Source organism: Mytilus trossulus, chromosome 14, assembly GCF_036588685.1.
Source record: "Mytilus trossulus isolate FHL-02 chromosome 14, PNRI_Mtr1.1.1.hap1, whole genome shotgun sequence".
NCBI classification, from domain to species: Eukaryota; Metazoa; Mollusca; class Bivalvia; order Mytilida; family Mytilidae; genus Mytilus; species Mytilus trossulus.
Genome location: NC_086386.1, coordinates 28,489,273 through 28,561,361, shown reverse-complemented (window position 1 = coordinate 28,561,361; position 72,089 = coordinate 28,489,273). Strand labels below are relative to the sequence as shown.

The 72,089-nt window shown below is 32.2% G+C and overlaps 3 protein-coding genes across 3 annotated transcripts in view; 2 read left to right on the top strand and 1 right to left on the bottom strand.

Annotated features, from left to right (window-relative positions):
- The window catches only part of LOC134697639 (long-chain fatty acid transport protein 2-like), a 19,703-nt gene extending 3,246 nt beyond the window's left edge, over positions 1-16,457 (top strand). Inside the window, exons 2-11 of the mRNA XM_063559922.1 lie at positions 6,833-7,191; positions 8,182-8,292; positions 9,047-9,262; positions 10,232-10,390; positions 11,082-11,206; positions 12,984-13,175; positions 13,552-13,645; positions 14,740-14,938; positions 15,211-15,308; positions 16,135-16,457. Coding sequence (XP_063415992.1) covers positions 6,834-7,191; positions 8,182-8,292; positions 9,047-9,262; positions 10,232-10,390; positions 11,082-11,206; positions 12,984-13,175; positions 13,552-13,645; positions 14,740-14,938; positions 15,211-15,308; positions 16,135-16,457 — 1,875 coding nt within the window. The 5' untranslated portion in view covers position 6,833. The remainder of the gene's footprint in view (positions 1-6,832; positions 7,192-8,181; positions 8,293-9,046; positions 9,263-10,231; positions 10,391-11,081; positions 11,207-12,983; positions 13,176-13,551; positions 13,646-14,739; positions 14,939-15,210; positions 15,309-16,134) is intronic.
- Positions 16,458-22,822: 6,365 nt separating this feature from the next.
- On the top strand, positions 22,823-31,727 carry LOC134697638 (long-chain fatty acid transport protein 6-like). The gene is made up of 10 exons (XM_063559921.1): positions 22,823-23,180; positions 23,515-23,625; positions 24,321-24,536; positions 24,703-24,864; positions 25,370-25,494; positions 26,643-26,834; positions 27,901-27,994; positions 28,331-28,529; positions 28,996-29,093; positions 31,405-31,727. The coding sequence occupies exons 1-10, from the start codon at positions 22,823-22,825 to the stop codon at positions 31,725-31,727; spliced, it is 1,878 nt and encodes a 625-aa protein (XP_063415991.1).
- Positions 31,728-33,331: 1,604 nt separating this feature from the next.
- LOC134697637 (ATP-binding cassette sub-family C member 5-like) lies at positions 33,332-62,855 on the bottom strand. Its single transcript, XM_063559920.1, has 32 exons — positions 62,760-62,855; positions 62,074-62,238; positions 61,033-61,146; positions 59,702-59,866; positions 58,982-59,129; positions 58,294-58,441; positions 56,530-56,615; positions 55,800-55,973; positions 55,128-55,190; positions 54,841-54,925; positions 53,775-53,923; positions 53,234-53,341; positions 52,301-52,472; positions 51,685-51,734; positions 49,837-49,908; positions 49,196-49,320; positions 48,407-48,479; positions 47,386-47,589; positions 46,669-46,819; positions 45,435-45,593; positions 44,191-44,375; positions 43,581-43,805; positions 42,842-42,971; positions 41,675-41,957; positions 39,246-39,432; positions 38,484-38,573; positions 37,117-37,300; positions 36,575-36,734; positions 35,928-36,006; positions 35,097-35,210; positions 34,033-34,197; positions 33,332-33,485 (listed from the first exon to the last, which is right to left on the bottom strand). The coding sequence occupies exons 2-32, from the start codon at positions 62,223-62,225 to the stop codon at positions 33,387-33,389; spliced, it is 4,299 nt and encodes a 1,432-aa protein (XP_063415990.1). The 5' UTR covers positions 62,226-62,238; positions 62,760-62,855; the 3' UTR covers positions 33,332-33,386.
- Positions 62,856-72,089: the final 9,234 nt, after the last annotated feature.

The following is a 72,089-nucleotide window of genomic DNA, read 5'->3' as shown; positions in this document are numbered from 1 at the left end:
TAAAGCGCACACTTGATCAAGCGTCTCCATGAAGGGTAATAGAGTAAATTGACACCCTCGTTTTAGCCAATCAAAATCTGGCATTTTGACATGAAGTATAATAAAACAAATTAAAGCACAATGATTTGTCCTTTAAATCTCTGAAATTATCAGCAATAATATTTTTTTTTTAAAGTTTTAGTTACGAATGATATTCTTGCCTTACATGTTGATGTGTCTGTTGTCAGGGATGCACAAAGACCTAGGTGAACAATACTGTCTTTAGTTACATCTAGTTTTTAGTTCCATAAAATTTCAGTTATTGTCAAATTTTGTTGAAGAATTTATTGTTGAAAGTTAATGTAAATGTTCAGTTGCAAATACTACATGCATATTGAGAACACAATCGAAGAAGTATGGTTACTGGCAAATCTATTCAGGCATCTCCACAATAAAAATATCTTCACGGAAAGAAAGCTATACTCAATAAAAATCAAAAACACTTATGTACGATTTCTCAAAGTTGTTTAAGTAATTGTAGTGTATTGGATATACCCGTTGGACACATGTTTCTGTGTTGTCATTACTTTCAATGAAAAGCTGGTGGTATTCTTAGCCCCAACACCATGTCTTGTTTTAAAATTGCTTCTGATTTTATTCACAGTTTTTATTCAGATGGTGTCACAGTCATGTCTCAGTACCTAACAAGTCGGTTGAGTACAGGAACCCTGATGAGTTCAAAATGACGAGTCCTCTATGCAGAAAGAAAATTCCGCACATAGAGGCGAGCCTCTTTTGGTCATTAAACAATAATGTATAATAGTTCAGTGAAATGGTTGCTACACTAAACACTAAAATGCACTTTTGAACTTAAATTGAAAAAAAGCACATGAGATTACCAAAGGATAAAGGTTTCTGCTTTGAGTCAGGCGATGAATGTATACTCATGACTTTTGATATTTCAACCGGCCCCTATTCCTTTAGCAAATGAGGAATAAACATTCACAATGCATTAAACAAGAGAAAACTCGATTTAAAAGAAGCCAGAGTCAGATGTAGAAATAGGTAACAGAAGAAACTGCGCAAATGGCAATAATAAACACAAAATAACAAACGGACCAGTAGCAGTAACTCAATGCAAGCTCCATGTTTGAAGTACACTTATCGGTAATTTGTATTATTGGTAGACAAATTAATAATTCTTAAACAGTAATATCTGGGAATATTTGGTCTGCTCCAATAAAATAATATCCATACCTACTACAAAAACATATAGAACTATTCTCTGTTCTTTGGTTTTGTTCACAAATAGATTTTTCCCTAATAAGATATTTAATTCTCCTATAGGATACTTATTTCTCCTATAGAATATTTCTTTCTCCCATAGGATTTTTTTTCTCTCTTATGAGTTGCTTTGATCTCCCATAGGATTTTTAATCTCCCTTAGGATTTTTAATCTCCTTTAGGATTTATTTATTACCCTTAGGATTCTTTTTTATCCCACAGGATATTTTTTCTGTAATGAAATCCCTTAGGATATTACTTAATCCTATCGGATATTTTTAATCCCATGGGATTATTTTATTAGACTAATATCCTGTAGGATAAAAAATATCCTATAGGAAATGCTTTTATTTTTCCTAAGGGACTTTTTTAATCCTAAGGGAGAAAATATATCCCATAGGATATTTTTATTCTCCTAAGGGATTACAAATCCCTTAGGATTTAAATATCCTGTAGGATATAAAAAATATCCTATGGGATTATGACTTTATCCTATAGGATTTCTCAAAATCCGGTAGGATTTTTAAAAATCCTATGGGAGAAAAAAATATCCTACAGGATTTTGTCACTATTTTCACTCCAGTTGCCGAACCGGGCGAGCCACACCAAATTTTTTTTTGTATTGTGTTATTTATCCCCAGAGGTACATTATTGCCAAATTTGATGACTCTACGACAAAAAAAAGTGTGGTTCCAATTTGCACTTATGAGAAGTGCAAATTAATCCAAGAACATGTTACTTATAACTTAGTTTTATTGCTGTTGATGAGATCTCGACCCAATGTATCTTTGACTGACATTTTAAAACGACCGAGCTGTTTACCATAATAGAGAGATCGAGTGATAGTTCTACTAGTGTATGTCAAGGTTAATGATCATATTTGTACATACACAAAGGGCAAAAGTTTTTCTATAGAGTATTAAAATTGAGAAAGGAAATTAAGAATGTGTCAAAGAGACAACAATCCGACCATACAGCAGAAAACAGATGAAAACTGCCAACGGGTCTTCAACAACGCGAGAAAATCTCACAGCTGGCCACTAAGCAAAAATAGTGAAATAGTTCAGGGACGTCAAATCATAAAAATGAACCCAAAGTAAAAATCATATAAGACTAACACAGGCAAGAGGCTTCTGACGTGGGACAGGCGCAAAAACAATACAGCGGGATAAAACATGTTTTATGGAAATATTCTTTATAAAGCTCAAAGGTGTCAGTATTCACCTCAGAAACTTACAAAACCTTTGAATAGACTTATTAAGAAGGGATATAATTACGATACTGTTGTCAAGTCGTTAAAGATTGCATATTTTGGCGTTGATATTGAGTCACTGATAAGGTCTTTGCGTCGGAACTAAACAAATTTATTCTAAAAACAGTTGTTGGCATGACACGGGTTATGTTCTTCTCATATATGTTATGATGGTATATTACTAAAACCCTAACGGGAAGGATTGTGCCTGATGTTCATATGATGAAATCATAATCTTTCAGTCAGTTTAATTGAAGTCTGGAGCTGGCATGTCAGTTAACTGCTAGTAGTCTGTTGTTATTTATGTATTATTGTCATTTTGTTTATTTTCTTTGGTTACATCTTCTGACATCAGACTCGGACTTATCTTGAACTGAATTTTAATGTGCGTATTGTTATGCGTTTACTTTTCTACATTGGTTAGAGGTATAGGGGGAGGGTTGAGATCTCACAAACATGTTTAACCCCGCCGCATTTTTGCGCCTGTCCCAAGTCAAGAGCCTCTGGCCTTTGTTAGTCTTGTATTATTTTAATTTTAGTTTCTTGTGTACAATTTGGAAATTAGTATGGCGTTCATTATCACTGAACTAGTATATATTTGTTTAGGGGCCAGCTGAAGGACGCCTCCGGGTGCGGGAATTTCTCGCTACATTGAAGACCTGTTGGTGACCTTCTGCTGTTGTTTTTTTATTTGGTCGGATTGTTGTCTCTTTGACACATTCCCCATTTCCATTCTCAATTTTTTTTGTGAGATTTCAACCCTTGTTGATTTATATTTACGAACGGTGTCCTTGTACGGATGATAACATTTGTAAATGTTTTGACTAATTTTAATCAAAAACACTGGTGTAATAATGTTTCAGTAATGCATAGGTTTCTTTCGTTAAAGTCAAATACGTTGGTACATACACGAGCGAATTGAACAAGATGAGATATATAAACACTGTGAGATGGTGACAAGAGAACGTCAACATCTAAAAATGGACAATTCATAATGGGAATTGGAATATCATCTCTTTCATCAATAATTATGATATTAAGCTCCACTTAGTGTTGCACAGTAAGTCCCTATCGGAATTCCGATAACTTGACGATATACGGAATCTCGAAAGCGAACCAAAATTTTATATACCAACAATTCAAGGGCAGTTATAGTATCAAAGCAGGTCGAATTGACATGCTTCTTCTGTTTGTTGGTACTGAACATTGTGTCCGAGTAATGTTATATTTTTTCCTGTGGACTGTTACTATGTGAAATAATACGTTTAAAGTATTGTTCTGTATTCAATGTGAGTCCGTCAAATAGAAAGCCGGTTATATTCAGCGGTTAACATTAACAAATCCTCGTCCTTAATAGTGGGCGTTATTTTGCTGTAATAAACATCCTGGGTATAAGTGGTGTACAGTAGTAAGGTCAAGAATTCATATCCAGTAGATCTAAAGAAATTATAGAATGTGTGGTATGTGAAGTGAGCAGTATAGTTACTTAAATTTTGAGGTTAATACATGTAAATAGCAACAAAGTGTTCACCCTGTCTAAATTTGGAGTATCCTAAAATATCATTTTTACTGTATATGCCATAAATGTCTAATGTAGAATGATAAATAAACAGACGAACGTTTTTTAATTTTTGAAGAAAATGAAGAAAATTAGTTAAAATGTATATGTTCAGAAATACATAATACTAATAAAACAAAGTAAGAGATGCGAGCGGGGTTTTATCGCGCCTAAAGCCATCCAGCTGTGAAATATATACCAAAATAGGTGAATATTTAGAACATTTCACGAACAGATCGTGCAGGTGCTTTATAACTAACAAGTAAGATGTTGTTGCAGTAAAAAATATTCATTTTAATACAATTATTAAAGTTGTATAACGTAGAATATGCTTTGTCATTCAGTTTCTTCATATTTAACTAAATTCCACTATGACGATTTCGTAATGCTAGTCATGTTTACTGTCGAATAATGATACTATTCTTTCATTTTCACTGTGGAGCGAATCATTATTATTGTATATGCGGTGCATTTTCACTGTATAATTATTTTTTTTTATCTATTACAGCTCATTTCTTTAAGCATGTAGAGCAAGACTTTAGTTGATTTGCTTGCTTTTTTTTATTGGATAATCATTATGATAACACCCAATTTAATTCAAATATTAAAAATACAGGTTAAACTATGCCTATTCATATTGTTTAAAAATGTCAATCTTATTTACAAAGTTTTTATAAACAATTATACAAACAAAGCAAGCAAGCCAACCAAAGTTTTGCTTTACATGCATTAGGAAATTAGCTGTAAAAAGCCTTAATTTAGCCGACTTGCTCAAACAATAGATAAAGTAAGAGAAAGATTTGATAAAAATTAACTTACGGAGGAAAGTTTGGTTTTAAAACACTCTAATAAATTCAATAGAAATAACATTTATTTCAAATTTATTCCATTTAGTTTCTTATAAAGCGTATAGGGATCTTTAACCTTATTTTTTTTATCCATTTCCATGACACTTCACCACTAATTACGTACATCTTGATATAGATTGCACATTTGTTTTCCCGTATAAAAGGTTTTACATTGGGGCCCTTTATAACTTGCTGTTCGGTGTGAACCAAGACTCCATGTTGAAGACCGTATTTTGACGTATAATGGTCTACTTTTTTTAAATTGTGACTCGGATGGAGAGTTGTCTCTTTGTCACATACGACATCTATATATGGCTCAAAAACCAAACGACACGGGATAAAAAGGGATAAAAAAATCCACGCTACTTTTTTAATATATTTATAATGGGCTTAGAGTAAAATAGTGGGTCGCATTTGGGTATAAGCGTCGCGCCGGATTGCCGATTTTTTGCAAGCGTGACAGGTGAAAGTCAAATGATTGTGTAGTTGAAAAACGGGAAATAAAGTCTAGCGGGACACGGATAATTACAAAAAAATAGAATTGCATAGTATAAGCGGGATACGGGAATCTGACAAAACAATAAGCGGAATACGGGAATCTGCCAAAACAGTAAGCGGGATCCGGGATCAGACTCCCCAATGAGACCCCAGAATTAGATTTTTTTGTATATTCATCCTATTGTTACAGTCATGCATTCAATAACAAATGTATCCGATGCATGCATTTTTTTTTCATATTTTTGGTCCCTTTTTCAATTTTGTGGGGTCCAAATTTATAGACAAAAGTCCTTTAATATAGATATTTGGAATTCGTTGACATGCTGAATCTAACCGTGTATCTAGTTTGGGGATTTTTTGCATAGTTGCTGAAATAGCCCACATAGAGTTCCAAAGGGTCTAAAATCAACAAAAATGAATTGTAGCATGCATTTCGTGTACAATAACCCAAATGTGCATGGTTTTACCCTTGCGGTAGTATCCATTCGCGGATCTAGAATTTTTCATAAGTAGGGGCCCACTGACTGCCAAAGAGGGCCCGCTGCTGTCACGCTCCAGTGATTCCCTATACAAGTTAAAATCAAGGAGAATATGACATTTTGAGAATCGCTTTTGTTACAAGTTTGAAAAGCTATATATATATATTTGATGTAGAATGAATGAGGAGTTTGTATTTCAATTTAAAAATACATGTATCATAAATTCATAAGTCATCAACTAAGTTTTTTTTCATTTGTTGCAAGTGCATTTATCACATAATTCTACAATAAAAATTCCTCGCATCTTTGAAAATTCTACATTAATAATGACTGCACTAACAGTGATAATTCATCGCATCTATAGTTAAAATGGATCGCTTTCAATAATCGATATGCTATATTATGATGCTTTTATAACACGTATTTGAACTTTAATGCTATGTTTGTATATTATAAAGACATATCACAATGAAAATATGTTAAAACTTAACTTAAAATCCTTTAACTTGATATTTTCAAAACGTAAACAAATACAGTTTTCCCATGATCCTTTATTCTACAATATAACAGTAAAAATGAACTAGCTGGATTCGCAATTTATATACACTGTATAATTATTGATTAAGATTATTTTTGAATGCTTTAAGTCCAGTGGCAAATATTTCAAAGGTTTAATTCCGTTACTTATTTTACTTTAAAAAAATGCACTATATTTTATCTCAACCGTATACGTACCGGATGAAAATTCTTAAAAACATACGTTGTACACCCCCGCGGAAATTATACTGTTCATCTATTCTATTTGATATAATGACGGTATATATGTGTACTGATCTAGTCCTAAATATGTCGTTCCTCAATCATGCTGATTACATATTCATTTAACACTTGCTTATCATTTTAGTTTAATTTGAAATAATGTTTCTTTTTATAGAATGTTTATGATATTAGCAACAGTAGCTGGTGCAATTGGTGGTATATACCTGTTAGTAAAATTAAAATTACCATGGTTACGTAGTGATTTCAAATTTTTAAAACTGGTAATAGGACTCGGAAAGGATTTGGCGACATGCAAGAGAAGAAATATACTGCCAATCGATATCTTTGAGAAAACAGCTGATAAGTTTACTACAAAGCCCATGATCATCTATAAAGGCGTGTCGTACAGTTTCATGGAAGTGGATAAAATGGCAAATAAATTGGCCAATGTAGCATTGGGATTAGGAATAAAACAAGGTGATACTGTAGCTATGCTGATGTACAATGAACCGGCATTTGTTTGGACCTGGTTTGGTAAGTTTAGTATATAGGTGATAAAGCACCAAACTTCAAGACATAATCCAAAAGGGGAATTGGTAAGTTTAGATAATATTAAACTCATAATAGATACCAGGACTAAATTTTGTATATACGCCAGACGCGCGTTTTGTCTACAAAAGACTCATCAGTGACGCTCGAATCCAAAAAAGTTAAAAAGGCCAAAATAAAGTACGAAGTTGAAGAGCATTGAGGACCAAAATTCCTAAAAGTTTTGCCAAATACAGCTAAGGTAATCTATGCCTGAGGTAGAAAATCCTTAGTATTTCAAAAATTCAAATATTTGTAAACAGTTAATTTATAAATATAAAAAAGAGAGGTGATAAAAAAACACCTAACTCAATGACAAAATTAAAGAAGGGAAATCCATAAAACATGACATTTTTGAATGCTTGGCAAAGTCCTGTACATTGTTTCTTGATGCACTAACAACTGACCGCCTGAAAACAACTTTCATATTCCTGATATTGTACAGATACTTTCAAAAGAAACTATATTATATCAAATGTATGATTAGGAATTCGATTTGATAAAAGTGAGAAATCGAATGAACAATTAGACAGCAACGAATCTAAGACAGAGACCAGAAAAAAATCGTTCGTCAATAAATCATGTACTCATGGGCAAAATTATAAGCCTTTAAACACGGACGACCTCTCACCAGGTTGCTCCAGGAATAGGTACTGGTTCATGAGTATTTAACTGAAATATACACACACATCTATTTCGATCAGTGGAATAACTAAGGTTTTCATGGACGTTAACTTAAATAATAAAATTGAGAATGGAAAAGTTCACTTGAATTTTCTGTTAATGCATTTTAGACAATAAAATGATTGCACAAGTTCTATTAAAGTAAACGTAGTCACTTTACTAATACATTCATGTTAAATTTTAGTTACTTAAAATATAACTTTGATTCACATATTATTTTAGTCAATTGTATCCTTATTGAAATACTTTTAGGTTTTGAGAAAATTGGAGTGGAAGTTGCCTTCATTAACTTTCATCAGAGGAAGAAGACATTACTCCACAGTTTAACAATAGGTGGCGCAAAGGCCATCTTTATGAATAGTGGTAACTTTAAAACTTTTTATGCAATTCAAATTTTGACGCGTAGATCTGGGTCTATAGCATAGGTTTCATCATTAAATTTATATTAAGATTTTGATATTATAATTTAAAAATGCAGAAAGACAAAATGTCAACGATGAAAAATTTACAACCAACTATTGCTGGATTCATGTATCAATGAAACGTATTATATAATAAATAAGATAGTTTTTTACATGTACACTAAGTCACTGAAAAAGAAATTGCGCAATATGAAAGGTGCGGGTTCTGATATGATAGACAATGAGACAACAGTTCGTCAGAGAACTTGTATCCTCAAACGAGAATGAAACTATTAACACAAGTCAGCGTACGTCCATCAAATGATATGTATAACAAGATGACGAAAAACCATCCGACTTATATCAAAACATTTGGTTGTTTTATAGGACGTTAAACATCCAAACTAACTTACAGAAAGAGTGAAACTGTTTAAAAGTGAGTAACAACGTTCTGATTAATGCTAAATCAAATATAAACGAAAACAAACAAATAGCAAACAACATCATAAAGTTGTTGCATAAAACAACTGTTGAAATACTTGGCGGCTAAATACTAATCTCATTAAGAATGTGACAGAGTTAACACATGATTGGTAAGCGCTAAAGATTTATTTTAAATTAGATGCAGCAACAGACAGTCGGAAAATTATCCTCAGATTTATGTAAAACAATCTGAAATAATGATATCAAATATGTTTTTTTTTCTATCGTTATAGGCATATATTTATACCAGGCTATAGACGATATTGCCAATGACTTAAAAGACATAGAATTCTACACATTAGAACCTCCAAACAGCGACATACCGTCTAGGTTTAAAAGCTTAGCAGATGATCTTAAAACAGCAGCTGACCAAAGAATACCACGTGACAAGAGGTCGAGTGTCACCATGAAGTCTACAAATTGTTTGATATTTACCTCGGGTACAACAGGTAAACATTTTTACTGAGTAGTTACAGCTAAATGCATTGAGTGTGTAGGTAAAGTTTTAGCTTCCTTGATACCTGAACCGTTAAGTCATTATTAGATTAGGTATACTATAAAAAAGAATGTGGTATGATTGCCAATGAGACAACTATCCACAAAAGACCAAAATGACACAAACATTAAACAACTATAGGTCACTGTACGGCCTTCAACAATGAGCAAAGCCCATACCGCATAGTCAGCTATAAAAGGCCCCGATAAGACAATGTAAAACAATTCAAACGAGAAAACTAACGGCCTTATTTGCATGTATTTAAAAAAATGAACGAAAAACAAATATGTAACACATAAACAATCGACAACCACTGAATTGCAGGCTACCCTACTTTTTGAAGTCTAGTCCTTCAGACCGATTGCAAGCTAACCAATTTAAACATATTACCTTTACCTACACACTCGATAAATATAGGAAGATGTGGTGTGAGTGCCAATGAGACAACTCTCCATCCAAATAACAATTTAATAAAAAGTAAACCATTATAGGTCAATGTGCGGCCTTCAACACGGAGCCTTGGCTCACACCGAACAACAAGCTACAAAGGGCCCCAAAATTACTAGTGTAAAACCATTCCAACGGTAAAAAAACAACGGTCTAATGCCATGCATTGTACTGTAAAATATTTTCAACACTAGATTTACCTCGGTTTGGTGAGCTATTTAAAACTGTATTATGAGCTTATCCACCATTTTCTACATTTGGAAATGCCTGTACCAAGTCAGGAATATGTTCATTCGTTTTTGATGCGTTTTGTTATTTGACTTTGCCATGTGATTATGGACTTTCCTAATTGATTTTCCTCTAAGTTCAGTATTTTTGTGATTTTACTTTATACATACATTTCTCATTATATCAGTGTTATTAAAAAACAGTGATGAGTTGTTTATTTCATTGTTTTATTATTTTTCTTCCAAAGGCTTACCAAAACCTGCTATCGTGAAACATACAAAGTGTATAATTGGTGGGTTTCTATACAGCTATTGTCACGTGACACCAGATGATATATTGTACGAATGTCTTCCTTTATATCATTCAGCTGGATGTCTTATAGGAATTGGGACATCACGGAAAAATGGTATGAACACATTACATAATAGTCTTCGTCGCATTTTGAAATTTGTGTGAGATTCAAATCTGTACGCTCCAGGTAAAACTTATACAGGTCGTCATCAACTTTTACAGTAAAGATGTTGGAGAATATCTATAAAAGTGTAATTCCTGTCTTTTGTTTTTAATTAAATGAACGTTTAAAAATTCATTAATACTATTTTAAACATTTAATTTCGAAAAAGATATTAATAAGAATTATTTTCAAATAAAGCTTATACTGATGGAGAACTGAAATTAATACATACAAGCACAAATGGTAAAATAAGGTATCATGTGTTACTTTTTGAAATAAAAAATTAAGCAATTGGGATATAGGAAGAGCAATTGTATTTCCTATACAGTCTCTTAACGGAAATAACTGTGATTGTATTAGACAATACGGATGCCGTTTCAAATCGATGTTATATAGTGGAAATAACAAAAACTTGATAAAAAAACCCTCAATATTGAAATTTGATGGACATTGCATTCTTTAAAATATAGTTAAAGAATAAAAGTTCGCAAAAATTGCACTTTTATTCAAAAGAACGACCCGTTATTTTTATTTAAAAGGATGAGATCCATTACATAGTCTAAATAAAAAAAAACGACCTATACTGACTGAGTTATGATCTGTATAAAGCTAAGTAACGTATGCTCTTTTATATTCTTTGAAGGAGTTACAATCGTTTTGGCGGAAAAGTTTTCTGCCAGTAAATTCTTTGAAGAATGCCATCTGAACAATGTCACAATGATTCATTATGTGGGTGAAATGTGTCGATATTTGGTCAACTCACCAAAGGTTTGTATGAAATAAGAAGAACAGAAAATAGACTTAAAATGTCCATTCATGAATATGTTTAAACTCTGTGTGTCCTGTGTAGCTTTTAACTTATTAAGACAAAGAATGTAGGGTTTATTGTTCAAGAGGCACCAGGAAACAACAAATACCATGAAAAGTAATTATCTTGAATCATGCATACCTTTTTTTTAAATGTACTTGACTTATAAGATAATGAACATTTTGACGAGGTAAGTTTTTTGTGAATTTTGTTGTAGTTTTTTCTTTATTTTATTTTATTTTTTCTCTTACTTTATTTTGTTGATATTTTATCTTGATTTAATTTAGCTTGATGGATGGATATTCGCTATGCATTCTTCTATTCTACAACTTATGTTTTAAGCCCATTGGTATCTTCATATATACACATGGACAAAAAATGTATTGCAACACCTTGATTTGTTAAAACTTGAAAAACAGCCTCTTTTTTGGATGAAATATAATAAAATATTTGTATAATATTATTGAAACATAGTTTATGATAACATTGGCATTTAAACGAATAAAAAATGTTTGAAAAAAAATGATTTATATAACCAGATTTTTAATTAAAAAATGAAGTGTTTTTTTTATACAAAAAATTGCATTTCACAGCTTTTACTGTAGTCGAACTTTACAATGTCAGACATTTCAAAATTAATCTTCAGATGAATGTTTACATCATGGGTGATCGTTATACGCCAAATAATTAATACTTTGTGCGCAACCTCCTTTCAAACGGATAACCGCATCATAACGTCTTCTGATTCCTGCCATAAATCAACTAATTTGTTGCTAAGGTGTTTATTTCATGATGTGTTTGACCTAGGGTGTCCTTTCGCGCACTTTTCGCCCAATTGTGTCCCATATATGCTCGATATGGTTCAAATCCGGGCTTCGACTGGGCCAAGGAAGATGAACCGAATTTTATTGGAACAATGGATCTTCCTTCACGATGCTAATTTTAAACTTTGGCGTGCTGTGCACTACATTGGATATGGAAAACTGTGTGTCTGTCCGTAAGCAAAGGTCTCCGAAATGGTATTATCGCACAATAACAAGTAGCGATGAGTCGATGTCGAACAGTTCTTGTTAAAAGGCTCCCGTATACCCACCACTCTCTTTTTAGAATTGTATTGTAGGCAATGGGTTTCCTTCTGACCAACCTTCATTATGCAGCAAATGGTAAACGGGGTGGGGTCTTCATTATCTCGGAAGGTCTTTATTTATTGCATGATTGTTATTCTCAAAACGACATATAGAGGAATGGTGATGACCAACAATACGTGCAGTTGTTACAGCGACAAACCTGCTTCTCTCATGTTGATAATCTGCCATCTTGCTGCAGTTAAGAGTTGTCGAGGACCCATTACAAGGTGTCAATCACATAACTTTAAAAACTTGGTTATTTAAAGTGTTGAAAACAATGAGGATAAAAAAAATCTGTTTTGCTGTTTATGGGTACAGAAGCTGCTTGTGCAGATAAGAACTTATCGAGTCGATATTTATTGATTAAACTCCGGTGATACTAAAATAATGTTTAACTAATTCTATTTTACCAAATTATATTACAAAACAATAAAGAGTGTGTTTTTAATTTCAATTTCAATTTGGTGTTGCAATACTTTTTTCCATGTGTATATAAGTTTTTAATAAATTGTCAATGTTTTGCATATATGTTTACAATGAGACTTAACGACTTTTTCTTGTCTCTTCTAACTTATTTTTTTACATATTTTTTTAACTTTATATATTAAAGAGCGATTATGATACAAATCATAAGATAAGAGTTGCGCTTGGAAATGGACTTAGGAAAGACGTGTGGACAATGTTTCAAAAGAAGTTTAAGATTGACCAAATTCTAGAGTTTTATGGTGCAACTGAAATGCCAGTAGGATTCATAAATATTGAAAACGCTGTTGGTTCAGTTGGCAGAGTTTCTCCATTGATCGTAAGACTTCAGTAGAATATATTATACAGTAGGCCAACCTTATAGTTATTGATTTGGTATTGTCTTAATTTAGGTCATGAATTTCAATGTTTGCAACTGAACTTTCATAACACAATCAATCATTCATAATTTATTAATGTTATCAAAATTGTACGACTTAAAACTAAACATATTGAACTTGAATAAAACTATATATTCAGACAATAAAACAACAAACCGTGACAAAAAAAAAGTTGTTTCGGAAGGGTATGGCTACTACAAGTTCAAAACTATCCGGACTACAAAAAAGCAAACGCACTACTCAAGATTTTGCGGAGGATATGCTGCTCTAAGCTGGCGCACAATAATTGATAAATCATTTGATTTTCTTGTTTAGAAACGAATCTTTCGGACCAACTTTGTGAAGTTTGACACAGATATGGACCAACCTGTACGGGATGAAAAAGGCCATTGCATTACAGCTGCGCCTTGTAGGTATATGGATACAATTAGAATCATATTCAAAACAGCGTGGTCCTGGCCATGATTGACGACCTAAATTATCCCATTGGCTGGGACAGATTAGGTGAACGTTTGTCGGTAACAATCACTGCTCACTATGTACTTGTTAAAGACACAGAATCTGTGGGGTCACCAAAGGTTCTAAACACCTAAATAAAGCAGTTCGAAAAACGAATCCGGAATAATACGATGTGTTGATTTATATCAATAATATAAATCAAAACATAAAGGTTATTCCGGAATAATTTTTCGAATTATTTTATTATTAAAGGCGTTTTAAAGACAGTTCAAAATCTATAATAAGTAAGAAGTGAGCAATGGTCGTTACAGACAAACGTTCGCCTAATCTGTCCCAGTCAATGGGATAATTTAGGTCGTCAATCAATGGCCAGGACCACACTGTTTTGAATATGATTCTATATGTGGAAATTTCAATAAAACAGTCCAGACTCGAGCTGGCAGTCACTTTTTAGCAAATAGAGTAACCCCAATACAAAAAAAACAGAAAGATGTCTCTCGGTCATTTTTGTGAATTTACAAAATAATTAACAACAAACAAATATGTATCACAACAACAACCAACAACCTCTGAAATACGGGCACCTGACTCGGGACAAACATTTATGGTATGTTATAACGGGAGCCATGTATATGTTCTAAAACATACAAATCAAAATCACACAAAGCAAAGGGACAGCGTTCTATTGATGTTTTTCGTATCACAGTGAGGCCTTCAACACCGAGAACAAAAATGGAATAACGTCTCAATCGTTAATATAAGACGATCCCTATCATCAGCGAGGAACTCTATGCAAAAGTAATTCGGATGGACTTCATAGGTATGTGAAACCACCAAATTGAGCCCGGACAAAAACAATATATTAGAAAGCAGTACATTTTCTAAAACAAAATAGTTCATACTCATAATTGTCAATTGCAAGCTGCACATGGTTAATATTAAACAGAAAAGTCTTTTGAACAAGAAAAATGGCCATCAAAGTAATTAAACCCGATGTTGCTATTATTGTACAATGGTTAAAGTTTAGTAATGTGATGATTTTAGATGAACCTGGACTTCTTATTTGTTCACTCAGTGAACAAACTCCTTTTGAAGGATACAAAAACCGGAACGAAGCAACCAAACGGAAACTTATCCATGACGTTTATAAAAAAGGAGATATTTACATTAATTCTGGAGACCTGTTTTACCATGACGAAAACCATTATTGTTATTTCTATGATAGGCTTGGAGATACATATAGGTAAATCATTACTAAGTTGATTATATGTTTTTGGATATTGGTAAATTAATTTTACATATTTCATTTGATTGATAATTAATTATAAGGGGGGTCACGATTGTCATATTATATTTATTAATAATTGCTACATGTTTTAAATACTTCTTTTGCTACATTTATTTCCATTTTGTATTGCAAAGGCTTAAAAATAACGTTATTCTAACGCAGATAAATTTAAATAAAAGTAATTTGAATGCAAACTATACGTCTATTTTTTTTTGTTACATTTTTAGATGGAAAGGTGAAAATGTTTCAACAACTCAAGTAGCTAACATTATCACAGAGCTACCATTTATAATAGATACATGTGTCTACGGAGTTCTTGTCCCAGGTATAGTGGTCTTATATAATAATCTGAATCTGAAATTACCGTATAGAGGGTTATTTTCGCGAGTCTGCCAAAATAATAACCAACAAAATATTTCTTAAACCTTTAATATTCAATGAAAATCGCAAAATTTTACACCTGCGAAAATAAAATACTGTAATTGTCATTAATTTTTCTGCAGATTATCACTAAGTTAAAAATATAATACTAATAACTGTAAAGTTGTTCTAGCATAGGTCGCACTTTTTTCCACACAAAAAAATCACTTTTAACTGCTTATCCTAGGAGCATTTAAGCCTTTTGGTATGGCTTTTATTGGTATAAACAACACGATTGATTCCAGGTGTTATTTAAGAAAAGAACTGAATATCTTTTCTGACCACATGATGAATTCACCGCTGTTTTTCTGCTATGTTCGTGCTGTCGTGTCAATGGTTTTCTGAAAGTACTTTAGGAACTAGTGTTTGTCTGTTCGTCAATTTTCGACATATAATATGTTGTCTTTCATTTCGACTTTTATAAGTTTCTATTCAAATTTTTATTCAAGAATGTTTCCATTTCAAATAAATCATAGTCTGAAATACATTAAGTGCATCACTTGTTTATTTTAAGTTTTTGCCCGCGTTCAAATATCTCGTGTTTAGATGTGGTTTTTTTTTTCAATATGATATTCACTTAATAGTTTATAACGCATTTGCATTCATTTTCTAGCTTTTTGAATATTATAACCCTCTTCCAAAGTTTTTGTAAATAAGTACTACTTAGAATGAATTCAACATTTACAATTTAAACTGTATATCTATCAATTATGAATTTATTTGCATTTAAGGTTCTGAAGGGAGAGCAGGAATGGCTACAGTCAACTTATTCGATTCAGAAAAGAAACAGCCTACAGAAGACATGATTTTACAAATAGAACAACGGTGTATCAACGAGCTAGAATCATACGCTATACCTAGATTTTTACGATTTACACACATGTTAGACATTACATCGACGTTCAAACAAATAAAGGCAACTCTGAAAAAAGAAGGATTTGATCCTGCTGTTGTTAAAGAACCTCTTTATTACTTTAATACTAAGAAACAGAAATATTGTACTTTGGACATGGAAATAGCCATGGCAATTGAAAAACAAGATATTAAACTATGAACACGATGTAACATTTATATTGAAACAGATATTGAAACAGATATTGTTGATAAGTGTATCTTTAAACCTATATTACCTCTGAAAAGCAACAATAATTACCGACCGTGCAAGGGCTGTATAGCCAGTAAAGGTCGTTAAAAACTTCCATTTGTTGTATAATGCATGTTTTTTTTTAGAAAGTCCCAATGACAAGTTGAATGTTTACTTTTACTTTTGTTCGTTCAATTTTTACTCAATCATTTATGAAAACCTTAACGTTTTACTTCGAAAGTAATAGAATATACACGCACTTAGTGGCATTTTTTGCTACTTTAACTTATCAAGCTAGTATATAATCAGTATAAAGGCGTTGTAAAATATACATTTGTAGATCAGTCTATAAAAGTATAATTTGAGTTGTGGTACATGTATATAGCGTATCTTAATATTTTAATTTGTAAAATAGTTTACACATGAGTATCATGCATAATAAATAGATATTATTTCCTGTGTTTCTGTTATCCGTAATATTGGTATTATTTCGGATGTTCTGTTTCTTTATGGCTAATGATCAGCTGATTTTCGACTTGGTGGTTCTTGGTTGCAAAAAGAGACGGCAACAACCCAATTAAAATTAAATTGAGCCAATAGACAATGACAACACTAATAAGGTTTCTCATCTGACGATTCATAAAAACATGTTCCGGAGTTGAATTCGTCGTTTTAAAAAATAAAAACCGCTTTGAATAATGGGTACACCTGCTGATAGCTAGTACAAAGTGTGATTGCATGACTGATAACGGTCGAGCAAATATATCGAACATCGCATTGACTATTCAGTGCGAAAGAATGTTACTTTATTCTCTGTTTTGTAATATACTGACACGTACGCTGAGTCGTATAATAGACAACTTTCGAGTTCGATGCATTTCCGACAACAATTTGGGTTTTAGTGAACATCATTCGTGCGTTTAGGGGCGTCATCATTTTCGTTGAGCGAGTGGTTGGAAAACTATAAAGCTATATAGCACGAACTATTCGGCAAATTGAATCCTCATAATTGTCTTTCCGCACTGCTGTCATTAGAGAATTAAGTACCTACAGAACAAATAATATTTTTAGTTTATCCTGCACAATGACGATCAATAAATCGCTTGAAGAACGTTATAGTGCAGGGATACAGGCGATTCCCTCCATCTGGTAAATGACGTCATAAAGGCGCGCAGAATTGACGAGTTTTTTTTCAGGTGACTGACAAACTCGAAAGTGTCTGTCATATACATTTTTGAAAACAAAGTTAAAAGGCATTGGGTCGTAAATTTTCTTTTATGGATTGTTTAATATTTATCATGTCGGGGACATTTATAGCCAACTTTAGGGTATGTGTTTTTTCATTGTTGAAGGCCATAAGGTGATTTATATTTTTTTACATCAACTTTATTTGGCTTCTGATTGGTATTGGTATCATTGGCAGTCATATAAAATCTCCTTATTTTCTATATGACACCCTTACAGTACATTTACTAAATCCGAATAAAACAGTTTCGACTCCTACCTCAGAGAGGCCGCGTGCTTATTGGAGAATAAGAAAATGCCAATTTATGTCTGCTTAAACTCGGCCATATATCGATTAAATCCAAGACAGCCAGCACTACCACGAAACATCTATGACGATGGAGTCTATAATAAAAAGTTATGACTGACACTTTAAAATGCAATTAGTCACAAAGACTATTTACACATTTATTGAATAACTTAGCAAAAGAATATTCTATAGGTTCAATCACTGCAGAACACTAAGAAACCATACATATAAAATTATTCCAACTGATGATCACAAAATCCTGAACAGCAAGTGGCTTTTAGTGGCAAGTCGCTTTTTGGCACTTGATACATGTAACATCCCTCAAATAGTCTATACAGAAATCACTATTTTTTTACTAGAATCAAAATATTGACGAAAAAAAGTGATGATTTGGTCCGAGTACACAGTTATTTCGTAGTGCATTTCTTTTAGACAATAAATGTAAATAAAAAAAATCCCACCTGCGCTTTCTCAATAACATTTTTACAGTGTGTTGTACTACTTTTGGGACAAATTATATCAAAATTATAGAAAACTTCATCAGCTCTAACTCAAAATATGGACAATTTTGTGTTAAGGGGGTCTTGAAATCTTTTGACAGCTTCCGAAGTGCTAAATTTTGACCTTTTTCAGCTGGACCTAATCACTACTTTACCTAAATATTTATGACCCAAATTTTTTTACAGTGTCATTTCACCCCCCAACTTGCTATATGAGGCATAAAACATGGAGAATTAAATTTGGAAGGGGTATAATAACAAAAATTGGCAAGTAACACACTGTCCACATTAAGGACTATATTCGTGAAGGACGATAACTGAATTGTGTACTCGGACCATCTAGTAACCGTATTTTCGACTTTTCATGTATTGTTGTGTAACCGGAGAGTACGTATCTACTCTACAAATTCATATCGTCACCACCGGGATTCGAACCCCGGTCGTCTGGGTGACAGTCAGTGCTTTAACCCACTGAGCCAAAGAATCGATTCCCTAGCTCAGTTGATTAAAACTGGCTATATATGTTCTACCTGAACTAAGGGGAAGCAACCCCGCTACAGTTGTTACTATAAAAGAAAATTTCCCTGCTAGATTTTTTATAAACTTTTTTTTACTTGTTTATTCCCTCCATAAGTCGTCAGAAAAATTTACAAAGATATTCCTCCTTTGCAATAATAGTTACACTGTACTGAGATACTTTGAATGTCTATTTTTAAATTCTTAATTTTATCATGGTCTATCAGCTTACATGGCCACCATGGATAAAACATAAGTAAACAATAAAATCCAAGCTATAATTACTATATCTCTTGAAATCCATACAGAAAATTAGATGAGTCAAACATGTTCAGAAACTATTGCCTTTTAAAAACGAGATTATTTAGGTCTTCCTTTTCATTCAATTAGGCGACAAGGTATATTTTCTATATCAATATTCGATAATAATTCATAAAAATACGAATAACATGACAGGACCGACCAATTACACTGCTAACCTAATTTTTGAAATTAAAGATATTAAGATGGTCAGAAACGGCAAATAGCAAACTAGATGTATCTAGACATCAAAAGCAAAGCTAGTGATCCCGATAGTAATCTAAGTATTGCAACGCAAATTTTCCAAGGAAAAAAATACATATGTATACTAGTCAACAAAAGAAACAATACAAGACTTTTTTTTTCAAATTAAAGATAAAGTTCATTGAACCAATATTAATGGTAGTAATACTTAATCATTATGGAAATATAAATCCGTTTAAAAAAAAAGATTTTTTTTGCTTTCGAAACGTTTTTTCGCGATTTTTTTTTTTTTACAAAATTTACATAAAACGACAATTTTTAAAACAGAAGTTCCAACTAATGATGCCAACCTCTCATTTGAAGGTAAAGACAGTGTTTTCCATCAATTTGTTTTTAAAAATCATACAGCTTCTTCGTTTATTTGTTAAGCAAAGTTCGACCCCACGAGAAATCGTTTAAATGTATAATACATTATCAACTGATTTACCATAGACAGTATGTGTAAAGTGATATTCAAAAAGCGGTAAAAATCTTAAAACTAATCCTAAAGGTTCCAAATTTACTGTTTTCATATCTAAAGCATCGATTTGAGACGAAAATTTTTTTTATTTTGTTTTGCATTTTTTGAGATTTCAAAAAACTTTTTTTTCCCCAAAAATTTGAAAAAAACAATATTGCAACCCATTAGTTACAACATGAACATAACTTGATTAGCATATTGAATATTTTTAAACAAATTTGAAAAATACTTAGAAAATTATGTGTTGACTTTTTATTCAACTTTCCGCAAAACTAATTTGCACCCTATGATCGTTTACACGGAATTTAGATACTTTCTGACAAGTTTTGATTTTCATTATCACATGTGCATACATTGCAAATAAAAGCTTTTTAAAATACGGTGTATCTCATTTTGTCTTATGTTAAATAAATGAGTTTAATACTTTTTGATAAATTTTCTTTCAAAGTCGTGTATCGTTTCTTTTGTTGACTAGTATTATATTTAAGACAAATTTTGTGGACATTTCTTCGATAAAAAAATAACTACATAAAAAGATTCATATTAACGTTATGGCACTCATTATAACGTACATTCTATACAATAATAGATCCTTTTTTAAGATAAAAAGCCCTTCAAAGAATTTTAATGCATACAAAACTACATAAAATATCAAATATCGCCCGATTCGTTTTTTGTCACAGTGGCAGTATTTTACCAGACGAGCGAATCAGTTATTTAAAGTTTCGATTTATATAAATACTGACCTTGATTTTCAAGTTAGTGATTCATTTTAACTATTGTGTGTTTTATTTTTGTATTTTTAAAATAACATTCTTGTTATAAGTTTTCAAATATTATATTGTGTACGTTTAAAAGCAAGTTGCAATTGTATAGTTAAATAGGCTTACCGTATATATTTACGGTCAAAGGTCGAGTGAGGGTACTTGCTAAGGTATGTACTCATTTGCAAGAGAACACACTATAATTACGATAACACATGCATAAGAAATTGGGCAATTATAATATTCAAAACATTAATCATTAATTTATGCAACTAGTTTATGATGTGACATGTATGTGCATAGATTAAACTTTTATCTTCTCCCGTGTGTAATGTATTTTTATCGTCAGTTGTTATTACCCGGTATGATTGTATGGAACGCACATTAAAGTTAAATATCGACCAAGTACAACATTAGAAACCACTTTATCATTTACAGAAATATATATATATATGCATGTCCAGCGGGACGGCTGCAGTGCAGGCGATTTGGTGTCACGATATCACAGTAGCATGGGTCCGAATCCCGGAGAGGGAAGAACCAAAAATTTGCGAAAGCAAATTTACAGATCTAACATTGTTGGGTTGATGTTTAGACGAGTTGTATATACATTATGTACACATCCATGTATCACCATCATTGATAGCGATCCGATGGATACATCTGTTGTAGGGTTGTCACTGACTCAGACGTACTTATGAATATAATTATTTTCTGTGACTGTATCTTACATTAATTTGTAGGATCCTTTACTATAGATAATTTAGCTGATCTGTAACAATAACATCTTCATGCCTTATATATCATGTACTGTAGTACGCCGCTAGATTATAACTGACGTGGAAAGGTAACACATGGCCAGCGAAAGCTCTTTTTTTGAGAGGCCAGGTGGTCATGTGGTCTAGCGGGACGGCTGCAGTGCAGGCGATTTGGTGTCACGATATCACAGTAGCATGGGTTCGAATCCCGGCGAGGGAAGAACCAAAAATTTGCGAAAGCAAATTTACAGATCTAACATTGTTGGGTTGATGTTTAGACGAGTTGTATATATATATAGGGTTAAAGAACATCAGTTGTTCGACCTGTTAGTCAAATGCGTTTTGTTTAAATATACTTTTTCACGCTTTTGGTCTTTTGGAAAATGTTGTTTGTGCTGTTTTTAGACCCTTCTACAACGAAATTTGTTTGACATGCACACGTATAAAAATTGCGGTTTTTATCCAACGCAGTCATAGGTTTGAACGTAGTTTTCAATTTAGACTCGTTTATATATATATATATATATATATATATAACATTGTTGGGTTGATGTTTAGACGAGATTGTAACAGCTTAATCTAAGTAGACTGATAATTGATTCATTCAACATCACAATCATATATACTGATGAAGGATATCTGTTATCCGAAATATTTATAAATAATTACATTTATAGTTCCTTTTTGTGTTATTGGTGTTGTTATGTACACTTTTTAGGCGTTTATATAATTTATTTTATTGTGTACTTGTATCGTTATTTGTAACGATCCAGCGCCCTCGTGGGGAAAATCGTTGACTATTATTCATTCATCGGTAAATTCGTAGCAGATTGATAATTCAAGGTTTTTCATGTAGAAGGATGATGATTTTTTTTATATCTTATATCTTAATTTCTTTATTATTTAGTTTCTGGCACATTATTCTCGATTCCTAAAATTTAGCACTTCATTATTCTCTGTTTCAATGTATATTCTTGAATTTTTTACCCATTATTCTATATAAGATATTTATTATAGTTTTAACCCTTTGTCAGTGAAAGAGATATCTTAGAGATAAGATGGGAGTCAACTGATCACTTTATAATTCAAATAAAAAAAAATAACAATTATTTGACGAATACAAAAGAAAACATACCATACAAGTCATGATACATAAAAGATTTCCGTTTTAGTCATCAGACCCATCATCAATTTGGTGAGATTAAGTTGTAGCAGTTATTATACGTTTTTCGTTTTAGGATGTTAAAGTTTCTGACAGCATGTTTGGGTGCATTAGGCGCTCTGTATTTGCTGATTCGGATAAAATTTCCATGGTTATATGGAGATATCAAGTTTCTATCAATTGCTATAAAAACTGTCATTCAAATTGAAAAAAGCAAGAGGAAAAAAGAATTACCTATAGATTTATTTGAGAGAACTGCTGATAAGTTTTGTCACAAGCCGATGATAATCCATAAAGGAAAGCCTTACAGTTTTACAGAAGTGGACAAAATGGCAAATAAAGTGGCAAACGTTGCTTTGGGTCTTGGGTTGAAGCAAGGTGATACGGTTGCCATACTGATATATAATGAACCTGCTTTTGTATGGACTTGGTTTGGTAAGTTCATTTAATATCTGTCTTTGAAGATTGTATTTTTTGTCTGGTTGTTAAGGCATACGTCATGTAAGTGGAGAGAGCAAATCTAAGAATTACCAAAACCTATTTTATAATTGCCCTTGCATTATTAAGGTTAAATTTATTCAGAAAAATAAAAACAAATTTGATTTTTTGATGAGTTATCATGGCAACTTTTGAAGTTGAAATGATAGCCTTGATCATTTGTGTTTCTGTATCACCATCAGTGTAAAGTTTGTTTTCCGAATAATTAATTTGATGCCAAATATACTGTTACATATGTATGCAAATTTATTATGTTATTTCTAACAAACAGGCTTTGAGAAAATTGGAGTTGAAGTTGCTTTCCTAAATTTTAACCAAAGAAAGAAGCCACTTCTTCACAGTATAATTTCAAGTGAAGCCAAAGCAGTATTTTTTAACTCAGGTAAAGAGTATGCATCAATTAAAATAGAATTTTACAAAGAAAAATGGACACAAAAATAGGAACACATAAACAAACAGTTATTGGTTGACCATGACGGGGACTGTAAAAAATAAGAAGCCCCAAATCTGAGAATAATTTTGTTTCCTTAAAACGTGTCTTTTAACTTTAAAAAAATATTCCAGTGTCTTCAATTCTACGTATACTAATGTTGTCCTTGGTATTCGAAACAACCTCGGCCTGGTAGTATTTATATATTAACACGATCGCTTATAGTGCGGGAGGTCATGTATAGAATCCCAAATCCTGTCAAACCAAATAATAAGTATTAGCTGCTTCTACACCAAACACGTTATGCGAGGAATTAGAACAGAACTTATTTCCGGAATCAGAATAATGTGCAGGTGACCTGTTATCCTTACAGGTTGAAATATCGCTCAGTCCACAACATATTTCATTACTGTGTTCCTATTTTGCATATTTATTTAACTGGTATGGATGATATAATGTCATCCATCATCATCATCATGCCAATAGTTTTGCATTCGTTTGATGAATTTGAGCTTTTGATTTTGCTATTTATTTACGGTTTTTCCGTTTTGAGTTTGGTATTTTTGTTTATTTATTTAGCATTCGCACCATAGAATGTATCTAATTTGCATTAAATCATGTACACTTTGTAACCATACTTTTTTTAGGTCCCGAACTGTATGCAGCAATAGAAGATATCGCTGAGGACTTAGAAAACATTGACTTGTACACTTTTGATTCATCAGGTGTCGAAATTCCTTCGAGATTTAGACGCTTAGACTTAGAATTAAAGGCAGCACCAGAAGATCGGATACCACGTTCTATGAGATCAAATGTAACAGTGATGTCTACTAATTGTTTGATTTTCACGTCGGGTACAACAGGTATGTTGTCTGTAAGGTAGGTATGCTGATTATATTTAGTCCTACAATAAAAAACATGATTTCATTCTACAAGACGTATTTTTTCAAACGACTGTCTTATAGAACCTTATTGAGGATTTCTTTAACCTATTTATACGTGCTGTTATTGCTGTGAGTTTCTTTTTAGGTTTACCGAAACCTGTGATTGTGACACATTTGAAGTGTTTATTTGCTGGATTTTTATTGGCTTACAGAACCAGTACTACTTCAGATGATATCCTATACACATGTCTTCCCCTTTACCACTCTGCAGGATCAATGTTTGGAGTCGGATCTATAAGAAGATATGGTAAGCCATGATATTATGGTGTCTAGAAAATCAAGTTCAATTAAAAATAATGCGTGCGGGCATGGTATTTGGCGCAACAACAAGCATTAAGGAATAAAAGCCAATTTGCATTAGTCATGTTTTCATGATATATACAACAATTTATTTATCACAATTAAGTTGAACTTAACTGGAAATAAATGAAATGATGTTTCGAAAAACAAATATTGTTGCAAATGGGTTGGCATGCATATTTAGGGTAAATGGTGTTTTTTTTTTTTCATTTTTTGTATCCTTTTAATTTGTAAGTGTTTTAAAATATTGGATGCGTTTGTCTGGAAATATGTTGTTCTTTTTTAAAGCCTGTTTATGTGTTTGAGTTTTTCCTGTGAAGTCTTTTTTTATCTATCAATTAGGCAGAGTTAAACCTCAATTTGGAGAGAGTTATCAAATAAAAGAGCATGATATATCGAGGAACTAGCAATTATTTTTCTATAAAATGCCAACTTAAAAGTTTACTTTTAAGGAATAACAATGGTTCTGTCGGAAAGATTTTCTGCCAGCAGGTTTTTCCAGGAATGTCGTCAGCATAATGTCACCGTAATTCAGTACATAGGAGAAATGTGCCGCTACTTGGTTAATACACCAAAGGTAGGTCATATGGGTTTCATGATGGAGGGATGTATGTCACTTATGTTTTTTACCCTTACTGTTATATTTTGTAGTTCGTTGAACGGTTTTCGACCAAGAGCCTTTACAAACAGTCTGGAATTGTATTTACTGATTGAAATTGTTGATCCAACTTTATGAAAATTAAAAGACAATAACAATCAAAACCAAGGAGTAAACAAAAGATCATAAAACCAAAATATTTACATATAAATATAAATGATAGATAAGAAACAAAACGAACTCCACTAAAAACCGTGAGTGAAATCAGGTGCTCCGGCAGGGTAAGCATTTCCTGCAATTTAAAAAAAAAATCTATGTACCGAATTTAAAAAGCGTCCAGCAGTATTCCTGATCGAGTAATTTATTATTTTACGTACTCTTAAAACTTCTTCAAATTGTTTTTCTTTTGGCTTTAAACTTGAATATTTTTACTTATCCTTATTTTCATTTAATGTATAGGTAAATATAATAAGACAAATTCATGCAGAGAAAATTTCCATACGCATCTTTCCAGTCATTCTTTTCCCTTATATATACTGTCCAAAAAGCAATCTGAAACAGAACAGGTACTGACAAACAAAATAACAAATTATAATTACTGGACTCGATGTTCGGTTTGGAAATATTCTTATGCATGACATTGAGTATGGGTTAGGGGAGTATGTCAGAGAGACAACAACCTGTTCACAAAGCAGACCACCGAAGGCCACCAAACGCAGCGAGAAAATCCTGCATGCTTTCATATTTTGATTTTGTCCCCATCACTAACTTTTCAGACAAAATATAAAAGAATATGGAAAAAAAATTGCACACTTTAGTATAAAATATAATATAACGACAGAATATGATGTCAATAAGTTTTGTGAATCATACTTTAATAACTTCATTAGGGAAATGATTCGATACCTTCAATAGGAAGATGATACGCTACCTTCAGTAGTGAATGATTGGAGAAGACAAAAAGAATAGATGTTATGAAGCAGGTATTAAAACAAAACAATCTTCCGAACAGGTCTTTCGAAATCGTTAGAGGTAAATGCAAACTATTTGTCGAAAAGATTTTAATATTGCACATTATGTAATAAACTTACTAGTCTATATTTGCCGATCTTTATATTTGCTTTTAGAGCGCAAATGATACAGATCATTTAGTAACGGCTGCCATTGGAAATGGTTTGAGGAAAGATATATGGAGTGAATTCCAATCCCGGTTTAAGGTAGACAATATTATTGAGATTTATGGTGCAACAGAACTTTCATTTGGATTTGGTAATCTCTTCAATGAAGTTGGAGCTACTGGACGAATAACACCTCTATTGGTATGAATACATAGTCTTGATAGGATTGTTCTGTTCTATATATTATATATTTATATAAACATTTTTATTTCATGAACATTTTCATTTTTACAAAATCATATTGTATTGTTTTATGTGCGTGCATGTCATGCTGCCCATCGATGCGATGGAGGATATTTTAGCGCATTGATAGGAAATTTAAGCGAAAATAAATCGAACGTATTAGCTCCGAAGTATAACATATTTTAGCGCAAGATTCAATAAAATTTACGGTACCAATTTTCTTGCACCAGATGCGCATTTCGACAATACATGTCTCTTCAGTGATGCTCGTGGCCAAAATATTTGAAATCCAAAGCTTATATAAAAGATGAAGAGCTATAATCCAAAAGGTCCAAAAAGTATAGCCAAATCAGTGAAAGGAATCAGAGCTTTGCATGAGGGAGATACATTCCTTAATTTAAAATAATTTCTAATATTTTGTAACAGCAAATTTTAATAACACAAAAAATCAGTATTGTCATGCCAGTACCGAAGTACTCGCTACTGGGCTGGTGATACCCTCGGGGACTAATAGTCCACCAGCAGAGGCATCGACCCAGTGGTAGTAATACAATTAACGGTACCAATTTTCTTGCACCAGATGCGCATTTCGACAATACATGTCTCTTCAGTGATGCTCGTGGCCAAAATATTTGAAATCCAAAGCTTATGTAAAAGATGAAGAGCTATAATCCAAAAGGTCCAAAAAGTATAGCCAAATCAGTGAAAGGAATCAGAGCTTTGCATGAGGGAGATACACACACACATAAAACGAAACCAACGACAAATGTAAAAAATAATGAATATGTATAAAAGATTGACAAGCACTTACTTAACTATTCCTTGGCATGTTGGTTATGAACATATAATATATGTTTTTAGATAAGTACATGTATCTTTCGGGATTATAGTTTTGTTACTTAGTTTTCGTTGCTAGAATATTTTTAAATCATACTCTCAATACTTTTTAATTTATCTAAAATCAAAACTCAAGTTTTCGAATCTATTTTGTAAGTTTAAGTCTAGAGATTATTGTTTTTCTCAGAAAATGTTACTTCCAATAGCATTTATCAAGTTCGACTCTGATGCTAATGAGCCTGTCCGTAATGGTAAAGGAAGATGTGTTCCAGTTGATACGGGTGAGCATTCATCGTTTGATATTAAAAAAACATTCTTTTTGTCTAGTTTATTACCGAGAAAGACACAATTCATTTGCTTTCAAATTGCAGAATTTTATTTTAAATAACGCTTATACATCAATTTTCAACAATAAGACATGTCTTATGTAGACGTTGTTTTATCTTTTATTTATGCTGATATTGATCAATGTCTAATTTCAAAAATCTAAACATAAGAGACCGTATAAGGGCCTTATCGAACTTATTCCTATTATATATTAGTTTCTGTTTAGGAATACCATGTTGATGCTGATTTTTTATTTCCATTGTGATCGGTAATGCACTCTTATATTGTAGGTGAGCCTGGACTTTTGATTATCAGATTTGATAAGCGAATGCCTACTGAGGGATACAAAAACAAAGAAGAAGAAAATAAAAGGAGATTCCTATATAATGTATTTAAAGATGGGGATAAGTACATCAATTCTGGCGACTTGCTTTTCATAGACAAGGATTATTATGTGTACTTTTATGACAGACTTGGAGACACATTTAGGTAAGGCGTGATATGCCATACATGTATCTGGTTTTTTTTCTCTCAAGAATATCATATCCTTTTCTTTTATCATCGTTTAAATGTTCGTATATATTCAATTAGTTTCACTGCAGAAACCACATTGTGTCATTCGGTAATATTTTCTCCAACTCTGCTATCTTTCACAATCATAATCAACAATATAAAATAATTTTAAAAAGCTATGGATAAATTCATATGTATTTAGAAAAAAAAATGTGGTACGATTGCAAATGACGTAAATTTTTTGAAGAAGGTGAGTAACACTATTTATGTCAACGAACGGCCTTAAACAATTAGCAAAACCCATATCGTATTGTATGCTTTACTGTTTTGAACATGATGGTTGATGATTATAATTAGTTTAGTTTTGGGGTTGAAAGGTTATAATAGTCAACTACTGAAGTAGATACTACTTAGCTAACCTTTATATTTATTTATTTTATAGATGGAAAGGTGAAAACGTTTCTACTACTGAAGTCGCGAACACTATTTCTGAGCTACCGTTTGTAGCAGATAGTTGTGTATATGGTGTTACGGTGCCAGGTAAATATTTAAGAATTGAATGCTTCTTTTTGTAACAACATTGGGGTATAGAAGCGTTGACCGAAGTACATTTTGTATGAATCCCGGAAGCGCTTCATACTAAAAATGTGAGCACGGTCAACGCTTTTACAACCCTATGAAGTAACAAAAAGAAGCATTCAATACTTATAATTACATTTTTTTAGCAATAATCATAAAAACACGAATTTTATAACTTGTTTATTTAATTCACCTGTGCACTTTATTGTGGGACCACGTGTTATCATGAATGAAAAGTTTTATTGAGTGATGCAATTGCTTAAAGAATAACACATGATGTGCAGTTAGCCAATCAGAATAAAGTATTATAATGAAACATACATCTAATGTTATTATTGTCAACTTAAATGACATGCCTAATGTCATTTTCCTTGTGTTATCTTTGCACTCATCCTAGGATACGATATGTCATCATATGTTAATGTTTAGGCAACCTAAGACGTAGTTCAGTTTGATTTTCATGATAAGTATATGTTTATATTTATGGGATGTGGGCTGGATATGAATTTAAGAGCAAAAATCAAAAACTGTAAATCAAATTAAAAGGCATTTAGTGTATTTGGGACATTGAGGACTAAGCACTTAGGCAACAAAAAGAATAACTCAATCAGAAAAGACTACAGGATTCGACATAATATGTTCAATGGTAGATGATCTTCATTATTCTACATACAAATATATTGATTTATTTAAGTTTACATTAGCATGATTAGATATGTCATCACATTTTTAAATAGACAAGGATCTTAACAAGAGAACTAGTAGTAATGATGCGATCTTTTTTTAATGTTTAAACTTTCGACTTTTGAAACAATGAACAAGAATATATAATGCGTTTTTGTATAGTCGAATACAAGTGATGCTCTCCCAACAAATGCTTATGTTCATGGTTAACCTTGATGTTATTGTTCTGATACAGTTAATAATGATAATATAGTTTATTCTCGTGGTGTATTGTCTGTTGCTTGGTCCGTTTCTGTGTGCTGTTGCGTTTCGGTGTTGTGTCGTTGTTCTCCTCTTATATTTAATGCGTTTCCCTCGGTTTTGGTTTGTTGCCCCGATTTTGTTTTTTGTCCATGGATTTATGAGTTTTGAACAGCGGTATATTACTGTTGCCTTTATTTACGTTCTTCTCTTATTTTCATGGTATTGGGCAAGGTAAAGGAAATAGTATTTTACCGATTTTCAAATCCCACAAATCAATATATAATAGGCAGATCGGAGTAAAAAACTTAACAAAAGCTGAAGAAATTGCATGAAGTAAAGGACGAGCAAGATTGAGTATGTTGACATGGAAAAATATTTCATCAAAGATACCATGCTTATATTTATGTACCTCACTCGTAATCGTCTTCTTCTATGCATATACCACTTAACATTCAAATCCGCATTAAGCCACAAAAGGGAAGAGGACACAATCGACAAATTTACAAATTAGAAATTTGTCCTGCATAATGTTAGGAATTTGACGATTGTTATCCATTAGTTTGATGTATGTGTTTGAGGACACATACATCGTATCAGTCGATCAATTGGAGATAGTTTTAGATATTTGATAACCAATAATAATCTATTTATTGCATTTTTACCTTTGACGACGTTGTAAGTCTCTGTCCCATATGTTCTCCCATGTATTTTTATTGTAGTCATGTCATGTAATTTTGTCCTTTTAATGTTATTTTAACATTGCCATCAAAGCGAGAGGTTTGGCATGCCTCAAAATCAGATTCACCTCACCATATTTCTTTCTTTAAATGTCCTGTACCAAGTCAGGAACATGGCCATTGTTATATTATATTTCGTTTCTGTGTGTGTGTTACATTTTAAAGTTGTGTTTGTGTTGTGTCGTAGTTCTCCTCTTATATTTGATGCGTTTCCCTCAGTTTTAGTTTGTTTTTTTTTCTCAATCGATTTATGAATTTCGAAGAGTGGTATACTACTGTCGCCTTTATTCATTGACATGCCTTCTTAGTTTTTACCGATAGGTTTCACTATTACTAGACTCTGCTGAGAAAGGAAATTATCAGTTAGCAAAATCAAAGGAAAATTTCATAAAATATCGATAATGATAGTTTCACGTATTGAGTATCGATTTCAGTAGTTCTTCCTCTTAACCCTATATATGGAAACAGCTTTTATGTCTGAAGCATATCCGTGTAAATGAATTCTTAACACATGAGTTATGTTGTGTAAAATCCTTAAACTATCACCTTTTTTACTACAAACATAATTATCTTATAACAGCTAATATTTTGTATGTTTGATAATTCAGGTTGTGAAGGACGCGCTGGGATGGCAACAATACATTTGGTTGATTCTGACAAAGTCGAACCGACTGAAGACATGCTATGTAAAATAATGGAACAATGTAGAACACAACTTGCTGGATATGCTATTCCAAGATTCTTACGATTTACTCGCTTTCTAGATATAACATCAACTTTCAAACAAATGAAGACTACGCTCAAAAGGGAAGGTTTTGACATCAACTTGACAATGGAACCAATTTATTATTTTGATATTAGACATAAAAAGTACTCTCAAATCGATAAAAACATATATTCAAACATCATCGATAAACATATTAATTTTTAGCGAATCTAATACCTGTATAATAGTGTCTGCAAATTACTATCATTAAGAATATAATTTCAAATATACCATGTATACGTTAATTTCTTTTAAATGTTGCATTCTAAATGTGGTGGCACACATTAACTATCCATATATCAGTTGGTATCACACTTGCACTTTCTCCGGAGTATCTCGCTACATTGAAGACCCATTGGTGGCATTCGACTGTCGACTGCTCTATTGTCGGGTTGTTGTCGCTTTGACACATTTCCCATTTCCTTTCTCAATTTTATCAAATACCACGGGATCGGAATAGCAACTTTGGATTATCTGAGGATATTATGCATGTGTCACAATGTTCAGTGAGTCTGCGCTGGTACGATTGGTATGATTACATTGATACATTATTCAAACAAAAATTCACTTACAACTTATAATCTGTGTAAATGCACTTGAAAATAAGGCAAAGGTGACATTATATGTCGTTGTTAATAGTTTTATTCCTCCAAACGTGTGATATGTATTAGGGGTCCCAATTTTTACGATTCCAGTGAACTTGATAAATTAAATTTATCGCTATTTTGTGCATTTTTCCTTTGATCTTTTTTTGTGATAATTTTCATATCATGCTTCTCGCTTGATATGGAAACATTATTGCTAGAAAATAAAGGAGGCCACGTGGCGTTCGTTGCTAACGAAATTGACATTGAAATTGACAACGTCGCCTCATATGGAAAATAGCGATAAACAGATTATCATTGGTCATCTCAACTCGATTGCTTTTCTCACTTTCGCTGTACCAGCACAAGCGAGAAAATCAATCTCGTTGAGATAATCAACGATAATCTATAAATATTAAACATGACATGGGATGTTATAGAGGAACTGGGTATGTATGCTTCATTTTGATCATGCCATACTAATGTTACGTTCTCGATGTTTTAGGTCTTTGAATATTCAAATATTTTTACATGTATGTTGCGTTTTCACATCTCCCTTAATATTCTATTGGATAGTATGCATATGACATTTATGTTAGTATTGAGGACCTTGTAAATGCCTTTCAATTTGTATACAAATTTGACTTGTATATTATTGTCGTGTATACGTTTGCCTAAATTTTATTGCATAATCAGGACGAAAACGAATAAATAATAAATTATGCAATAGATATGTTCTACATAGGTAGTCGACCGAGTTTAAAATTTACTGACATTAAAAAATGGTACTATGCTGAATTCGAGCTGAAATTTCCCTTCCTACAAGTAACATGCAGACCCCTCAAATAGTTTAGCAATATACGTTTAATGTATAGAAAGTTAAACTCTCCCTACCAGATACATTGAATTAAACATCTCGAATATATGGTCGTACTAATCATTTCTGTCTGTGATGTATGCATTCTGCAAAGTCAAACCGATAACCTTTGCATAGCAGTCGTACTCCTCATACGAATAAACTTGAAATATTTCCTTTCCTTGATGTTTTCCTGCAATTTTAGAAAAAATAAGGAATTGCATGATCTAAATAACAAATACATAGAAGATAAAAAAAACATGTTTTATTAGATAAATTCAATCTGAAAACGACTGTTCGTTTATATTACAAAAATTGCATGGCAACAATATAAAGGAATTATTATAAAAGGTATTGGAATTATTATAAAAGGTATTGCCATTACTATGGCGAAGGAGTTTTTACTGTTTGTGCAGCTATCATAGCATTGAAGAATGAGTGTGGATCTGTTAGTAAATCTTGTGGTGTACCAGATTCTATCACCTGGAAGTAAATAATTAAATTATAAGATTATAAACAAATGCATTTCAGACCTTAAAGTATTAAATCTTCAATGGCTTAGGTTTTTGTAAAAACCAAATCATTCAACCGGTTTTCTGTACTAAGCCTTTAAGAATAATATTTTTTAAGCATGAAATATAAATGTTGTAACACTTCTACTTTCATATTACATATTGCAATGTATAATTATCATTCATATTGTGCATACAAAATTTGAAAACCAATAAGGGTAGATTTGAGGATAATCAATTTAACACTGTTAACATGTTTGCCTATTGTTTTTATCGGTCCTGATATTGATTTTGTTTTTATTAATAAAATCATAGCTAAAGTTATATTGCTATATGTATTTATCGAAGTTGCAGTGCTATGTATACATCCGTATAAACTTATATTTTTTGCATTACATTTTTTACATTTAGTGATATCATGGTGTGTAACATATATTGAAGTGTCTCAAAATGCCAAACAAAAATGTTGATCTGATCAAATTGAAAAAAAAAAAATATTTTCATGTAACTTAACTTACTTCTCCATTGTCCATAATCATGATGAGGTCAGAGTGTAGAATTGTATTTAGTCGATGAGCTATTGTCACTACTGTACAATCACTAAATCCTTCTTTAATAGTTGTTTGGATAAGAGAATCTGTCTGTGTGTCAATAGAAGCTGTTGCTTCGTCCAAAAGTAAAATCTGAAATTAATTAAGCTTGTCTTAACAACAAAATCTTATAACTTATAAATTGAGTAAATTACATCTATATTTCTTGGAAGTATTATACATCATTTCCTTTCTGCGCCATGAATTACTACCAATGCTGCGTAAGTTTGTAAACTGTAGTAGTCACATCTTATCAAGTCTTCATTGTCTTCGATGCAATACACAACACAGATCAATAACTGCTGTAGTCGATGCCAAAAACCAATGGAGTACAATGTCAATCATGACTGTAGACCGAATCCTTGTTTACACGAACGCTTACATACTGTAAACCAACTTAATTTCGCGAGCGATTTATTTTCGCGACTTTCGCGAGTAGAAAAATAACGCGAAATTAAATCGTCGTGAATATATAAAACTTAGATCTTTCCTTATCAAACTACGTCAAGTAAATTAAAAAATCGCGAATCTAAATCGCCGCGAATTCGACTAGCTGGGGATAAACGCGAAATAAAGTATTCGCGAAAATAAGTTGGTTCACAGTAATTGCTTAAATTTATAATTGGGAACATATATCCTGTTGTACCTACTGTAAGAGAAAATCTTTAGAATTGTGTGGTAAAGATACACACTAATATGAGATATAATAATGTTATTTCTACGAGTAATCAAACCATGTCCTGTTTGGTCATATAGCAATTTTAATGTTTTGGTTCATATACATCTTAGCTTGCAAATATTCGGCATTGATCATTCTTTGTGAAATGAAAGTGAATCCAGAATAGATACGCAAGGTATGAAATATGACTGAATACAGTTGATATCACTGAATCTTAATTAAGCAAATCAATTCAAACACATTTCGTTTCCTCTTCAATAATATTATTTCTAAAATATATGTAGCAATCCATTTACTGGATATTAGTAAGTACCTTGTTTTTTCTTAGTATTGCTCTAGCTAGGCATATTAGCTGTCGTTCACCAACTGAGAAATTTTCACCATTTTCCTCTATTTGATAGTCGAGATCTTGATCAAATTGCTGAACCTATACAAAAATGCGTGTTACAAAATGTTTAAAATATCAATCGAAACCGGTGACATGTATAAAACATATAATGGTTTTGCCGCATTGAAAGAGAACCTATTTCAGTCTCCGAGGGTATCATTAGCTCAGTAGTCAGTGCTTTGGTACTAACATGATTTTACAAACTTTACTAAATTGTCCGTTTATAAATTTTGAAGTTATTATGAAACTAAGATTTCAACATCCTCCGGCAAAGTTGGCTTTAGATGAATTTGGCTATTTTTTAAGGTATTTTTGATATATTGCTCTTCAACAATTGTCGGTACTTATCCATCTTTGGATTTCAAATGTTTGGCTTTGAGCGTTCCTGATGAAGGTAAATCCAGAAAATCGCTTCGGCTGCAATAAATTATTAAAAGTGTTTTTTTTTCCATTTTCTAAACAATACAACTACATGTATTTCACAAAAAACGAACATAATGTGAAACCCATCGTGATGCTCATCAAAGTATCAATCCAGTATGGCTAGTTATGTTGGTCATGATCACATTCTATGAATAATTGCCTGGATTGTCGCAAGAGAATTTGAACATTTCGATTTAACTAACAGAAAATTAAACGTTGCTACTGTATTCTCATTGTAGACATGATGTATACCAACAAAGAATAACGAATCAATCCAATCCACGAATGCAGAGTGGTATATCAAATTTGTTAAGAGTTTACTTGTTGACTTACCTTTTCCTTCAAATGAACATTCTCTAGTGAACTCCACAGTTCTGAATCTGGATGTTTTCCAAAAGGATCGAGATTGTATCTAAATGAACAACAATATTTTGTTTTTCAATTCATGTTCAAGTAAAATCATCATTCTTCACTGACACATATGCGTTTAAAAGTGTACGTTAAATAATGTAATGACATGTTTGAAATGCTGCAACTACCGGGATAATTATTATTATTCAATGATGCCTAAAAACTTGAATATGTTTATCAATGAGACACACTCACATACAAATCACAATAGTGTTAAAAAATGCATCATTGAGAAAATCAGGTATTGCATTGCAAATTTAAAGTTAAGATTTCGAATATCGAATTCTGTATCTCGTATTCCGATCCAAAATTTTCCATCCATTTTTCGTCATTTTTAAACTGATTATTTTTTTTCGCGGACGTAAAATTCCGCGATGTTCATTAAAAAGGTATACGAAATATTTTTGTGGTTCTTGTTTTGGTGTATTCAAAACTTGTATCAATACTTTTGCATGTACAGTTTTAAATTGCCGGAATTTATTTTGGCGATTTTGTTAGTGTCCGAGAAAAAAAGCGAAAATGTACACCCCGAGAAAATAACCCGCTATACGGTATTTCAGTATATTTACCTCAGTGTTCCTGCAAAAAGCACAGGATCCTGCGGAATAGTTGACAACCTTGATCTCAACACTTTTAAAGCTATCTGAGAAACGTCTACTCCATCAATGTATATATGACCTTCCGACAATTGAACAAGTCTGAATAACGCTGCAGCAAGGGAAGATTTTCCTATAGGTAAAAATACAAAAGGTCATATGGTAAATGTGTATTGGACTGTTAAATAACGAGAAGAATGTTCTTAGTTTTTCCTGTATGTTAAGTCTCGCGGCTTTATTTGTAATAATGGATGTATCAATTTATTACCCAATGTTGCTTATTATCTAAGTTGACATAAAAGTTGATGTTGGTATATTATTATCCAAATGTTTTTCGAGTTCGGTTTATGTGTTGAATCTTTTCAATACAATGTAAATATATTATTAAATATGATTGCCAAATGTCTACAAAATAGTTGTAATTTGATTGAAATGAAATATAATGTTAACCTCAATGAGACAGTGACCCAACAGCCCAAACAGACTTTATGCATGCTAAATCAAACATGACTCACCTGCGCCAGTTCTACCCACAATGCCAATTTTCATTTGAGGGTGTAAATCAAATGATATATTCCTCAGCACCGGCTTCATGTTGTCCCGGTATTTCATTTCAACTTTAGAGAATATTATTCGTCCTTCGTTCGGCCAGTTGTCACTTGGAGTTGTATTAAATGTCTGAGGTTCAATTTCAAGGTTCTGAATATTAGGAAAACAATGAGCATTAATCAAATAATTTGTTGGATTGCATTATATTTCCCATTTGCCCTACTTTGACAACGAAACAAAGACATCCCTTGTAGCATCTTGATATCACTGAATATTGTGAGCACGGCTCTTTGTTTTGTCGAGCAACACTCAATTTATGTATCCAATAAATTGAAATTCATGTCTTCGTTTAAATACAAAATTAGTAGTATTATAGTAGTATAAACATAAAGGACCCACCTAAGTACTAGCTTACAAGTGATTTCTAGCCCTACGTCACATTTGCATAATATGAGTAACGCTATATCATGCAGGATCTGCTCAACCTGTAGGAGCACTTATGTATTTTAAATTTCGAGAATGTCTACTCAGTACTGCATTACTGCAAAAAAAAGTGTATCACTTAAGGTTACTAGAACCTTTCACCAGCACTAAGCAGCTGATACAAGGATATGATGTAAATGAATGTAATCGGTCAAATGTTTTATATATAAAAAAAAAAGAAGATTTGGTATGATTGCAAATGAGACAACTCTCCACAAGATATCAAAATGACACACAAATTAACAACTATATGTCACCACACGGACTACAACAATGAGCAAAGCCCATACCACATAGTCAGCTATAAAAGCCCCCGAAATGACAATGTAAAACAATTTAAAAAAAATATCGGCCTTAATTATGTACAAAAAAGAAAAAAAAAAGAATAAATGTAACACATATAAAATAACAACAACCCATGAATTACAGGCTCCTGACTTGGGACAGGCACATACATACATAATGTGGCAGGGTTAAACATTTTAGCGGGATCCCAACCCTCCCATAACATTGGACAGTGGTATATAGTTTAATTATTTTTTTATTGTGTAAACCAGCTTAGTTTACCTCTGACAAACTAGCAGCTTTCAGCCAAAAAGAAATGTGTGTGGATACCAGCGGATATACAGCAAATTGAGAGTGTAGTAAACGATTATAAATACCTTAATTTAATATACTAAAATAAATATTTTGCTGATGTTGTGTGATGCAGAAAATAAACTTTCTGAAAACGTTGCTTTATGGTCTTAAATACTAATTTTTGTGAAATAAGCGTTTCTTTAAAAAACTTGTAAAAGTAAATTTGTCGTGAAGGCAAAAGATGTTACAACAGTGAAAGTATGACTTTTACCTTTTCATAATGATGCAACCGTTCAATGGACGTAAACCGAGCCTCAACTTCATTCATAACACGAACCATAAACTGCATTATACCAACGACCTGAAAAATAAATGCATCAGAAAATGTAATCACATTGATTGTTACCAGCCCAGTAGTCAACACTTCGGTAAAAACATGAATATCAATAATGTGGTCATTTTAATAAATTTCCTGTTACAAAACTTTTTACAAAAATTTTACTAAAAACTAAGGATTTTCGTATCCCAGGCATAACCTTAGCCGTATTTGGCACAACCTTTTGGAATTTTGGATCATCAATACTCTTCAACTTTGTAATTGTTTGGCTTTATAAATATTTTGATATGAGCGTCACTGATGAGTCTTATGTAGACGAAACGCGCGTCTGGCGTACTAAAATATAATCCTGGTACCTTTGATATATATTATATGTATAAAAAGATTTAATCCTCTGTTGACATCTTTACATTGGAACCTTTTTATTTGTTGCTCTTTGAGTTTTTAATGATTAATAACTGATTTATCAACGTTAACAAAAGTTGGCAATGTTCATTACCAAAAAAAAGTATCTTATATGTGATACATAAGACATTATATCATCAACAAAATATTTGGTTCTACAGATAATATAAAATCTCAATATATATTACATAAGTTGTCATAGTTGAACTGAAGTCTATTGTATTGAGAACACACTAAGTGACTTTTTTCTTCCTTGTTATTAAATTCATTTGAAAAAAAATGAAATTTTACCTTAATGCACATTGTCAGAGAGAGACCTGCTAGAGCAGGAGCAACTGAACCTTTAGTTATAACTAATGCTAATGCAGTAGCCACGGTAATCATTGACGACGATAAATCAAGTCTAACTCCAACCCATCTCATGGCACTCTCAAACAAAAATGTCGCTGTGCTGGTCACATCTATCAGCTTTGTTGAGCTACAATACAAAATGATATAGTAAAAAATAAAATCACAAATATAACGAACTCAGGGGAAATTCAAAACGGAAAGTCATTAAAGTGAGAGGGTTAGCGCTATGGAATCAGGTTTAATCCACCATTTTCTACATTTGAAAATGCCTCTACCAAGCCAGGAATATGACATTCCTTGTCCATTCGTTTTTGATGCATTTTGTTATTTGATCTTGCCATGTGATTATGGACTTTCCGAATTGATTTTCCTCTAAGTTCAATATTTTTATGATTTTACTTTTTTCCCTAATCAATTGATAAAACAAAAAGCTCAAACACATCAGACGAATTGATAACGACTGTCATATTCCTTTGTACAGGCATTTTCTCTATATGTAAATAAGAATTAATACTGTAAATTGGTAGTTCATTTTTTTTATCAAAATTTAAAATAAATAAAACAATGCAGTTTTTGTGTACATTGTATTCCCACCTCCTCACATATACTATAGGTAGTTGGAGTTTTCCTGTAAAACAGTTCTTTTGGAAATGTAATTGTTCGTACATGCAATTGACTTAATTTTTTTTTTCCAATTTCAATTCATACAAAGGATTGTTATTCCGAATACACCAACTTAAACTCTGTTCGTCTAATTCAAATATGTATTAACGTGTTAACGCGCGTCTGGCGTACTAAATCATAATCCTGGTACCTTTGACCTGAAATTGAACTGTAGATTTACTATTCTTTACATCTTAGGCCGTGTTCACACCGAACCCCGTATACAGTAAACGTGTTTACAATTAGTTTAATGTAAATGACACTGGTTTCACATTAAATTTTTTCACATCTATACACCTTGTTTTATTACCTGTACATAAGATTTGTTCACACTTGTAAACTTTATATCATTTAAATGTACATTACGTAGAACCGAATGCAAAGTTATCGAACAACTTTTCTAGCAGTCAGGGAACGACCATTTGACTTCAAAAAGGGGAGATGGAAATATTCCGATCCCAAATTGGATTAAAATAATCTGATCATACAGATGATAGAAATAAATATTCTGAATCAAGATTTTCCCCATACATTAAAGTGTTAAATATTGAGATTTTTTTTAAACGTTCGCGCGAAAAAAAATCTGATTCAGATACGGATCTGAGATACTAGACAAACATATCATTTACCTCACACTTTTTTTAGTAATGCATTTATGCGTGAATCGTTGTTTGAGTAAAAACCAGTGGTGAATATTTATATGTACGTCAAGTCGATTCGGGAAGACCTTTTCAAATGAATTAGGCAGCAACTATTTAATTTTCGTAAAGGGGGGGGGGTATGGATTTTTTTATGACAAATTTTGGTGACAAGTCGAAAACATTTTTTTTCTTTCAATTTAGCATTAAATATATTGGCATCTGAGAGCGAAAAAAAATTCAGTGTAAAAAAAAAAATTCTCCAAAAACTGGAAACAATTTTTTTTCCAAAAAAAATCCATAATCCCAGCCCCCCCCCCCTCTCCCCATACCCCCGAAAATCAATGGGTGCTGTCTTATTGGTTCGGCAATGATGTTGCTTTGAGTCTTGATCAGTGGTTAATAAAGTAAGATATTCTTTTTTTAAACAAATAAACATAATATACATTTTAGACAACAATTTCTGCAAAGAACTTTGTTGACAATTAATGAAATTATCATTTTTATTCAAAACAAAGTTTCCTCTTTCAATAAAAACACGGTTAAACTAATGTCCTAAATGCCTAGTTTTGTGTACACTTAACCTACACAAGGCCTACACTGAGTATCGACTGCGTGTAGTTAAAACATGATTTAAACTACATGTAGACATTGAGTTTTATCAATGGGAACGCAATTCTGTTTAATTTACGTGTGAGTTACACTAACACCGTGTGAGTTACACTAACACATCACCGAATTAAGGTCAATGTGAACACGGCCTTAGATACAGAACGAAGAATATATTAATGTTACTTGGCGAAAACAAATAATAAAGCGACGAAAAATATATTGTTTTGATGAAAGAGGTGGCAAAAAAACATTGACCCAGGGAAAACCTGGTTGAAATACTATACTTATGATCGAAGGATGTGGTGATGGATAAACTTGACATAAAAGACTTTTTAAATAGTGGGAATAACGAATAAACCAAGGCTCTTCAATTGTGGTTCTCCATCTTAATCGTTGATGGAAGCTGTGTGTAAACAGAAATATAAACTGTTCTTATGTCGTTATTTAAATATTTACCTTTCTATAAATTGTTTTTGTTGGTTGAATGGAACTATTGTAAATAATCCTTGCGCAGTTGTGTTAACATGTGCCAACAACGGTGATCTAGTTACGTTTTCAACCCTCTTCAATTGCCTTACTGATGTATTGGATATATTCTTTAAAATAGCAAAAAGTATTGCGACTGGAAGCATCGCAACTAGGATCCAGGGTAATACTATAGCTGTGGTCAAAAGTGATAACGCTATTGTGTTTAGTAACTGCATCAATGAGTCGATTAGCTGTGGTAGAAACACATCAGCTGTAACATAAATAAAACATAAATTGGTACCGTTGATGTTATCAATATGCAGATAAAACATAAGATATGAATATCACTTTAAATATAATAACTGAAATGTGAAACAGTAGTTTTGTATCAATCCAGAAAGGTTATGAATATGTAAATATATATGGTTATCTGGACGTATCATATCCGGCAGTGTAACACACTCAGGAGGTTTTATTTATGTGGAATGCACAAATACCCCGCAAAATCCGGTTGGAGGTGACACGTTAAAATGAATGTCTCGAGTAGAGAGAATTTCACTCTTCTTGTGAGTCGAAAAAAAACTAATTCGTTGATGCTTTAAACGCCCAAAAAGATTGGAAAATCTCTTATTCAAACCTTCATTTACCATCGGTAGTCAAGCCTAATTTCCTGTCCTTATACCGTTGATCGACTCAATTTACAGAACATTTTGTTTGTCTATTGAACATCCATGACATATTTGGGACTGGATATTGCATAACAATTAATTACTAGAACATTTAACAATAGTTTAGAAATGTATGTTACAACTTATTTCTGTAAATCATTATATGTTTCCACTAAGATATAAGCATTTCTTTTATATGTTAATTAGATTTCAAAATAATTTTGGTAAAACGAAAACTTTCATATCTTATCCTATATACATCAAGGAGAAATCGAAAGGGCAAAAACTAAGTTTATTAGTTTACAGTTATGGCTATCATGAATTAAATGGTTCATCGAGTGTGGTGGGACTCTCAGTTCTTCATTTGTAATGACGAATTTAAAGTATCAAGGATGATATACTAGTACATGTTACAGTTATTTCAAATAGAACTATTCGATTACAATAATGTAGGTATATGCAGTTTAGTATAAAACCAAATCAATACCTTCGTCCATGTCCTTTGAAAATCTGTTGAGTATTCGTCCTGAAGGATTGGAATCAAAGAATTTCATTGGTGCCCTCATAACCTTCTTTAGTACTATGTTATGTAGCCGAACTGAAGCACGAATTGTAGTCTGCAAACACAATTTTAAAAAGTTTTTTTTATTAAAATTGATATAATAAATACAATATATAAATGATTAACTACGACAAATTGCTTCTAAATGACACAAATACAACTTTGTAAATGATCTGAAACCTTATCAAATTCACAAAATAGTTCATATACATAACATTTTACCCAAACATTTGCTGTTGGTAGAATTCGGAAAGTTACTAATGTCTTAACTATGTTTACAATAGGAACTAATACCAACATATTTCACTGTCAATATATAGTATTAACCATAAAGCTAGTGGTATTCTAATACTTTTTAATACATAATTTATATTATTTTATATGAAAGACCATGATGTTCAGTATATGTCATTAAGACAGTTTTCTAATGATTTAAAACATATCAAGCTATCTATAGGTCGACGTACAACCTTCAATAATAGACAGGTGTATATATGATATGTCAAACACTTGTTTATTCCCCGTTTTAAATCCGATAAAGACTATCAAATTTAATCCAATATCTGCAATCAACATCATGTTCACAATATTACAACATAATCTTTAAACCACAAAATACGCGTGTCCGACTGGACAAGTAAATGACATTAAGATGTAAACTTACTGTTGCTCCTGCGAATCCTCTGAGTATTGTTAGAAGTACTATTCCACCTAATGATGAAGCATATACTAATAAATAAAAGTCGATGCCAGAACTCTTCTCTTCAGATGGCAATGGGTTTATAGTATTGTTGCTTGAAGTCGTGGTATAATAAAGATTAGCACCAGTTAAATTTGATGGCGTTGAATCAACAAACTTGAGGCTATTTGTTTCATTATTTATCGATTCCTAGAATATCAAAATATGATTCGTTATTAGTAGAACAATAATTCACATGCAAAGGCATATATAATACAATATCGGTACGCTTTCAGATCAGAATGGCCATTGGTGAGTTGGTTTTAGATGGTCTATCTGATAAATCGGCCATTATGAGTAAGTACGTCTAATATTTGGCTAAGTTAAATGTTGTATTTATTTTCCTAATAGTTGATGTGCGATATTTATCAATAATACAACAATGTGAAAACACATGAGAATTAGAGTTCTGTTGTTCATGTATTTCGTTTAAGTCGAACTACTATCATACCGAATATAAAATATAATTTAGTAAGGTTTTTCTTTGTACGTTTACTTTAGTTAAAAATCAAATAAAAGAGAAATATCGAAATACCGTATTTAAAGTGTTAATCCAAATTCCAAGCCACCAATCACTGAATACCACAGATCCCATAGTAAGGGTATAGGACAGCATCACCAATAAGCAGACCATAAAACCACCTGCTGCATTGATGTAGGATTTGTATGTACCAAATTTCACTTTACCAACCACCATTTCTTCACGCTCTGTTAATTTACCTGAAAATATGTAAACAGTAATTTAAAGTATTCAAAGCATTGACTTGTAAATGCCAAACTGGTAATTTACAAATTTTTCAAACCATTATTTCTTCATTTTCTTTTACTGCTGATTTTGTTAAGGTCACAACAGGGCCAGTTTGAACTATCTTAATTACTTTTCACTTACACGAAAACATTTTGAAATCACCTTTGGAAGTATTGGAAAATATGCCTAAATGCTTCCATTCATATTAATTACTATGTCCGTTGGTTGTCGATTTCCATAATTCAAATATGATGAAAAGACAAATACCTATGTTGATGTCTTTTCAAACATAATGTAAGCTCAGTATTTTTTGTTATTTTACTTCTTTGATATTACAATCTTACATTTATCATTGTTAATTATGATTTTTAAATTTTAAACAACAAAATATGTATTACGAACATAATTTTAATATAGAGGGCTACTGCTAACAAGGAAACTATTAAACCAAAAGTTCCAAATGGTTAAGTTGAAATCATCCCGTCGTAAATTTTACGGACGCCATCACGAGTCTGTTGACCGTTATGGTAAAACCGTTTCACAAATGAAATCGGATATGACGTAACTAGAAATCCCCTTCCCTTTCATGAATGTGACCTACCGAATTAGACTATTTACCGGATTTGTTTTCACATAAGCAACACGACGGGTGCCACATATGAAGTAGGATTTGCTTACCCTTCCGGAGCACCTGAGATCACCCCTAGATTTTGTGGGGTTCGTGTTATTTAATCTTTAGTTTTCTATGTTGTGTCATGTGCATTATTGTTTGTCCGTTTGTATTTTTCAATTTAAACCATGGCTTTGTCAGTTTATTTTAGATTTATTAGTTTAACTGTCCCTTTGGTATCTTTCGTCCCTATATTTTAAAGACTTTAAGAAAAGTCCAACTAGTATACAACCCCAACTGAAAGCATCTGTACAACTATTATCAACTTGTTCGGTAAACAGTTATCAAATACTTTAACTATAGATATAGGAAGATGTGGTATGTTTAATATTTTTGTTCATAATTATAGCCTACAATTTACCTTTTTCTTTTTGCGGTTTTGCATTATCAGCAGAGCTGTTTGTCGTCACACTGTTGGCAGAACTATTTTTCGGGAGACTTTTCTTTTCCGATTGGACACCATTTGTAGTTTTTATAGAATTTTCGGTGTCTTTTGTTTTAGACTTTGATGGTATTGGTACTTAAAATAATATACAGATAACTAATTATTTGAATCTACTTGCAGATACTTTTATTGATATGACGTATGCAATATGTATATTGATGCACCTAGTCATTGAAAATAACATTTTTTGTTTGTGTCCATAGCACTTTTCGGAGTATATCCTCATTCGGAAGGCACAAACTTTACCATTGTAACGTCGGGTAAGTTATATACTTTAAAACATGATAGGATGTATACAACTACAAGGGCTAACGTAAATTATCTATATGTGGTGCGCGAAAGTTTTCTTTATGACATTATCTTTTGATAGGTATACGTGCGATAATCATGATTCGAAACCGTTTAACATATTTCATAAGGTGTATCAAAACTGCAGACATTAAAACACAATCACCCCCAAAAAAATATGTATGACTCATATATCTGTGTAACTGTTATTTATCTTTGCAATTACGTGTACATGCATTCGAACTTTAGAATGGATTCATTTGGTTATGCTCAATTTTGTTCAAGTCATATATTGACGACTTTTCGGTATGTGGCTCACATTCGCATCCCTTCTGCTTTTGTATTTTGTTTCTGCGACGCAGATCAACTCAGAAGGTACTGTTCCAAAACATAAAGCATCATAATGCTTTTTCTTAATGCGTGTTAAGAGAGCGATCATTTATTTTAATTCTATGAACCAATTTTATGCAAACGCTTAAGAATCTCGTCTATATTGAAGAAGAAATGTCAGCAATACATAATATAAGACGAACGAATAAAGTGTATGCTTTTAAAATGGCGCAACTTTAATACTACAACTTGAAAGAACATTGACGCTATTTCAACAATTGTTTAGTCCTACGCACGATCAGATGCCATATCTAGTTCGAATTCGGGGATACCAAAAGCAGGTTTTTGGTTGTTTTCTTATGTATGTTCATGCGCATCTGGTGCAAGAAAATTGGTACCGTTAATTTTATTCATGACAACTCATTAATTATAACCAAAAATTCTTTATAATTTAATTAGCGTATTGTTTATCTATTCCAACAATCAATAAAGTTGTTTTAAAACATTTCATATGAGCATGATTTATACATACATTGCTTTTCCATTGAAGTATTTGTATGGTAGTGAAATTTATCCATCATGTCTTTGTAGTATCCATTTTGTAATAACAATTCATCATGATGTCCCCTTTCCACAATACCGCCATCTTCGAATGCTACTATTTCGTCGCAGTGTTTTAGATACTAAATTAGTTGAGAACAAAAGTCTATATAACATGTTTAAAGAGCAATCACTTAGTCATGATTAACAAACAGAAATTTACAGACTGCTAAAATTTACTTTAAAAATCATACTATAGTTCCGAAAAAGTAAATCACAAAAATACTGAACTCCGAGGAAAATTCAAAACGGAAAGTCCATTATCAAATGGCAAAATCAAACCAGCTTAAACACATCAAAAGAATAGAAAACAACTGATATATTCCTGACTTGATACAGACATTAAATTAACGAATTACTATAAACCGGGAGCTGTTATTAAAGAATCCAAATGATTTAAACAGGAATTGATATTACAAAGCAATAAACAAAAATAATATATATCATTCATTAAAATATTGTAAATGTTATATCATGTATATTGTGCATTTTTCTGTTTTGGATTATCATGTTTTTAAATAAAAATCATATAGCTGCATTTGATAAAAATTTATATCTTCTCTGTATACTGTGTTGACAACTTCGTCGAAGATTGTATTTTCGAAACCCTTAAATCGATTTAACTGTTCGAACACATTTTCATATGTACCTGTAGTTGATGAGTTGCTAGGATGACTGTTTTCCCAGCAAGCGTCTTTTTGATACAAGTATGGAAAAGATGCCTTCCTACATGGACGTCAACAGCTGATAACGGGTCGTCAAGGAGATATATATCACTGTTACTATAAACTGCCCTAGCCAAGCTGACACGCTGTTTTTGTCCTCCACTTAGATTTGTTCCCCTGTCACCTATCTTTGAAAACATTTAAGAATTGAATGCTTCTTTTTGTAAATTTATTGGGTGGTAAAAGCGTTGACCGAAGTACATTTTGTATGAAGCGCGGAAGCGCTTCATTCTAAAAATGTACGCACGGTCAACGCTTTTACAACCCTATAAAGTTTCAAAAAGAAGTATTCAATACTTATAATTACATTTTTATAGCTAAAATCATGAAAACACGATTTTTATCCAGTTTTATTTATAATTCACCTGTGCACTTTTTTGTGGGACCTCGTGTCATCATGCATGATAAATGTTATTGTCTGATGCAATTGTTTACGGAATAATATGTTAGCCAATCAGAATAACGTATTATAATGAAACTTACATCTAATGTAATTATTTTATAGAGTTAAAACATATCCTTCTTTATGTATGATTATTATTTTGTTATGTTCTTTTTTTTTTTATCAAAATTGACAGTAAATTTAGTATTCCTTAATAAATGGGAAAAAAACATATTTTTACGACAATATTACAGGAATGTAAATCACTATATTTACAGTGCTACTGCCAATTAATATCATCACCGAAAAATACCAAAACCATTAAGTAATCCATGCAGTTATATACACGTTTTGGGAAAGGGAGACACAATATTTTCCACTGGTGACGGCCTTTGTCCGCATATAACATCTGATATATATGCATGCTTGGTTGTTCGTATGTCCACTGATCCAATTCTGTTCTCAATTTTTAAGATTTAGCATCAACAAATGTATGTGGAAGGTTCAAAATCAAATATTTGGAAACATACAGGTCCAAATTATGAAACATTTAAAACATATACCTCTGTTTCATCTCCATCATCAAGAATAGAAAAGTCAGGCTCCAATCCACAGGCATATATAACACTTTGATACCTGTCAAAATGTTTTACAAACGTCAAAAACAGCATTAAAATGACAAACATGTATACTGGCGAATTGTCTATATAAACACAATATTGAAATTTATCAGGCAATCAGACAACTATAGTACAAATAACAGGTGCACAAAAAAGTATTTGCTTGTACAAATAAGGTATACTGTCACCTTACATCCAAGTCGAGCAAGGGATAATGTGGACATAAGAGTTTCTTCCGGGTTCCTCTTCGCGGTCAGAGTTTAGACTATGCCATTTTTTTTGAAAAAATAGAGTCAATGATTTGGATTTTGACAACTAAAATTTCAAGTGTCGGGTGTACACAGGATAAAAACAACAAACAAAATATAGAATTGCGTATATTGATTCTTTACATATTTTTAAACACATAAAGTGACTATATGTATAATTGAGTCAAGTATCTACATACTTGCTAAGATACATTATATCAATATCGCCAGGCAACCAAATGTTCTGAAAACGATTGTCCTTCTCTAATCGATTTGTACTAGTACCACTAGTGGTCGAATTTTGTTTACGGGCAGCAGGAGTGACCCGAGGGATTTACCAAATTCTTGCGGAAAAAAACTCGCAATCCAAGTCAATCAGGAATGGGGTCAGACATGATGAGAACGACTGTTGATTTTTGTGAATACATTGATAAGGTCTTCAACATAGTATAAGGGGACAAATAACACATTAATAATATCATACCTTTCTGGATCATAAGGTTTTCCGAATAAAATATTCTCTCGTACAGTGTCGTTAAATATCCAAGCTTGTTGGGCAGCATATGCAATACTACCATTCACAGCCACATGTCCAGAAATAAAAGGCATCTAAAGGTAATTGTTACAGATTGAAACAAGTACAACAAAATAGGTGAATGTATGAGCGACAAAATTACGATTATGAGGCAAATAAGCAAAAGACATATTAAATTATATCTTGTTAATTCTTAACCTTGCAGAAGTCAAAATTTTATGTTTTGTTACGTTTTAGTTTCGAACGTTTCGCAATTATTTTTTTATTTCAATGCATGTTGATTTTGACATTTCATTAGTTAAAACTATTCCACGTGACGTCAAACAAAACTTCAAATCTCCCCGAGAAATTGGCAATAATTGTATACAAATAAATGTTTGCTTTATATGTACATAAATCATGAGAGAAACAAATTAAATTGTTAAGTGAAAAAGAATCCCTATTATGATCAAATAAATGAGGTTTCTTCATTTCAGACAAATCTCAAAGTATTTTGATTGGTTCGAAACAGGTTTTGTTACTTTAAAGAATATGACACAGTCTGATTTTGAACATATAAAAGAAAAGAAGATAATTGTTAAAATAGTTACCCTTGCTAGTATAGCTGCCATTAATGATGACTTCCCTGAACCAACAGGGCCACATATGCCAATCAGTTTTCCCTGGAATAAAACATAAACAGTACATTACCACAGGCGTTTACTTAATAGGATTTAAAATCTAAAATTTAAATCAGTTATCGGTAGTGCTCATACCACTGTCCGTCGTTATACTACATCGTCAAGTAATAGTATTTGGTTTCTAGTTGGATTATCGATCTTTGCAAGTGATTGATTTACCCATAATCCTCCTTTTTGACGTCGACATTTAGGAAAAGCAGACGCATTTTTTAGCCATAGATTTATCTTCTAAAACCCGCCCACCCTCCCTTAAATTTATTAGTAGAATGCAATTCCTACGGAAGATACTGCTGTTTGGTTTTGTTTGTTTATTTCAGAATTGTATTGTCTAGACTACATCAATTAAATCATCACTCTATGTGGAAAGATGTACAAAAGTTCTAATGACGAGACGGTCTTTCAAGAAAAAAGATTAATCCTGGACGAGGAGTGGACGTGCATGCATATAGAAATTGAATGGATAACTTGGAAAGAAATTTATTAGTTTGTTGTTTTTTTTCTGATTTTTATTAAACTTTGCGTTGGTAGCGATAACTTCTGATATCCACGGTTAGTCGCTTGATTTATGGCAGATTTCGCTGCGCTTAGATAACATATTTGCAGTTTACAGACTTATTGTAATCGTATGATAGCATTAGCCTCTGATTTCCAGGGTTAATAGCTTATCTTGAACTTCCCCTTTTCATATATGGTCTGCCACCTCAAACATATTCGGCGATCATCATATAACATTTTCAAAGACACATATGCATTTTTATCAGTTAATTTTAGTTCATATATCTACATGTATCACAAATTGCATTTCATATAATAGTACATATATCATATCACAAATTGCATTTCATATAACAGTACATATATCATATCTGTTAATAAATGCTGTGGCCATTTCCTGCCAATACCAATCTTGTTATATTTTATGAGCATCTAAGATAACAATAAACTCTTTGATAAACAGCAACTACTTGTTTACTTACATCTTTCTGAATTTTTATTTAGCTTGAACATCCAACAGAATCATTTGTACTATCATGGAGCAGGATTATTAACCCTTCCGGAGCACCCGAGATCAAGCCCAGTTTGTGTTGCGGTTTGTGTTCCTTAGTCTTTAGTTTTCTACGGTGTGTCTTGTGTACTATTATTTGTCTGTTTGTCTTTTTCATTTTTGGCCATTGCGTTGTCAGTTTGTTTTCGATCTATGAGTTGGTTTGGCAGTCCTTCTGGTATACCCCCCTCTTTTGTAGAAGTTCAACTCTTTAAAACATATTATAAGCTTTCATGTATGTTATTCTTTCGACATACAAATTCATTTCTTGAAGCATAACAGATTTCCAAAACGCGCCATGATATTGATTTAAGAATTGAATGCTTCTTTTTGTAAATTTATTGGGTGGTAAAAGCGTTGACCGAAGTACATTTTGTATGAAGCGCGGAAGCGCTTCATTCTAAAAATGTACGCACGGTCAACGCTTTTACAACCCTATAAAGTTTCAAAAAGAAGTATTCAATACTTATAATTACATTTTTTAGCTAAAATCATGAAAACACGATTTTTATCCAGTTTCATTTAACTCACCTGTGCACTTTTTTGTGGGACCTCGTGTCATCATGCATGATAAATATTATTGTCTGATGCAATTGTTTACGGAATAACATGTTAGCCAATCAGAATAACGTATTATAATGAAACTTACATCTAATGTAATTATTTTACAATGCAAAAGTGATTGAATAAAAAAATAAAACGATATGTATTACCTTTTGTACTGTAAAATTCATTTTCTCTATGTTGAATGATCCCCTTGAAGCTGTAAAAAGCAATGCAGTGTTTCGAAAATTGTTAGTTTCAGAACAAAATTAATGTATTATACTAGTCATCGAAAGGATAATGATACAAGTTGAATTTCTGATCGGACATTATAGTTTCGTTTTTATTTAGATATCGGTTTCTATAGATATTATATTATATGAGGTTTTTACTACCACTGGGTCGATGCCACTGCTGGTGGACATTAATTTTCCCGAGGCACCAGCCCAGTAGTCAGCACTTTTTGTGCTGACATGAATTATCATTGATATGGTTATATTTATAAATTATGTGTTTACAAAATTTTTGAAATACTAAGGCTTTTCTACCTCAGGCATAGATAACCTAGGCTGGATTTGGCAAAACTTTTAGGAATTTTGGTCCTCAATGCTCTTTAACGTCGCACTTTATTTGACTTTTTTTTTACTTTTTTTGGATTCGAGCGTCATTGATGAGTCTTTTGTAGACGAAAAGCGCGTCTGGCGTATATACAAAATTTAGTCCTGGTATCTATGATGAGTTTAGTTACAGATTATATAAATGTAAAAAAAAAAGACTATTTTATACCTCGTCGATTTTTTTCCTTATTTTTTGCCTCCATTTTAGCTTTCGCTTTCGCTCCCATTTCTGAAATACTTGCATCCTCCCACATAAAGAACGCATTGTCCAATTCTACTGCATTATCTTGGTTCATACATTTATCACTGTGTGGCTTAAACTCTTCTTGAACGAGAAGTCGCTGCATGAAAAAAATATATTCTACAAAATGTAATTCCGTTTAGTATATGGTATGCTATAAAACTATTCTTTGCTTAGTGGATCAAACATTCAATGACGCCATGGATTTTTTTGGAAAAAAAAGTTTGTTTTTGACACTGGGAAAAAAATGTTTGTTTCCCCCTCAGTTGCTACAATATGCAATGCTAAAATTGAAAGAAAACAATTGTTTGCGACTTGAAGGCGAAAAAAAAAGTTTGTGCATATTGTTTACATTGAAATATGTGGTAACCCTTCATTCAAGGTAGGGCTAGTTGAGAAAATTCGTGTTAGTTTAAACTCTGAAAGGTTCAGGGCATATAAACGTTGAAAATATGCCGCACAGCCCTATATTTTGACCTTTGTAAACATTGTAGTGCTAATGAACTTTCAATTCTAGGATAAGATTTTTTTTTCAAAAATTCAAAGTAAAAGTGGTACAGTTTTAGCCGTAACAGGGATATTGCATTGTCAATATTTACAAAAATGCAACAATTTACAACTGTCTAATTAATATCACAATAAACAAAACCTATACTACCATATTACTCACAAGGGTGGGTTTAGATAAATGGGAAGGGTTGGAAATCGGACATTGTATACAGGTTTTGCTTCAGGAATGTAGTTCGGGAGGTCTGTTAAGCTGGTTCTGAAAGCACAGTTGACAAAAATGATTGAATAGACAGGAGTGTTATATGCTTTATTGGAAGGATCAGGAAGGCAGAAAAATCTTTAGTCCTATACCTTAAGTCTGGCGAAACTGACACGAACTTCGCCAAGAATTCTCGTTGCATACGGAATCAAAGCAACGATAATTCTCAGAAAATTTAAAGTGCCGACAACTGCAAATGCCTGCAAAGTAAACGAAAAATTCAAATGTATAAATGCGAAGTATTTTTTATTTTATTTTATAGAAAATCACCATAAGATTATCCTTAATTTAAACAGCATCCGAAGTAAAAGTAATTAGAATTGGCGGTGGTTGTTAAAGAAACAAATCTTCAGCAAGTGACAAGTTTCCGTAGTTTTTCAAATAAAAATATTGGAATCTTTATTGTACATTCTTTTACTCTTCAGAAAAGCACTAAGATGAGCATTTTTATATTAAAGTTACATTGACTTTGGTAAAATTTAGTGAAGTGTCATTTAATTTCGAGCAGGATCTCCTTATCTTCCGGAGCACCTGTGATCACCCCAGTATTTGGTGGGGCTCGTGTTGCTCAGTCTTTAGTTTCATATGATGTGTCTTTTGTACTATTATTTGTCTTTTTGTTTTTATACTTACAGTAGAAGCAGATATGTCATTTCCAAAGGCTCTAAAAGTAGATATAGTTGCCACCGATGCTAGTGTGGGAGTAACGGGGATAACAGCAGCACTTATTGAATTCATAATGGCAGCGTACAGCAAGTATTTTTTCTCTTGTTGTCTTATTTCTGCAAAACATAATACAACATTTAGAATTTTTACATTTCACGCCCATTACTTCTATTTTACAAGACCGTTTAATTTATTTGACTTGCATTAAGCCCTTCCATGGTCGTACAAATTTTGTACACCCCTCTCGTTTTAAAAGACCTTCGCATCCCTTATTCTAGTTAACTCATTTAATGATTGATTTCATATTTGTTTTTTTTTTAAAGTCACTTTTAACACCACTTTTGGGCAATTTCGTGTCGGCCAGTTTAATTGGTGGAGGAAACTGGAGTACCCGGAGAAAACCACCGACCTTCGATAGGAAAACTGTCAATAGACAGTAAGGATTGAGGCCGAGTGAGCTTCTAGTTAAATGTAAACTGAGGTTAAAAAGTTTTTGATTAACTCAAATTGTAAAAATAAAATTGAGAATAGAAATGGGGAATGTGTCAAAGAGACAACAACCCGACCGTAGAAAAAAACAACAGCAGAAGGTCACCAACAGGTTTTCAATTTAGCGAGAAATTCCCGCACCCGGAGGCGTCCTTCAGCTGGCCCCTAAACAAATATATACTAGTTCAGTGATAATGAACGCCATACTAATTTCAAATTGTACACAAGAAACTAAAATTAAAATAATACAAGACTAACAAAGGCCAGAGGCTCCTGACTCGGGACAGGCGCAAAAATGCAGCGGGGTTAAACATGTTTGTGAGATCTAAATTTACCCTCCCCCTATACCTCTAGCCAATGTAGAAAAATAAACGCATAACAATACGCACATTAAAATTCAGTTCAAGAAAGTCCGAGTCTGATGTCAGAAGAAGTAACCAAAGAAAATACACAAAATGACAATAATACATAAATAACAACAGACTACTAGCAGTTAGTAGTAGTTTGTCAAGGGTAAGTCTATATGCAATAAAGTACACATTACCAGATATTGTGTGTTCAAATGGTTCTTCCCATGCGTACATCTTCAGTAACTTCATACTGTTAAGCACCTCTGTCATTTTTCTAACCTACAATGCGCGAGAGGTAAACATTTAAAATCATCCATATCAATCTATTTTTTGTAATGATATTTTTTCTGTTGTTGAAATAAGGTGTGTCGATAAATTACAAAAATAATGTGTGTCGATAAATTGCAGCTTAATGAAATTAGGTGTTTCGATAAATTGCTGAATAATTGACTTGTATAACAATGTAGAAAATAATACTTACACGTTTGTCCGTATGCTGAAGCGTTTTTCTGCGCATAATTTCGACGCCTTTTGTCAATACTCCCTGAAAATAGAAGTTTAATATTCATAAAAGAAATATTTCAACTAAATGAAGCGCAACTTCAACAGGGTTTAAAACGTTTATTGACGATGATATTGTCTCGTTTACATTTTAACAACATTTAAGATATTGCCTACCTAAATATACTAATAGATGTCCTTTATATAATTGTGAGCTATCGTATGCAATTATTTTTATTTTGAAATTTCCCCAACTTGAATACTCTGAAGGGGGTGCGAAACCTGCAATCGCTTTTCTTTGTATCTTTGAAAATTTGGAAAAACCTTCAGAAATGGATAAAGGATTGGTATAAGTCAATTCAATGTTATGTAAAACAATATGTTACATTTGGTTGCATTTTTGTGTAATCAAACGAAGCCTTTGTACTATACAGGCATCTGAAGCGCTTTACTTGTTGAAAGGTAGGGGTTTAACATTCAAACCTAAAACGTAAGTCAATGCTAACAACAAAAACTACCAAATTTATCAGTTTTAAACTATGATAATATTTGTAACATATACATGTATGTACACGTCTTTGATGAATATTTGGTAATAATTGGTGTAATTTTTGCATGGTTATCTAAAATTCTTTCAGAACAGTCTTAGTACCTGGAGTATATAGCACAACACAAATATCCCCATGGCAATGAAACACCATGGTCCTAGCAGGTAATATGTATATCCAGTACCGATAATCATGTATATTGGCAGGGCAATAATGTAAACAAAGGTCACACAGTTCACGTATACACGGATAGCATCTCCTCCAAAAATGTTGATAACCTAAAATCCAAATAAAAATATATTTTATGAATTGTCAAGGCAATTGGTTTTGATGATAACTAATAAATTAGACAGTCGGATCGGACCATTGCGTTCACATTTTCATATAGTCACCCAATAAAATATGTGATATTTGAAAGTTCTGTTGAATTTCAATATCTTTGTTCAACCATGACTGTTAACTAATTTATTTTTTGATTAAATAAAAAAAAAATGCTATGGATTTTAATCTAACGGTGGTAAATGCTCTCGATCGATTGGAGTGAACGCAAGAAAGTTTTTATGAAAAATGAACCATTAATGTTTAGGCCTACATGCATATTTTGACAAACAAAAACAATGTCTTGGTTTTCCATCTAGCTTTGAAAGTGAGCGCAAAATTGTTACAAACCTGACATTCACCCTATTCTTGCGAGCCATGTTTCTATATACGATTCTATTTCATATTGATCATCAGATCATGAATTGGAGATCTATTAAGAGCTTTAAGTGAAAATACTGTTTTAACAATATAAACATAAAGCTAAAATTGTTTTAAAAAAGTCATAAAAATTACCTCCGCTAAACTTTTTCCTTTTATTTTTTGAAGTTTGAGGAGTTTTCGGTATGCCAATCCTAGAAATCCAGCCCTGAACCTTATACCTGTAAATATATGTGAGATGAATCCTATCATTTTGTGTTTTTCAATGACAACAGATTCAGATTGAAAATGATTGGTGAAAGCGTAAATGGTCCGAGACCACAATTATTTCGTAGTGCATTTCTTTTAAAACATAAATGAGAATTAAAAAAATCCCACCCGCGTTTCTCAATGAAACTTCTACAGTGTGTTGTACTACTTTTGGGACAAATCATATCAAAATTATAGAAAAATTCATCAGCTCTAACTCAAAATATGGACAATTTTATGTTAAGGGCGTCTTAAAATCTTTTGACAGCTTCCGAAGTGCTAATTTAAAACCTTTTTCAGCTGGACCAAATCACTACTTTCCTTTAAAATTCTGGACCCAAATTTTTTACAGTGTAGTTTCACCCCCTACTTGCAATTGGAGGCATTAAACATGTAGAAATAAATTTGGAAGGGGTATACAAATTAATGGCAAGTAACCCACTGTCAACACTATGGACTATATTTGCGACAATGGTCTCGGACCAAATGTAAGCTAGATTTGTATCATTCATAATTATTTTCACAGTAAACTGGAAATGAACCAAAAATTATCATATGTAATAAAAAAAAATAAGCAAATAACGGCTTTTTTCCTGTTGTAGTTTTGATTTATATTGTCTGTAACAAAAACTCTGTTAACGAATCTCATAAGACAAAGTAGACCTATTTATAGCTTAACTAACATCAAATGAGGTGTTTCACTATGGTATTTACCAACAGCTAATTCATATTTCTTTGAAGATGAATATGCCAATAATTAAGTGATACAACCTTACTACAAAAACTGACATATATACGCTGATGGACGATACTGTGGCATTCATTACATACAAGATATAAAACAGTCACACATATGAAATAAGAAGGTGTGGTGTGATTGCCAAAGAGACACTTCTCCATGTCAGTCAACATGACACAGATATTAACAAATATAGGTCATTTTAAGGCCTCAAACAAGAAACATCCCCATACCGCATAGTCAGCTATCAAAGGCTCCGAAATGATCAATGTAAAACAGTTAAAACGAGAAAACTAAAGGCCTAATATGTGTAAAAAAATAATTAACGAAAAACAACGTCAGCCACTGATTTACAAAGTCCTGAAAACACTGTCAAAATACTATTTTTAGGAGGACTTCAAAAATAGAATTAGGTTTCATTAGACAAGTATACTGACTTGGAGTAAATCTCTGTATACACGAATGCTGTAAAATATGAAGTAGGAAAACAAAGGTGAAATACAACAAAGAGGTTTTCTTATTTTAAAACAGGGTGCGGGCTTTGTTCATTATTGAAGGCCATACGGTGGCCTATAGTTGTTAACTTCTATGTTGGTCTCTTGTGAAGTATGCAATCACACCAAATATTCTTTTTTTTTTTTATATGTTATTAGTATTGGCAGGGTCATACACTGTACGACATACATTAACTAAAAAAAAGGGGGGACAATTTCCGCCTTCCCTAACAGTGGACCTACATTGCAGAACTTTACTATTTACTGTTTAATTTATTTTCGTCTTGTATTGTATTTGTTTTCTATTCTTTAGTTTTTAAAGAAATTATTTCATTGAATCCTTTGACTTATCTCCATGCATCTCATTTTAAGCAGTATTGACAGTCTAGAAACTCTTAATAAACACAATAGTCATACCTGTTTGAGCACCAAACATAACGATAACACAGAAGGTGCCAGCTCTCACTACATTTGCTGCCATCATGGTGACGACGAGTCCAATCCCATATAGGATATTATTATCAACTGATTCAATATAAGCAATCAATTCATTTATGATGAATCCCTACAAAAAAATACTACTATGAAAAATACTAACATTTTAAAAATATATTCTTTATGCTATCTTTATTTGTTGATGCGTTTAGAAATATATGTATGCATCATTGCAGTATTGGTACCTCGGAATTCTCAATAATCGCAATATGACCAGAAAAAGTGGATTGTGTTACACGACTTACAAGTCGTGTGCCCTTAAACTTTTGCTAATTAAGATATAAATGCGTTTTGTTTATTAACAGATTGACTTTGTAATCTTGAAGACACTAAATACACTTGGAATGCTTAGCAGCATTGCACCAGGTGATGTTCCGATGGTTGGAACACCTCTTTCTCGACTCTTTTTTTTTTTTTTTTTTTTTTTAATTATATGAACTTTTAATTGTGTTACGGTAGTAGAACCTCTCCCCCTTTCACAATGTGTTTGTGTTATACTATATACATTAACGTCAGGGCTACATTGTAGGCCCCCTTGTATTATCTTAATTAGTAAGTTAATTTATGTTTTGTATAAAACATTTGGAATCGTTATAAAAAATATACATACCGATACCAGAAAAGTTGACAGAGCGTTGACTGCTACAATAACCAAGCTGACTAAAATTCTAGTCTGACAGAACTTCAACCAACAGCGTAGAAATGAAGCTTTGTTCTCTCCTTTAGATTTCACTTCATCGTTCCATAATGCTTCTAGTCTGATAGGGAGGAAAATTTGTACAATGAAATTAGACTTATTTACAGTAAGGAAATGATAAATACCATAACGAGCATTACGAAATCTAAATATAGTAATTGATTACAAGTTTAATATTTGGTTGCAAGGGAGTGTTTGTTAAGCTTTAGCATCAAGGGTGGTTGGGTTATAAAAGAAATCTGATCTCCATACATTCATTCTTACTTTCCGTCTTGATTACGTTAGGAAATTTTATCATAATTAATAGCACTAATATAAACATTGTAGTCCAAAAATAATTCATAAACTCAGTGGCGGTCATTGCGTGTCTGTGTAATTATAGACACAGCTTAAAGCAAATTGTTTGGAAGACAAAAAGCGTGTATGTTGTGCTATGATTGCCAACGAAACAACGCTCCACAAGAGATCAACTAACAGAAATTAACAACTACATTGTATAGGTTACCGTTCGGCCTTCAACAAAGTTAAAAATTCATACCACATAGTCGGCTAGTATGTTTATTAAGTTAATTCTGATTTAATAACGTATAAAGTAAAATTAAAAGCTGTCTAAAAACTGTCATGCATGTTCACCTGTCTGTATTAATTTTGGAAGTCTCATAATCTGAACATTCCCAGATGTCTTCCTCCTTTAGATCCTCATCTCTATGTTTAAACATCTTCATGACCAGAGGTGTCATCCAGGTCATAAACATGTATGACAATAAACCAGCTTTATTAATTGGTATTTTTCCATCCCTATAAAATATAATGGGGATCAACGATTAACACTGTTTATATATATACATGAATTGTTTTACATTGTCTTATCAGGGCCTTTTGTAGCTTACTACATGCGGTATGGGCTTTGTTCATTGTTGAAGACCGTACGGTGACCTATTATTGTTAATGTTTGTGTCATTTTGGTCTTTTGTGGATAGTTGTCTCATTGGCAATCATTGGCAATCATACCACATCTTCTTTTTTATATGTATATCTGTATCACATTTTAAGGATGGCAACTAGTTTTATAAATGAATTTGAGATATCATCCCCCTAAGATATCATCCCATATACTTTCATAAATATTTAATAAAAAAAAACTTTACTTGATGTATAAAAATAAGAAAAGTAAATTAAATAGTTCATAGTCATGCATTTTTCAAATCATGAAATATAATCAAAGTTTAGTTGGTTATTTCCTTTTTTTTCTTTTTTTTTTTTTTTGGCTTAAGGGGGCTCCTGGGTACAAATGATTTTTTTTTTCTAATATAGGATTTCACTATATTTTTTCATAAATGAACTTTATCATATACTTAAAAGAAAAATGAAATAAAAAAATGAGGTCACCGTTCATTTAAGCTAAAATCTGCCTCTGGAAATAGCATACATTTTTGTTAATGTCCTTTTTTTCTGTTAAACTAATAGGAGAAAAAGAGGAAATATCGAAATAAAAAAATAACCTAATATAAGAAATCGCCTAAATTTTACAATTATTTAGTTTATGTACAGCTTATTTGAAAACATTAATAAAAAATATAGGTCACCGATGAGTTAAAAAGATATTTCAAATTTAAGACAAAAAAATGTCATTTTTGCACCAAAGGGAGATAATTTGGAGCTTTTTCAATTTTTAAAGTCATCTGGGGACAAACCAAATCATTTTTTGGGGTTGTTTTTTGTACCATATCATAAAGTAACAACTAATAGTGTAATAAATAAAATTTGTAATGAAAAAATAAAGGTTTAATTTTTTGCTAAATTTTTTGTACCCACGAGCCACCTTAACCCGACTGACCCGCAATGTAACAAATAAAACTGTAGCCGGGACGAGATTGAGATTTAGAAATTGAAAATTGGTTGTTTTTTGTAACTATTGTTTAATACTTTAGACATGCTAGAAACTATATAACTTTAAGGCTTACTTTGAAGATGGTCTAAAGGGCTTCAGAACTTTAAGAGCTGTAGAATATTTCCGCGAACCTTGTATTTCTCCACTGGTAAAGCCATTTGTCACCTCTTGTGTTATTTCATATTCTCTGTAATACAAATTATTTGCCTTTCATATTTTATTTTCAACACCACACATTGTTTGGCTTATGTGTACAACAAACTTTAATGTTTAAACAAATCATATAATACACGTTTAATCAACATTCATGATACACGTACTTTGCAAAATTTTAGCCACAAAGTTTGAAAGGAACAATAACGATAAAATGCCCTACATTATGAAGAAAAAAATACTTTATGCAGATATTTTTGAATTCTCAGAAAATTATGCATTTCAGAAACAACAATTTCAATTTGTGATTTAGTGTCACTATTTACTAAATCTTATGTCGAAGGAACTATATTCGTGTATACAGCAAAGGAAGTATCTAAAGTATGTCTTTTTTTAGTTGGTTAATTAAGTAAAATTTGTATACTATTGCATTCTTATATAATATAAAGTCATTGAACATGTAATCTATTTATTTCATGCAGTTGCCATATCATTGTACAGCAGAATGAAGTATATCTTTCTGATCACCTCGTACTGAAGATCAAGTTAGCCCTGACATGTACTAAATTTTACAACCCAACTTGTATACATACAAGTCACCCTGAATAAATTATCGACTTGTATTCAATTTATTCGTAGACATGATGTATTTATCATTTCCGTATTTTATATACGCATTAACTATGTGTTCGATTGTCAACCAATTATCTAAATAAAGTTCTTGCTCAATCATGCGATATGATATATTTCCGTTTGTCTCACTATCGTAGACTATAAATATGAAGCTGGAAATATACGGCTTTTGTCAAATATACAGATGTCCCTCGAAGTCTGTAGTCAAAATCATGCAAGATATTCATGGTTTCAAAAAAGCAGTTATAACAAATAGTAACAGAATGTAAATAAAAAAAATAGAAAAAAATCTTCAGTAAGAATGGGTTATCCATTTTAGTATTCCTACCTCAATTCAGCTTCGTTCCATGTTTCTCCATTGTATAAGGCAGGATTGTCATAAGCGTGTGCTTCTTTATCCCTTGCCGATTCGTCTAGTCCCGTAAATATACTAAACTTCCGTAGTTCTGGAACAGACTTCTTCTTTTTGATGTCAGACATTCTGAACTTTCTCCTAAAGCAGTTGTTTCATATTAATACATTATTTTACTTGAATATATATTTTTATGATGTATGTATATGTGAAAGTAAAAATAAAACATTCCTGTTTTTTAAAGTAACTTACAAATGTTGCTGAAAATAAAACACCCTTAAACATGCAAATTCTTGGCTTTTAATGGAGTAATAAACATTATGAAGTGTTTAAACATCTGTCATTGATTTTGGTTGTCTACTTCCATATGTATTATCGTTATGCATAACAGATAAATGGATAGCAATATAAGAATGATGCAGAGATGTCGTGAACCTGCGGCTGTGCAGTTGATTTTGATTTTGTTAAAACTATTTTGCGTTCTTTAAATTGTTGTGATAGTAAATACTTGAAGAAATTGGTTATCATTACTTATGTCCGTTATACTTTTTCAACAAATGCATTAATTTAAAACATTTAAAACATTTCAATGATATATATTTTTTTTTATTTTAATGTGTATTGTATTTAAAAAAAAATAACAGTTCATATAAGATCTATACCTTTGCCATACAGAAGTCCTTTTCCTTACTGAGTGTTTTTCCTCTGATTATTTCTGTTTTATAGTCTAGAACAATAGCTGCATACTTTCGTTCTAGTTTGTAACTCTTAAAGATGAGATTGTGACCTGGAATAATTATGGTTTAATTTTCTGTTGTGAAATCCTAAATTCATTAACATATTATGGAAAGGAAAGTCAGTGAATTAAACGCTTTTCCCACACTTATATCTATTTACATGACTGTAAGAGAAATACAAATAAAAGGATATGGGATATCCACAATGACACACAATTAGTACATACGCAGCTAAAAAACACACAAAAAGCAAAGGAACAGCGCTTTGAAAAATCACAATGAGGCCTTACTATTTATACCCTTTGGGATTATCTGTGCACATCATATCGACTTTCATTTGTTAAAAGTGTTTTGAAATAACTCTAAATCTAGGAGGGGAAATGACCAGAAGAGAAAATCTTTGAGAACATTGTCTAAAATATACTGCAGAGAATGGAGAGAAAAAAACATAATCAGACAGCAAAATGGATACTAAGTACTAAATATTGTGTTTCAGTAAAGTACAATGCATAAAAATTGGACTGTAAAATAAACCATACACGTCAACGGGGTATTATCTCCTCACCGAACAAATTACTTACGCCAGTCTCATGAAATAACAGAAAAAACTCATTGAAAAAGAGCAACGTATATAAAGCATAAAGCTAATAAGGAATGAATAAGTAGCAAATAGGTGTCAGTGTATCAGTCTAAGGAAGAATAGGAATATATGCGTTGACTGGGTTATTCTAACTCCACGAGGAAATAATATAAATAGAGACATGAAAAGAAAGAAAAAAGGAATAAAGGTGCATTCACACGATACGATTTTCCGTTCGATTTTCCATTCGACTTGACACCGTCGTTAAATCGTACAGCGTTCTGTTCACACGATACGATTTTCCATTCGATTTTCATCAGATTTGAACAAGTGCTTTTTTTATATTTCTAAACGCAGCCACTTCCGAAATTATCTTAATACGCAGGTATTATTAAAATTAAAACAAATATAATTGAGTCATTTACTGAATGGTGATTTGATAATGAGTTTCCAAGGACTATTCCTAAATTCTCCAAAATATTTGTTTCGTCTATCCATTTTTTTTATGTATACCTGTAGCTTTTACTACTTTATCAGATATTTTATATTTCTTTAATATTAATATCTTTAATACATGTATTGCACTACCATCTTAATTGAGGATACCATAGAGATCGTACTGAACGTAATAAATGTTTCTTCGCAAACCTGTAATTTCCGTTAAGACTAACAAGAGATAAAAGATTGGCGAAATATTTAGCACATAAAGAGTGTAGTATGAGTTATAAGGTTACCTTGAATAATTTTTATTTATATCAATTATGGTCTTTTTAAAATACTCTAAATTATATGATTATCAGTCTTGAAACAATGTAGTCCAAATAATTATGACGTCTTGAAAGGCTATGATATTTTTTTTCTTTGACGCCTTACATCAACGTCGTAGTAAGGCGTCAAAGAAAAAAAAATATAATAGCCTTTCAAGACGTCATAATTATTTGGACTAGAAACAATGGTGAAAAATGCAGAAATTTGTTCGGCATGTTATCTCTGTTTTCTAAATAAACACAGTTTTGAAAATAGATTCTACACCCAACAATGCAACATATTGATATCGGTGTAAAATGTAATTCTAATACAACTTCTCTCTTCAGATACACGTATAATGTTTTATAAAAGACGGAATACTCGAAATGTAATATCCGTGGAATGTAATATCCTATGAAGTTTTGGTGAAGAGTGCTTTCTTTCACGTCCGCACTTCTATCAAGTATGGCATGCCAAAATAACATTTAAAAATTTATTGCGGATCATGGTGAATATTTAAATTACAGAACAATAACATACATTGTAATTCAGACGACATATAGAGACATCATGTGACACTCGAATTTTTCGATTATATTAGTGTAACAGAGTTTATTTTCTTCTGAGATCTAGAAGAAAAAAAAGTAACCTCAATATTAATGCTAGTAGAAAATTTAAACCCGATTTCAATATTCAAAATATGAAACTTGTATTTAAAATATAGATTAAAAAGAGAACTCGATACAAGTAAAGAATGGAACTTTAAAACAGATAACCGAGTTAAAATTGCTTCGTGTCTTAATTTAATACTACACGTACGTCTTTGTTTAATAGGCACATGTTTTTTTGTGTAATTCACGTCTTTTTTGGTAGAGTTGAGTCATATATTTAACTAATATTCTATAGTGCGTCTTTTCCGTGTTGTAATGTCATACATATACGTACTACTTTTTAGATAAGGGAGAAGGTTGGCGCCTTTTAAAAAATTCATACTTCATACATCGTTGTTTTCGGCGTCGTCGTCGGCGTCGTCCGAAGATGGATGGTTTCCGGATAATAACTTTTTTAAAGTTAATAGAAATAGATAAAATTTTAAAGTAAGGGGGTTTTGGTCCCAACGGTTTGTGAATAAGGGACACAAATAAGCATTTTTCTTTGTTTTCGCACAATAACTTCAGTATAAGTAAATAGAAATCAATGAAATTTAAACGCAAGTTTTATGAACACAAAGGAAAGGTTGGAATTGATTCTGGAAGTTTTGGTCCCAACAGTTTAGGAATTAGGGGTCAAAGGGTTCAAAATTAAACTATGTTTGATTTCATCAAAAATTGAATTATGGGGTTATTTAATATGCTGAATCTAATCGTGTATTTAGATTCTAAATTTTTGGTCCCGTTTTCAAATAAGTCTACATTAAGGTCCAAAGGGTCCAAAATCAAACTTAGTTTTCAAGAAATGAATTCTTGGGGTTCTTTGATATCCTGAATCTAAACCTGTACTTATAGTTTCGTTTACGGGCCCAGTTTTCAAGTTGGTATAAAGCGGAGTCCAAAATTAAACTTTGTTTAATTTCAACAAAAGTAATTGAATATATGGGGTTCTTTGATATGCTGAATTTAACCATGTATAAATGTTTTTGGTGTTTGAGACCTTTGTCAAATTGGTCAACATTGGGTTCTAAAGGGTTCAAAATTGAACTTTATTTAATTTCATCATAAACGAGTTCTTGGGGTTATTTGATATGCTGAATCTAATCATGATTGTATTTAGATTTTGGATATTGGACCATAATAAAAAAATGTCCATTTTTTTTTTTTTTTAAAGTTTTTAGACCTCATTCATTTTGTGTCAGAAATCTATTTTGTGTCAACTATTTAATCACAATCCAAATTCAGAGATGTACTAAGCTTGAATGTTATGTCCATACTTGCCTAACTGTTCGGGTTCGATCTCTGCGGTCGTATAAAACTGTACCCTGCGTAACATCTGGTTTGTTTCCCGTTTTGTAAATAGATTAGACCATTGGTTTTACTGTTTGAAAATGTATATGTACACTGGTCATTTTGGGATCCTTTATATTTTGCTGTTTTGGATCAGCTAACCAAAGGGAGGCTCCGTGTTGAAGGTCCGACGTACTTGGACCTATAATTGTTAGCTTAAATTCGCTGAGACTTGGATGCGGTGTTCTCTCAATGGCACTTATACCACATATTCTTATTTATAATGTTCTCAAGTATTTATAATTATTTGTTGTTTATTTTTCAAACTTATTTCGAAATATTTTAATTGGAAAATAAAGAACTTTATTCATGTGCGAACTAAAGTTGGGTTTAGGGGAATATGGGAAAATAATGCCTTTTTATATATAATGCTAAAGGTCTTCGAAACTTTGCAAATTTGATATAGTCCAGCTTGTGCAAAACTATAAATTGGAAAATTTAGAATAAATAAAAAGAAGGGACTTTCCAATCCCTTAAAAAAAATTGGCCAAGATTCAAGGTCGCTACACGTCATAACATTATCGGACATGAAATAGCTAGCATGATTTGATTAAATTTAAAATGTCCTTTCGAATTTTCAGTATTAATATGATCCTATAAGCTATACTCCCAGTTCATACATTCCCATATCTAACTGAATGTTACCTCGAAATCCAGAAATTTATATTTTTTAAGATGGCACGACTATTTCAAGAGCTAAGAAAGTTTGACCTATTTTGATGATTTGGATTGTTGTCAATGGTTTCTGAGATACAACAGGAATTGATTCCTGATGAAGCCAGAGGCAGGGGGTCACCCCCCTTTGTATAGAAACAAAATGGTTGATTAAATATGGAATCACTGAAGAATAACTGGAGCCCCTCTTAGACAGTCAATGGACCCCCTTTTATGAAAATTTCTGGATCCGCCACTGGAAGTGGTATAGATTTCATTTTCATTCGATTAAGATAGATTATTTTCCATTGTGTTCATTTTGATCCCTTTCGGTAAAGTCAATGCATACGGTTGTTGCGTTTATAGGGTAAAATACTACTGAAAATCACACTTGACCTCACTTGCATAATGTTCCTAATTTTCATCTCTTTTTAAAGTTAGAATTAAATGCATTAGCCGTATCCAAATCCTTACTGTGTCCCCACTTTTTGTTTCAACATTTGCTAAGGTGTACTGCAATTTCAGGGGCATCATCTAGTGTATGCTTATATCTAAGAAAATACATAGGCTAGCGACGTTCTATCAATGTATTCTTTAATCTTTATATTTGGAGAAATGGAACAAAACATCTGTTATTCAACTTTTCAATAACTGGATTTAAGTATGGTCGTTGCAATTTGGGTACTCCTCATTACGGAATCCTGGATCATTTGGAGGTCTGTTTAGACCAATTTTTCTTTGATTCAATATGGATTCAAAATCAAAGTTTTATTCATGGTCGATACCATGGATACACACTAAACAAAGTAACACAAGTTCAAGCGAGCTTTTAAAATCGGCATTTTTTCAAAATTAAAATTGAATTGGTGTAAACAATGATACCTCTACAAAATAAACACTTAAAAGGAAATTTTTGTCTAAATAATAAAAAAAACGTAAGTGAAATTTTTTTTCAAAATAGGTGCAATTTATACTATTGTAACTATGTATATTGTTTTGGTGAATTATGTGTAAAAAAAAAAATGATATAAATACATTGCATTAATCAATTCATTATGAACTCTTTTATTTGGGGATCAAACATCCTCTTTTAAACGCTTTGTCGATTACCACTGTGCCTGAAGTGACATATTTATAAATAGATATCAGAACGCGGACGTGATAGAAAGCCTAATTTAGAACATTGTCTAGTCTAGAAGAAAGCCGGGAAGAAAATAGGTTGAGTTAAAAGTGAACTAATACTTAAGATTTGCATCATTCAATGCACGGTACTGCTCTCGACAAACAAATGCTGGCCCTTCGTCATTCTTTGGAGATATGTTGATAGTGTGTCTTCCCATGGATAGAAACGTGCAAGCCCCTGTGTATATGAAACGCTTACTTAATCTTCCTTATTTTTTTGTAATTCTTGAACAGGCAAATTTATGCAATGTCCATCCTCCTGACTTTGGAAGTGCTAATTGGGATGTATTGCATTTACTAGCACTTGTTGCCCTATTAACGCCATGTAAGTCCGCCAGTTATTATCATTTATATTAACCATGCACATCCCCTTTTCGTAACTTGGTCTAACCATAGTTCCCCAGTCAAGTACACGATAATATAGCAGTTACTGTAGTAAGTATTATGCCAGGATGTTCCTATTATTCACGATCATTATTTACGAAGGCTTTGTGAAACGGCTGTAAAACCTAAGATTTATTAACGATGGTTGTCACTATATATATAACGTTATGGATCTAATGACACGTAGACTTCCGAAGGCTTTGTAAAACGGTAGCCAGGTTTATGAACAAAAGATGACTATGTTTCCTGTACGAATTAAAAACGTTAGAATGATGCGAAAATCGGAATATTGTCGATAAAATTTATAAGCTTGAATTTTTTCAATTGACTGATAAATTTAGTCGATTTGGCGTTCACACGGTCCGATTCCAGTTGAAACGTCGTATGGAAATAGCGTACGTTTCGAATTCAAAACGACGTTTCGACTTCACATTCGACTTCAGATTTCACTGTTCACACGATACGATTTTAGTCGAAAGCAGGTGCACAGGTAAAAATCGAATGAAAATCGAATGGAAAATCGTATCGTGTGAATGCACCTTTAGTGTAAAACGCGAATACGGAAAGCATAGGTAGCAATCCCTCAGTGACGCCCGAATAGAAAAAAATTAAAAAGACAAATAAAGGTTAAGGTTGAAGACAAAAAGCATTGAGGACCAACAATTCCATAACAAAATCCAATGATAGATGGGCGTGCTATATATTTTAGTAACTCTATAAGCGATAGTATTAGGAGTCCTCATAACGGCCTGAGCTTTTACAGCTAAACAAGCTTTACCGTCTAAATATATCGAATTGTTTTTGTATATAAACCAGTATAAGTTGGTTCCATGACATGGTGCAGTGTATATAATAGTACACCAGTCACCAGTATCGAAAAAATGATTGAAACTGACAATCAGATCACTTTGGCAGGGTGATAACTGAAATTATTTGTTATTTGTTTTTACAACATTGTCTATATTCCCCATATAATTAAATGCTAGTCGGTAAGATCATGGCTTTAAATAGTATGTTGGTATATGATACGTTTATGGTGTCAGAAAATTCCAAATGGGCTCGAGCCTCAATTTGCTATCACTCCATCTGAGGTTTCCTACTACATGTACCATATGTAACTTACATTATCCATGCTAGTTAAGAGCAACTAGATTAACTGCAACAATTAGAGCACGACTGCTCACCCTTCTGGATATATATATACGAAAATCCGCTTTGGTTATGAGGGTGTTCTTGTTGCTCATTCTTTTATTCTCTTCAGACTGTCGTTTTCGTTTTTGTAATCAATTGTTTTTGCAAATGTGTTTCTCGACTATTATTTAAAGCTTGTCGTATTCTCTGACTATGAGCATGTTCGAGGATCCGTTGGTTTAAACAAATTTTCTCTATTCTCTATTTATTTCGACCCTTATTCTGAGTTTTTTTACAGAACTATATTATCTATTATTTATGTTATGGCCTATTTGTCACTATGATTTCTATACGTTTGGACTTTTTCTGCACGCTTTGTCTTATATTATCTATTCTGTTAACCCACTCCAGACCCTCATATATATTTAACAGTTTATACGGTTTGTTATAATATGTTCAAATGAAACTGTTTTGAAAAAGTACACTTGCATTAAAACAAGTTTATTGTTTACAAAAACCACAGACTTTTAAAGTAGAACACTTTCGAATCAATTTGCACCATCTTCATTTATAAAGATTGTTGTAAATATTTCAATATCAGACTTGATTTTCCACCCAACATTTTACTGCAATGTCCTAATAATAAAATAAAGTACTGAAAAATGATATCCTTAAACTCAATAAACCTCTTGAGTCTTTTATCAGCAACGGCTATATGTGTGATAGACTTGGGCACTTATTCAATAAAAACATTGTTCTTTATCCGCAATGTGACAAATATAAATAAACATGCATAAATGTTGTCGATTTCGATTTCATTTTTTTTTTTCATTACAAAAGTTCCAATCATGTACATGTAGCTACATTAGCAATTGTGTTGTAGCAAGAAGTGATAACTGTCCTGTCCAAATCATGTGTTGTTTTTATGTCTTTGCCCAAGTTATTTGTCACTTTGTTGGAAGATGGACACTGCAGGGATTGATTTTTATTCGCATTAGCTACTCGAAATAAGATCTAACTACGTAAATGAGAAAAATGAAAAACCGTACATTGAGAAAACGAAACCATATTTGTTTAGAGGCAACCTGAAGTACGTCTCTTGGTGCGGGATTTTCTCGATGTGTCGTAGATCTATAATTGGCCTTCGGCTGTTTTTCTGCTGTTTGGGTGAGTTTTGACACATTCCCCGTTTCCATTCTCAATTTTACATATAGTATTTTACTAGTTAGCAATTTGTCGTTGGGTATTGTAAATATGGTCTCTTTAGTATCTTTTGTAATTTTTTTTTACTTCTTTCTGTATTTACACTATGTTATTTGCAATGAGACCATATTTTAAAAAATAATTCAATCGAAATAAAAAATTTCCTTTTAGTACCTCTATTAAATGAATTGATAATACTGTATGATTATAGTGCCTTTCCGTACTTTGACCTATAATGGTTTACTTTTATAAATAGTGGCTTGGATGGAGAGTTGTCTCATTGGCACTCAAATCACATCTTCCTATATCAATATACATTCTGTGTCATTTGGTCTCTTGTTGAGAGTTATCTAATTGGCAATCAAACCAAATCTTCTTTTTCATGTGTACATTTTTTCACAACTTCTAATACAATTTGTTATATTCTGATGATTTTCTTTGGATCTGATGCATGTAAACTTGGTTTGTTTCAGTAGGGTACAGTATTTCGATTTAAAATTGAAATACTCGTCTGTTCAAGTTTAAATCAGTTTAAAACATTACCTCTAAGCGCTAAGTTTTGCGTATTGACATCTAAATGTTTAAAATTATAAACTATAAGTAATGAAAAAAAAATTGAAAAAGATAATTTCAAATGAATTTAATTATTAATACATGAATAAGCTAATAAAATATGCAAAATTTTACATGACTAAATTTGGAACATTTCCCACTATGAAAGATCTTTTTACGACTAAAGGAATAGACAACTTTCGAGTTCGATGCATTTCCGTCAAAAACTCTGGTTTTAGTGAACGTCATTTGTGCGTTTAGGGGCATCGTAATGATGAGCGAGTGGTTGGAAAACTATAATTCTATAATTCTATATTGTACAAATTATTCGGCAAATTGAATTCTCAAAATTGACAATCAGCAATGCTGTCATTAGGGAATTGTCATTAAGTACCTACATAACAACTATTATTTCTTGTTTATCCTGTACAATGACGATCACTAAGACGCTTGATGAACGTAAATAGTGCAGGGATACAGGCGAACCCCTCTATCTGGTAAATGACGTCATAAAGGCGCGTACAATTGAAATAGTTTTTTTTCCGGTGACGGATGAACTCGAACGTGGTATATTGGAGATGATACCTCCCTGTCAAATGATTGTTGATAGGATGGATATTTCTACTGTACTTTGGACAAACCTGCATTTTTGCGAATTTGAATATTGACAGGTAAAACGTTTGCGTAAACAAATGATTTTTACGTTTTTACCTGTGTTTAAAAACTGATAAATACAAAATCAAGATTCGTTAGACTGAATTTTGTCCTTCTCTGTAATATGCATGGAAATGTTTCTTGTGCAAACGTAACGCCCTTCGAAGT

What these genes read in the sequence shown, in the direction of transcription:
- LOC134697637 (XM_063559920.1), bottom strand. Translation starts at nt 62,225, where the DNA reads ATGTCTGACATCAAAAAGAAGAAGTCTGTTCCAGAACTACGGAAGTTT. An exon ending in CCCTTTAGACCATCTTCAAA is followed by an intron (nt 59,867 to 61,032) that starts GTAAGCCTTAAA and finishes TATATTTTATAG; the next exon opens with GGATGGAAAAATACCAATTA. An exon ending in ATGACATATCTGCTTCTACT is followed by an intron (nt 53,342 to 53,774) that starts GTAAGTATAAAA and finishes TTTACTTTGCAG; the next exon opens with GCATTTGCAGTTGTCGGCAC.
- LOC134697638 (XM_063559921.1), top strand. Translation starts at nt 22,823, where the DNA reads ATGTTAAAGTTTCTGACAGCATGTTTGGGTGCATTAGGCGCTCTGTAT. An exon ending in GACGAATAACACCTCTATTG is followed by an intron (nt 26,835 to 27,900) that starts GTATGAATACAT and finishes TGTTTTTCTCAG; the next exon opens with AAAATGTTACTTCCAATAGC. An exon ending in ATGTGTTCCAGTTGATACGG is followed by an intron (nt 27,995 to 28,330) that starts GTGAGCATTCAT and finishes CTTATATTGTAG; the next exon opens with GTGAGCCTGGACTTTTGATT.